The 71,577-nt window shown below is 31.5% G+C and overlaps 8 protein-coding genes across 17 annotated transcripts in view; 4 read left to right on the top strand and 4 right to left on the bottom strand.

Annotated features, from left to right (window-relative positions):
* LOC108477915 (protein NRT1/ PTR FAMILY 4.5-like) overlaps positions 1-1,745 on the top strand; it is a 10,123-nt gene extending 8,378 nt beyond the window's left edge. The window contains exons 3-5 of the mRNA XM_053021368.1: positions 1-244; positions 353-477; positions 579-1,745. The exon at positions 1-244 is cut by the window's left edge and continues 202 nt beyond it. Of these exons, the coding sequence (XP_052877328.1) occupies positions 1-244; positions 353-477; positions 579-1,650 (1,441 nt within the window). The 3' untranslated portion in view covers positions 1,651-1,745. The remainder of the gene's footprint in view (positions 245-352; positions 478-578) is intronic.
* The window catches only part of LOC108479827 (transcription factor PIF3-like), a 5,923-nt gene extending 398 nt beyond the window's left edge, over positions 1-5,525 (bottom strand). Inside the window, exons 1-11 of one of the 5 annotated variants that reach the window (XM_053021954.1) lie at positions 5,217-5,519; positions 3,923-5,069; positions 3,726-3,830; positions 3,566-3,631; positions 3,306-3,371; positions 2,678-3,193; positions 2,106-2,227; positions 1,861-2,020; positions 1,439-1,639; positions 675-1,103; positions 1-262 (exon numbers count right to left, since the gene is read on the bottom strand). The exon at positions 1-262 is cut by the window's left edge and continues 398 nt beyond it. In XM_053021954.1, coding sequence (XP_052877914.1) covers positions 2,014-2,020; positions 2,106-2,227; positions 2,678-3,193; positions 3,306-3,371; positions 3,566-3,631; positions 3,726-3,830; positions 3,923-5,069; positions 5,217-5,308 — 2,121 coding nt within the window. In that variant the 5' untranslated portion in view covers positions 5,309-5,519 and the 3' untranslated portion in view covers positions 1-262; positions 675-1,103; positions 1,439-1,639; positions 1,861-2,013. Of the gene's footprint in view, positions 290-528; positions 1,640-1,860; positions 2,021-2,105; positions 2,574-2,677; positions 3,194-3,305; positions 3,372-3,565; positions 3,632-3,725; positions 3,831-3,922; positions 5,070-5,216 lie in introns of those variants that run through there. The other 4 variants (XM_053021956.1, XM_053021955.1, XM_017782638.2 and 1 more) reach the window with 4 other exon arrangements.
* Positions 5,526-14,862: 9,337 nt separating this feature from the next.
* Positions 14,863-19,158, top strand: LOC108479955 (probable L-cysteine desulfhydrase, chloroplastic). 5 transcript variants are annotated; one of them, XR_008274640.1, is made up of 4 exons: positions 14,925-16,536; positions 16,626-16,763; positions 17,945-17,997; positions 18,904-19,158. XR_008274640.1 is itself a non-coding variant. In XM_017782830.2 (2 exons), the coding sequence occupies exon 1, from the start codon at positions 15,138-15,140 to the stop codon at positions 16,533-16,535; it is 1,398 nt and encodes a 465-aa protein (XP_017638319.1). In that variant the 5' UTR covers positions 14,863-15,137; the 3' UTR covers position 16,536; positions 18,904-19,158. The 5 variants fall into 5 exon arrangements, 1 of the variants encoding a protein (XP_017638319.1); XR_001870532.2 differs by lacking the exon at positions 16,626-16,763 and having other exon boundaries at positions 17,930-17,997; XR_008274641.1 differs by lacking the exon at positions 17,945-17,997.
* Positions 19,159-21,023: 1,865 nt separating this feature from the next.
* On the top strand, positions 21,024-25,151 carry LOC108479164 (uncharacterized). Its single transcript, XM_017781597.2, has 5 exons — positions 21,024-21,173; positions 21,385-21,438; positions 21,849-22,198; positions 22,332-24,328; positions 24,751-25,151. Exons 3-4 carry the CDS (start codon positions 21,852-21,854, stop codon positions 24,313-24,315), a joined length of 2,331 nt encoding a protein of 776 aa, XP_017637086.1. The 5' UTR covers positions 21,024-21,173; positions 21,385-21,438; positions 21,849-21,851; the 3' UTR covers positions 24,316-24,328; positions 24,751-25,151.
* A 131-nt stretch (positions 25,152-25,282) lies between these two features.
* On the bottom strand, positions 25,283-29,111 carry LOC108479163 (pentatricopeptide repeat-containing protein At1g63330-like). The gene is made up of 2 exons (XM_017781596.2): positions 26,277-29,111; positions 25,283-25,899 (listed from the first exon to the last, which is right to left on the bottom strand). The coding sequence occupies exon 1, from the start codon at positions 28,761-28,763 to the stop codon at positions 26,421-26,423; it is 2,343 nt and encodes a 780-aa protein (XP_017637085.1). The 5' UTR covers positions 28,764-29,111; the 3' UTR covers positions 25,283-25,899; positions 26,277-26,420.
* An 8,011-nt stretch (positions 29,112-37,122) lies between these two features.
* On the bottom strand, positions 37,123-39,368 carry LOC108479162 (uncharacterized). Its single transcript, XM_017781595.2, has 4 exons — positions 38,977-39,368; positions 38,159-38,866; positions 37,981-38,086; positions 37,123-37,896 (listed from the first exon to the last, which is right to left on the bottom strand). Exons 1-4 carry the CDS (start codon positions 39,047-39,049, stop codon positions 37,701-37,703), a joined length of 1,083 nt encoding a protein of 360 aa, XP_017637084.1. The 5' UTR covers positions 39,050-39,368; the 3' UTR covers positions 37,123-37,700.
* Positions 39,369-59,187: 19,819 nt separating this feature from the next.
* LOC108479258 (probable receptor-like protein kinase At5g18500) lies at positions 59,188-62,813 on the top strand. Of its 2 annotated transcripts, XM_053021204.1 has the most exons (9): positions 59,188-59,721; positions 59,860-59,895; positions 59,997-60,693; positions 60,809-60,913; positions 61,031-61,153; positions 61,220-61,390; positions 61,477-61,606; positions 61,873-62,085; positions 62,227-62,813. In XM_053021204.1, the coding sequence occupies exons 3-9, from the start codon at positions 60,026-60,028 to the stop codon at positions 62,347-62,349; spliced, it is 1,533 nt and encodes a 510-aa protein (XP_052877164.1). In that variant the 5' UTR covers positions 59,188-59,721; positions 59,860-59,895; positions 59,997-60,025; the 3' UTR covers positions 62,350-62,813. The 2 variants fall into 2 exon arrangements, with proteins under 2 accessions (XP_052877164.1, XP_017637232.2); XM_017781743.2 differs by lacking the exon at positions 59,860-59,895.
* A 355-nt stretch (positions 62,814-63,168) lies between these two features.
* LOC108479257 (uncharacterized) lies at positions 63,169-67,608 on the bottom strand. The gene is made up of 8 exons (XM_017781742.2): positions 67,265-67,608; positions 66,670-66,893; positions 66,232-66,534; positions 65,522-65,730; positions 65,376-65,424; positions 65,204-65,293; positions 65,036-65,098; positions 63,169-64,863 (listed from the first exon to the last, which is right to left on the bottom strand). The coding sequence occupies exons 2-8, from the start codon at positions 66,835-66,837 to the stop codon at positions 63,529-63,531; spliced, it is 2,217 nt and encodes a 738-aa protein (XP_017637231.1). The 5' UTR covers positions 66,838-66,893; positions 67,265-67,608; the 3' UTR covers positions 63,169-63,528.
* Positions 67,609-71,577: the final 3,969 nt, after the last annotated feature.

Raw genomic sequence — 71,577 nt, 5'->3', positions numbered from 1 at the left:
CCCCAAGGAAGCCAAAGCTCTAGCAAGGTATTTCAACTGGCTATTGCTCAGTACTACACTCGGAGCCTGTGTCGGAGTGACAGGGATCGTGTATCTGACCACTGAAAAGCACAAATGGTATTGGGGTTTCTTCATATCAACTGTGGCTACCTTCATAGGTTTCACTGTTCTTGCACTCGGCAAGCCTTTCTACCGCATACGAGAACCCGAGATGGCCGATAGCCCCATCGTAAGGATAGCTCAGGTTCAGTACTATTTATCCCTGCATTTCATTTCTTAATGGATATATCTACAAATAGAAACAAGGGTGGTGACAAAGGTGATAAACATTTCTTTTGTGTTATGATCATAGGTCATAGTAGTAGCCATAAACAACAGTAAGCTAGCTCTGCCGGATAGTCCAGATGAATTGTATGAGATCAGTAAAACCAAAAATGATTTCAGGGAGGAAATAATATCCCACACCAACCAATTCAGGTAATGCATGCATGAATGTGATGTGATGTGACTGCATGATAGCTAAACATGTTTAAAAAAAAAAATTCGGAAACCAACTGTGATTCATGATTCTTGGTCAGGTTCCTAGATAAAGCTGCAATTGTTCCGAAAGATTCAAAGACAACACCATGGACGGTGTGCACAGTGACTCAAGTTGAAGAAGTTAAGATACTAACCAGGATGTTGCCCATTTTATTCAGTACAGTCATAATGAACACATGTCTGGCGCAGCTGCAGACATTCTCAGTTATGCAAGGTAATTTCATGAATCGCAAGATTGGAAATTTCAACGTTCCTGCTGCTTCGATCCCGATAATCCCACTGGTTTTCATGTCCATTCTGGTCCCCATCTATGAGTTTTTCTTTGTCCCTTTTGCTCGAAAAATCACAAAACATCCATCGGGCATCACGCAACTCCAACGTGTCGGTGTGGGGCTTGTTCTGTCAGCAATTTCAATGGCTATTGCCGGTATTGTTGAGGTTAAAAGAAGGGATCAAGCTCATAGGGACCTAATGAAGCCCATAAGCCTCTTCTGGCTCTCCTTTCAATATGGAATATTTGGAATTGCAGACATGTTCACTCTTGTGGGACTGCTGGAATTTTTCTACAGGGAAGCACCAATAGGCATGAGGTCACTCTCCACATCATTTACGTGGTTAACACTATCTTTTGGCTACTTCTTAAGTACAGTGTTCGTCAATGTCATAAACGCCATCACGAAAAGAACCAGTTCAAGCAAACAAGGTTGGATTCATGGATTAGACTTAAACTCGAGTCACTTAAATCTCTTTTACTGGTTTTTAGCTATCCTTAGCTGCCTAAACTTTTTAAACTATTTGTACTGGGCCTCATGGTACAAATACAAGACAGAAGAACCTGATCATAGTGAACCCAAAGCTATGGATTTGACTACCGAACAGCTTCCCATGGAGGAAGTACCTGATCCTACTGAAGCCAAAGGTGAGGATTTGAGTACCAGAATGCTTGTTGCGGAGGAAGAACCTGAGCATACTGAAGCCAAAGCTAAGGATTCGAGTACCAGACCGCTTCTCGTGGAGGAAGGAAGCACCGTGGATGGAGGAGTAACCGAAGTACATGAAGGTCCCTCTTCTGTTCAAACAGAGGATTCTAAGCAACAACCTACAAGTTGATGAGAGCCATAAACATGCGTGTGTGACAGCAAATAATAATCATTTCATCAATTCAAAAAATCAGTAACCCAGAGCCAGAGGTTGGCCAAAACAAACATTTTGAATACATTCTATTTATGTCTTAGATAGACCGACATTATTTGCTTGGATGATGGACCTTGATAATGAATTTACATATGCAAGCAACGATTTCAAGTCTCGTTGACATACCAAAAACTGAGCATATTCTAACTTGCATTGTGCTGAAATTAGTATTCGGTTGACCATCATCATCACCATAGAGGTCCAATCCTCGCAGAGAAAAAGCTTCAGCCTCCCCATGAAGCAAAATAGATTCAAATCCTCCGCTCAAAAAGCTAACAATTATAACCTACACTTAAATATATATTTGGTGTTTAATACTTTCTTCAAACCACAATTTGATAAAACATGATATAAATCAAAAGTGCTCTCACCTATCAGGTAACTTCTTATCTCCATCAGTTGATCTAAAAGGTACACTACCAGTGATTTCCGAGGCTCGACCATTCTCTTGCACTTCAGCTGGCTGTTGAAAACTTTCATTTGCTGTTCGGTACTAGCATTGCAAAATGAATATCAAATTTGATTAAATTCAGCTAGACCAAAAATATAGCAAAATGTTCAGATGAGTGACAAGTTAATAGAATCCGACACCCTTCTTCTGCCATCCTTATCTGTGAACGTATATATTCCAACTCCTGCATTATAAGAACTAAGAAGCATAGTGCTTCCTCCTTGATGAAAAGATAAAAGATTTCTTTAATCTAACCTAACAAGAAAAATTGGTCAGGTTTACCATGAATTTGTCTACATGGAAATCATTATCACATTGACTAGTCATCAAGGGTATGCTTCTCTACCATGTGAAATAGCTCTCTCTTTTGCCTCAAGACAACCTTCTCCTAGTGGCAACCGAAACCCGCTTGAGTAAATATTAGAACTCTTCTTATCTTTTTCTTTCTAAAGAAAAATATGAATTGAAAAGAAACAAGAAAATTTTCCTAACCTGAGTAGATGTCTGATTCATTGAGCTATTGATGTTAGTATTCTGTGCCACTTGTGAGTTGATATTCTGAATTAGGTCCTTTGAACTAGAAGCTGTAGCTGAATCCATATTGTCCATAGGACCTCCCAGTCCACAGGCACTCAATCCAATGGCTGATTTCATGAGGTGCCCACCAGGAATAGGAAACAAAGGTGCACCTGGCACCGACATTGGAAGTCCTTGACCATGAAGACCATATAGCCGGAGGTTAGCTCCTGGCATCTCATGGAATGCAGTCGAACCTGACAAATGAGGGCCTGGGCCAGAAAAAGGTGCTCCACAGACTGGAGGCACCTGAACCATAGGGCAAGCAGAAGCTACAGTATTCGTTTCAGGAAATGGCATCCCAAAACCCATACCTAGACCCATTCCAAAACCCATGGATGAAAAATACGCCATTTGAGTGGCATGCATGTGTTGCATTCCAGTTGGCAACATCATCGGTGGCACATATAAGCCAGCTCGCATAGACATAATCTGCGAAAGGTTGGTAATTAATAAATTGAACTTATTTGATTACCCTTCAGAGAATCAAAATTGAAATATACACCAAAAAGAGCAGTTAGAAGAAAGATGACAGAGATCTTACCTGCACTTGTAGTTGGAGCGTCTTAAGATATTCAATTGCTTCATCAAGCATTGAAGCTTTGTCCACCTTGTAGTGTCAAAATATAAAATGTCAACAGCTTTAAAATGCAAAAGCTATCAGGACTTTGATGGTCTGTTTTAAACTACTTATAGAATAAGCAAGGATATGCCATGAGCTCATTGATCTACTCCCAGAATCACATCTGTTTCTAAGAAAAATCCCTTGATTTAGTTTAAAAAAAGGTTTACCGTATTACCAACCTTATTGCAGTTAGGTATGAGCTCCTGTAAAGCACGCATCTTCTCATTTATCCTATCCCTTCGCCTCTGTTTGTGTAATTCCATCCAGATCTTACAATCAGAAACAGCCATATGAAAGACAAATATCAAATTATTGAACTAATGAAATGCTCTTCCTCACCCTTTCAGATAAATTATGCACTTCAGCTGCTCCGCTTCTCTTGAACCCCTTACCTCCTCGAGCAGGAACTGCTTTTTTCACACCTACAGATTCTTCTTCAGCATCCTACACATAATTTGGTTAGTTGGTTTCAATGGCAAAGGAAAAATGAGTTAAAAGCACAGCAACACGAAATAAAATTATATCCTAAAACTTACTTCACTAGGACATTCAAACTCCTCATTATCATGGTTTTTTCTCTTCAAATTATTTACTACTGGATCGTCAGAAGCTCTTTCTACATTATTTTCACAGCAAACAGAAGCAGCAAGCACAGACTCTACAGCCTTACCACTCTCTGGCAGGCAATTGGAAGCATTTTCACCAATAACTTGACTAGATATTTTATCACTTTTTGGGACATATTCTTCACAGTTGGCATTATTTGGTTCAGCAGCAACTGGCTCATCTAGAGACTTAGCTTCAGATTGTTTTATATCAGTCTTCATCGGCACTATTGAAGAATGGCAATGTGAAAAGGTTTCCTTCTGTAACTTGATATTTGAATCAATGGCCTTGGAACCAACAGGCCCCCTAGTACTGGCTGCAAACCCTGTTTCCTTACTCTCAATCCTAGCCATAGCACCTATATTCTGAAGACTAGCTTTAACAAGAGCAGCAGGACGTGAAAAATGGGAAAAATTCATCAAGACAGTATTATTACAAGGTGCAACTTTATCTTGTTTCTGCATCTTAACACAACGCAAAGTCTCATCTGACGGTTGAACTCCCATCGTATCTCTGAAAAAGGCATGGCTCGGCTTATTACCAATACTCTCCAAATTTCTTGATCCAAGATACGATGAAGACACTTGACATAGTTGTGGCGACTCACTGGTACCACTTCTCAGCCTAGCTTCGTCATCTGCCGGTTTAGGAACCTTTGCCAACTTTCCTTGTTTGAAATCCGCAGCAGCATTTAGAGAACCAGAAAAGGAATCACTGATGGATTGGCGTCTTTGATTAAATGAAGCTAAGCTACTATCAGTTGGGATGTTATTTGTACAGAGCCCAGATAATCCAGGCAACATATCACAACATTCATTCTCTGAGTACTTTAACCAAGGCACCACATCATCATCATGAGACGGAGCCGACATTGGAACTTCACTCGATACCGCATTCACCACCCCAAACTTTCCCATTTTTGAACTATTTCCTCCATTGCCTATATATTTATCTCCAATCTTAAAACTGTGGGATTGTAAGCTGTTACAAACAGGAACCTTTCTAGCTATACTAGACTGACCTTGCATCGAAATTTGACCATTCTCCCAAACCAGTTCAACAAAATCATCCTCAGGTCTGCATTCGAACAGATAGAGAGCAAAAGGGGATACAATCAATCATACAGCCAAAAAAGAAACAACACATATGATTGAATCCACCATGTAACAAATGAAGTTTATAATGTTTAAATAGATCAAGGAGTTAGAGTAAAACTGAACTTACACAATAGATGGATCAGTTGAACTTGAAGGGTTCTTGTCTTGAGATGAATCGAGCTTCCCCCTAGCCATCCGATATAGCTCGGATAGAGGCATGGTGAAGGGCTGAAAACACCCTTTTTGTTTTTGCTCAGAAATAACCCAAATTCAAGCTGCTAGCCATTGCTACTAGTAACTCACTCTCATCACTGTTTTTAATCAAAAGAAAACATAAATGAATGAAGCCATGAAGGATTCAAGAGGAATTAGGCTTTCCCTTCAAAAAAATATTAAAATAAATTTAAAGTTAAATGATTTTATGACTTTGTAATAGAAGGATATTAGTAATTTTTTAGGTAAATTATTAAAATAGTTATTTTTATTTCTCTCAAATTACATTTTAATTGATTATGTTAGAAATATTATAGTTTAGTCATTGAGTTTTAATTGTCATTAACGGTGGAGCAGTAAGCTGATCTGGCACGTTAAACTATCTTTTCAAATAAAAATTTTAGATTAAATTATATAGTTGGTCCCTATATTTTTTTTTATTTTAAAAAAGAAAGTTAAAAGAATATAAAATAAAAAAATAAAATTACTCAAAATGAAAAAATATAGGGACCAGTTGTTTAATTTAACATAAAATTTTTATTTAAAATGATTATTCAGCTTACTATTTCAGCTTACCGTTATACCGTTAACGATAATTATCGGTTCAGTGACTAAAATATTACAACACATTATCGTAAGTGACTAAATAATAACATTTCAAATATAAATAACTAAAATATAACTTAAAAAAAATAAAAATAACTATTTTAATAATTTACACTAATTTTTTCCTTTTGCACTTTTAAACCATAAATAGATAAAAAGACTGGGGCATTGGGCACAAAATCATGGATTATGATTGAGATAGGGGGCTATTGAAAACGATGTTTACTTGAGAAAAGAAATGTAATTGAAGACAAAATTATCTTCTAAGTTCTCATATTTTTCATAAATTTAGAATTTAGTCATTTAAAAATTTAAATTTAATTTTAACACAACTAATTTTATTTTTAATTCGATGGTGTGATATTTTAAAATAAAAAAATAGTTATGAAACTATTGTAATAAACTTGAATTTAATAGAAAAATTTTAAAGATATTAATAATTGAACTACAATTTTAAATTTAAAAGTAGCACTAAATTCTTTAAAATATAAATAAATTTTAATTTATTTTAACTAATTATATAGATATGCTATATATAAGGATGGTTATCATGTACATCCATGGCGTAGTTTTTTAATTAAAATTACTACCAATATATCAAATAATTACTTATATATAATCAAATTCAAGTGGATTTTAATTTAAATTGTAATTATACAACTGCAAATTTATCTTATTTTATATATCGTAAATCTCTATATCATGTTTGATAATATAAATTGTAACTATACGATTACGTCATTTAAAACTCTAAACAATAAACAAAGTTTAAAATCAAACCATGGTATAAAAATCGACAATACGATTATTAAAAATTAATAAAAATAAATAAATATCTAAGCAATTTTATCTAATTACTCGATATTTCATACTAATTGAATTGGTCTCTCTCTAGCAAGGGTGGAGTTAGAATTTTTTGGGATTGAAATTAAATTGTATAGTTTTACAATAGTAAAAATATAATTTCACCATTTTAATAGTCTGTATTTTTATAAATTTTAAAGGATTAAATCATTTTTTATCATTTTTTGAGAGGTCAAAGTGTAATTTTATCATTACTAATTTAAAATTTTCCATTTTAGAGGGTCGGATCCCTACAAGCCCCCTAGCTCCGCCACTGCTCTTTAGCGTTAAACATATAATCATTGTTATTATCTATTGATCCTTGACAAAACATAAAAAAAAAAATACTATGTAATTTAGTGAGTTATTTAGTAGATCAAAATATATAAGAAATTATCTCTCGTATTTAATCGATTTTAGTATTTTGAAAAATAAACATTTTAAGCAATTTGATTGTAATTTTTATAGTTACCAGCGTAATTACTTCAATTCTCACTATTTCTTAAAAATAGAAAAGTATAATTGAATACTCTAATTACATCCAATTCAGTGATACCTACTCATTAGAATAATTAATCAAATATGTAATTACAAGCAGATATTCCTAAATTTAATTATTACATGACATTTCAAACTTTCTAAATAATATTTAAAATATTAATATTAAATTATACTTTATTTGAGAAATTTATTTTATTGTTTTTAAATAATAAAACAAATTATTTGAATAAATTAAATCCAATATAAAATTTTAAAAAAATATATTTTAGAACTGAGTCACACCACAGAGCCACCAACTGGCTAGCTTTCTTTTTCTCCACACAATTTGCATTAGCTTTTAGAAATAAGTGACGTCACTAAAGATGGTGCTTGATGTGAAAATTTTAATTTTTAAAAAATTAAAATCTTATATTTTAAAAAGTTTAATAATAAATTTGGTCACTAATGTTTGTAAGTTTTATCAAAATGGTATTAATTGTATTTTTGAACCTTTTTGCCACCAACCGTTAAAAAGTTAATTAAGATGATGTGAAATTTCCTACATGAAATATTTTCAATGAGATGTAATTTATTACTTAAATAACTCTATAAGATAATTACATGTGAAAAATAATAAAATAAATAAATAATACATGAAATTAAAAATTTTAAAGGTAATTATCTAAAAATTAACTCAATAGAAAAATCTCTTAGTAAATAAACATATGAAAGATCGAAACCTTTCAATAGAAAAACAGTTTGAAAAAAAATCAAAAGTTGATGGTAAAAAAAACTAAAAAATACAATTAGGGTCATTTTGATAAAACATGAAAATACTAGTGACTAAATTTATCATTAAGCCTTTAAAAAATAAAACCAAACTCTTATATTATATGGATAACCTAATCCAAATTCTAAGTTTGACAAATTTTAACAAAAACATTAATAATTTTAATGATTAGACTAAAATTTTAAATAAAAACTTAATTTTTAATTTTTAAGTAAGTTATTTTTGTAAGCTATTAAAAATATAAATATCATTGTAATAATTAAAGTAACGATATTTTAGATTTGTTATATTCCTTCGTCATTTGGATACATTTTAACAAGACAGAAGGTGTTGATCTGCTTTGATTCCATGTGAGATAATATTTTAGTTGACCATCCGTCTTAATTAGAGGAGCAAAATCTTTTCATTTTCAAGGTTTTTTTGCTAGATAAACAATCCTGATAAGCCCACATAACGAGATGCGCATATGCTTTTAGGTGTAAGCACATTTTCAATGCAACAAGAGGTTTATTTTGACAAAATATTATTAATGGTGTGTAAAAATTGTACACTCATCATGTATCAAATATTATTTTATTTTACCAATAAGTGATTGGATGTAATAGTAAGGCACATCACACTTCCAAGGGAAGGACTTAAGTTCAAACATTGGAGACGACATTATTGAAAATGGCAGTCATGAATCTCGAACATGAACTATAAAATGGACATGAAATATAAAAAAAAAGTTATTATTTTATTTTTTATTAAACAAAATGAGTGACCCATTGATTCACCTTAAGGTCATATCTACACTCAAGCGTAGAAATTAAAGCCTCCTAATGCGTTGACCATCTATTTATACTATATGCATACATAATCTTGTTTTGGATTAAATTATGGGTTAAAATATGATGTTGTCCCTATATATGTATATAGAGTTTGAAATTTAGTCCCTAAAATTTAAAAATCTAAATCCAATCATTATTGTTGTTGATAGTTTTTGTCAAAATTTGTTAACTTATTGTTCTTATTTTTTATCAACCATATTCCATGCTAAACATGGACAATCTTCTGAGATGCTCGTTTTTAGGTGTGAACACATTTTCAATGCAACAAGGGGTCCATTTAAGCATACTAACCTCGTATTAATTTAGCGCAGAACGGGTCTCACAGTGCACGTCCTTTATACTTTGCATGATGACAACTTTTCTTATAACAATTTGTCATATCTCGCTAGTGGATAATAGGATATATTCAATAGATACCCTTTCAACGATAAAGAAGGGATTGACTTTTCAACCCTAAATTTACTTTAAGCAAATCTTTCTCTCTCTCACAGTAGTCTTATATCTTGATCCTTTTTGGCTCTCCGCCTCATTAAGTAAACCGACTTCCACAAAACAATCAATAACTCCTCCTTACTTTCTCATTATTCTCATCATTGTTGTACTTATATGAACAAGACTTTTCTGATAAAATTGTTGTTCGACGTTCGATTATCTCATGACAATAACTCAATCAAATATTTTATATAGTATAGATTTGATTATGTTTTATATATATATATATTTACCTTTTGAAATGTATGTTTGCAAATCAACTTGTTTTTTGTTAATTTAATAAAAAACGACTTTTTTAAAAAAATTATGATGAATTGATTTTTTATCTTAATATTTTTTATAAAATTGGAAAATTTTCATTTTGCACATTTAAAAAAATTATAATGTTTGTTAAATTATAAAAATCAATATTAATATACCAAATAATCATATGTTTTTTTAAAAAGTATATTAAATTATTTGATTGAATTAACAAAAAAGTTGATTCCTAGATCGAAAATAAATATGTTGAAAGGGACAAAATCTACTAATATCGTAAAATACAGGAATCTTTTACAATCTAACCTTTTATTACGTGTTGTTACATTCTCTGGTATCGAATCAAGTTTTAAAAGTTAAAACATAAAATTTATTATTTAATATACTTGCCTCAAATAGGAATGAAACTAAAATTTTTTAAGGAGGCGAAATTAAACTATATATTTTTACAACAATAAAATGTAATTTTATTATTTTAATAGCCTATATTTTTATAATTTGCCACTAGCCTTGGAGTTTTTAATTTTACAAAATTTTATTTTATTTTTATTTTATTTACTAAACATTAATAAAAATAGATGAAGATTTTGTAAATATGATTGTAGAGTTAAAAAATCCAATATAAATTATGATAGATAGAACTAAAATCTAAAATAAAATAAAATAAAATAAAAGGGTAACCCTTTAGTTTATGCAAGTACACTTAACGACACGTAGGAAGGATAAGGACATGACAGGGACAGACTTTTTAATGTTTTGTTTTCATCCAACAACAATGTAATAAAAGAAAAGAAAAAAAATAGAGAGCACGTGCAAGCCATGTGAGACACTACCTTATTTATTTATTTTAATTATAATTAAAAATTAAAAATTTCACCACCAATATATGTTTTTATAATCAACCATTAACCAATATATATATATATATAAGAAAAACTATTTACTAGGCCGGTCGACAGTTATTTAACATAAAATTACTGTTTTAGAATTGAATTAGATTAGTTACATTGAAATGTATTAGTTGACTATCTATTTGGAATAAAGAGTTTGATTGATTGATTTGTGAATTGGTTTGAATTGAAAATTTTTATTTTTAATTTTTATGTTTTTATAATAATTTTTAGTTAAACTAGATAAATTAGTTGGATTGATTGAATCGAAAACTAATTATTTGACCGATTTAATTATAAATTCGATTGGCATAATGACTTATTTAGCCGTGAAGCTTTGAAAAAAAAATCATTTTAGCCCTCATTTTAAATTTTTGCCTTTTTAGTCCTTAAACTTGTGTTTTTGTCAAATCACTTTAAAATTGATGAAAAAGTTGATATTTTTTAACTTTACTAATGCGATATACACGTGAATTGCCAAGTGGGTAACATGTCAGTATTTATTTTTTTTGAAATTTTAAAATTAAAAAATATATATATTACGATCGTAATGCTACATTCCATGATAAGTTTTCATTGTTAGGATCGTCAGCTTTCTAATCCCCTCGAATCTTACATTCTCAAATAGTATTAAGATGTCATATATAGAGTGTAATACGATTACAACTTATTCCTTAGATAATATTAGATTACGAGTGTCTTAAATTTTGAAACAATTTACCTTTTTTATTTTTATTATTTTAATCAATTTAAGTTTTTTTCTCAAATATTCGAGACTAATTAAAAACAAAATTATTATTTTTTAACGGTGAAACAATGGATGTCATGGTTATAATTATAATTATTGTTAGTGAGGCAATAAGGAGGAGGACATGGTGAAGCCAGAAAATTTTTTTAGGGGAGGCCGGATGAAATTTTAATTTTTTATAGTTTATATTTTTATAATTTGTAAAGAATTAAATTGGATTTTTATAATTTTAGGGTGGGGCCAAAGTACAATTTTACCTTTATTAATTTAAAATTTTTAAAAAATTTCAAGGGCCTAAAATAAAATTTTTCATTTTAGGGGGGGCCGGGGACGGGGCCCATGCCAGGCCCCCCTGGCTACGCCCTTGGAGGAGGACAATGATGAAATCAAAGTGGATAATAGAGATTGGTTCACCTGTAGAGGTCAAGAGTTAGAACAATGATAAAAGGACAGGCTGATTGAAAAGATAAGTGCTCGAAGTATCTTTAGGGTGCTATGCTCATAATTTTTTGGGTATTCATAGGAGAGGTCATTTTATCCACTGATATGATATGACTAGATAAGCATCTAATCTCATTAAATGTGCAACGGATAATCATAAATATGTATCACGAGATTCTATTAATATGTGATACTTAAGCCTAAATATACTCCTTATTGTCTTGAAAGTGTATTCACATTAGAATAACATTCACCTTTAAGCTTTGGTGGTAGATCCTGTTCGAAATGGGACGATGGTTGTGCTCAGGGAGTCAATGTGGAGTCAACAATGCCTCTTGTGCTGACACGTGTCTTCTTAGCAGAGGTGTATAACAGAATTATTACATTTCAACATAATATATTTACTTATTAATATATGAAATGTAATAAAAAATAAAAAAATACAATAATTTATCATAATTTTATGAAAAATGATATTAAAAATATTAAAGAAAATAAGCTTGTTAAAAAAAAGTTGTATAACAATAACAATTTAATAAAATATCTTTAAATTATCTTACATTCCAGTCAAATGAACTAAACAATAACATACCGCTTCTAACATTATTACGGAGTGTAAAATCAAATAACCTTCAAGGGGTGTTTGGTTCACCGAATATTCCGAAATAATATTCCAGTGTTTGGTTTGTCAATGTTCCGGCCATCATATAATCTCACGTTACGAAATAGTACCAAAATGCCGAAATATAGGTGTAATCTCGTTACGACATGAGATTAAATCCCATTTCTTAGGTTATCTTAAGTTATATGCATAATCTTAAATTTGGACCAATATACTTTTTTTTTAATCAATTTAGACTTTTTTAAATAAAAATTTCAACTAATTAAAACAAACAATATTTTATTAACAATGAACCAATAGATGTAATACATTACGATTATAATTATTATACTTTATTTAATATTTTTATTAATATGTTAATTATGGTTATTAATATAATTATACTCGGTGTTAATAAAATGTAAAAATTGTAATAATTTATCGTAAATTTATAAATATTTAGACTAAAAAATATTAAAGAATGTAAACTTGTTAAAAAAATTCTATAGCAAGGATAATTGAGTAAAATGTGTTTCAAGGCAACCTTCTATTTTGTTAACAAAACACATGAATCTTACATTGAGATAATCTTATATTCCACTATAATCTTATATTTAGGTAATCTTATTATAAAATATAATCTTATGTTTCAAGAGCCAAATGCACTTTTGGGGTTTGTTTGGACAGCACTGAGTAATTGAATGATAGTGTAATTACTAAAGTAGTAATTACACTTTCTTGTAACTCCATAGACGTGATTGACTCACAATGTGTAATTACATCATAATTTCTGTATAATGTTTGGTAGTACAAATTGTAATTATATAGTAACCTAACTTATATTTTAAAAATATTAATTACTATAAAATTATTAGTAAGATAAAAATAATTTCTAAGCAAGTAACAAAAACTAAAATCAAATAATAATATGTATTATGTTAGTTAAAAAGTAATTGATAATCTGATTACTAATAATAATAATGAAAAAAAAACATTATATGTAATATTGTCTAATTGTTCTAGTGTATATTTGTTAAGCTAGTCCTCTTTAATATTTAATATATGCTCACTATCATCGTTTGTTGGTTCTTGACCGAATTCACCATCATCTAAATTTGAATCTATATCATTGAAATGATCAAGATATCGTTCTTCCACGTACTCTTCGAAGTATGAATTATCTGAATCCACCTATGATTATAGTCATGAAATATGAAACATGCAAGTACGATCTAACATTTTTTTTATGCTATATTAAAGTGATATTTTTAATATGATTTTTTAAAACAACATATGTCTTCTCAACCACGTTTCAAAGTATTAAATGTCTCAAATTAAAAAGTTCACAAGTTGTATATGATGCTTGTGTCCGGCACCATTCTCTCAAATGATATCATATCCCATGATATGGTGCAAGAAAATCTTTTGTATTTGCACAATTAACATCAATCTTATAATATTTGAGTTCACAGTTCAAATAATTTATCCATTTTATAATAAATAAATTAAGTCAAAATAATATAAAATTTAAAATATATATAAGCTTTAAAAAACAAGGTTTTATAAATTGTGTAATAATATAATATTATAAAAAAACTATAACTCTTTTTAATGAATAAATATATTATTTTATAATGTATAACATGAACACATAAATAAGTTATGTGCATACTTCTTGCTATAATTTTTTTATATAAATATATTATAACACTTTTATAACATGTAAATTATTGTTTATAATGAACTTTTTGATTATAACTTTAATTTTCTTTTAAAAAATTAAATAATATTTTATAACATTATAAAATACACAAATTGTTTATATAATATAAATTTTAGGATTTATAAAATACTAAATATTTTGTTATAATCATCCAAAACATTGAGACAGGTTCATGCTTATAGCATAATTGGATTTGAGTATAATTATCTACATAATTAGTCTAATTCCCATGTTCTCTTAAGAATTGAAAATATAATTAGATGCTTCAATCATACTAAATTTAGTAAGACCTATAAAGTATAATAATTACTCAAATAATTACAAATAAATACACCTAAATTTTAATTTTTAAAAGTTACCTTAATAAATAAAACTCAAATATAAACACATAAAATCTAATTATAATCTGATTTGGTAAGTGAATCGAAATGATGATAAATTATTTTATGGACCTTCTCATTACATTTATGGTCCCTTTCCAATTATTAAATGATATAATAATTTTTTATCCCAAAACTCAAACCTAGAATTCAAAATCCTAAACTTCAAACCTTAAACCTTTAACCTCAAACTTTAACTTGAACTCAAACTCAAAATCTTAAACCCTAATATGAACTCGAAACTTTGAACCCTGCACATCGAACACCAATCTCAAATGTCGAAATTGAATCATGAACTTCAAATCTTGAACTTTGAACGGATTTGGAATTCAAAGTTTGAGATCAAGATTTAAAATTTAGAATTTGAATTTAAGGTTTCGAGTTTAGAATAAAAAATAGTAAAATTATGTACTAATAACATAAAAAATTACTAAAATATAATTATATAATTAAAAATCAACCATGACATCTAAACATTACTTTAAAGAATAAAACCGAATTTAAACACATAAAATCCAATAATAATCTCAGTGGGTGAGTGAATCGAAATGACTGATTCAATTTTTGTTGCTCAATCATTATTGAATAACAGAATAAAACTGAGTGGTGGACTGCTACTAGTAAAAAGCTTTTTATTCTTTTTTGGTTTTGAGGTGAAAAATTCAAAACACATGTCTTTTAATAACTCTTTCACTCGCTTGTCATCTGAAAGTTGAAACTTTGTCCTACTCGTTTCTTCCTCGACCCTTTCCCATGGCTTCTTCTCTCCATAGTAATCATACCCAAATCTGCCCCAATCCTACCGCCTTGAACGGTGGTTCCGCCTCCGACGGTAAGTCCCAGATTTCCAAGAAACCCAGATTGTATGCTGACCCTCCGCCGTTGTTCACTCCCTCTGATATCATCTCCGAATTTTCCCACCATGACCCCGCCGTCGCTCGTATTAACAACGGCAGCTTCGGGTGTTGCCCTTCTTTAGTTCTCTCGGCTCAGAACCAGCTACAGCTCCAGTGGCTCCGACAGCCGGACAATTTCTACTTCAACCAGCTCCAGCCTAAGATCATCCAGTCCAGAACTATAATTAAGGACATCATCAACGCCGACCACGTCGACGAGGTCTCTATCGTCGACAACGCCACAACCGCCGCCGCCATTGTACTGCAGCAAATCGCTTGGGGATTCGCGGAGGGGAAGTTCTGCCGTGGGGATGCTGCCGTCATGCTTCACTACGCTTACGGTGCCGTCAAGAAGTCCGTCGAAGCTTACGTCACGCGCGTCGGCGGGTATGTTATCGAGGTCCCTTTGCCTTTTCCTGTTAGCTCCGTCGACGAGATCGTGAAAGAGTTCAGGCAAGCTTTACGGAGAGGGAAAGAAAACGGGAGGAAAGTAAGATTGGCTGTCATCGACCACGTCACTTCCATGCCTACCGTGGTCATCCCCGTTAAAGAATTAGTCACCATTTGTAGGGAAGAAGGCGTTGACCAAGTGTTTGTTGATGCAGCTCATGGTATTGGGTGCGTTGACGTTGATATGAAGCAAATAGGAGCTGACTTTTACGCTAGCAACTTGCACAAGTGGTTCTTTTGCCCACCATCTGTTGCCTTTTTGTACTGTAAAAAGTCCACAAACAACTCCGATTTGCACCATCCGGTCGTTTCCCATGAATATGGCAATGGTTTAGCCATAGAAAGTTCTTGGATAGGGACCAGGGATTACAGTTCTTACTTAGTGGTTCCAAAGGTTTTGGAATTCATCAATAGGTTTGAAGGTGGGATTGAAGGGATCAAGAAGAGGAACCATGAATATGTTGTTGAGATGGGACAGATGTTGGTCAAAGCATGGGGAACTCATCTTGGTTGTCCTCCAGAGATGTGTTCAAGCATGGTCATGGTTGGTTTACCTGCTTGTTTGGGGATTTCGAGTGATCATGATGCTCTGGAATTGAGGTCTTTTTTAAGGGACAAGTTTGGTGTTGAGGTTCCAATATATTATAGACCACCCAAGGATGGGGAGGAAGGTGGGGTAGTAACAGGGTATGCGAGGATTTCTTATCAAGTTTATAACAAGGTTGAGGATTATTACAAGTTTAGGGATGCAATCAATCAACTCGTTGACAGTGCATTCACTTGTGCTTCTCTTCCCATTTCATAAGGTTTGTGCTGCTTCCCTCATCCAAATATTAAATTTAATTGCTTGTTGGAAATTTATATGAAGTTCTGATTAGCTCGGGTGTGAGTGTAGGATACGGGTATGATTAGTCTTTTTCAAGTTTTTTCATGCATTTGGAGAGTAATTGAAGGTCATATCTTGTATTTGTGTGTCCAACACGAGTGTTAGACACCTATACTTCAACAAAAATGAAGAGCACGAGCAACATAGGTGATTACTATGCCCCTTCCCTCCCTCCTTTTTTTTTGGCTGTGTTTCTTAAGCACTGACAGCTCAGGTGTGAGTGTCGGGTATGTGTACAATATAGGTATGATTAGTCTTTTTTTAGTTTTTTCATGCATCTGGAGAATCATTGGAGGTCATATCTAGTATCCGTGTGTCTCATATGAGTGTCTGGACACATATGGTTCAACAAAAATGAAGAGCCCCAGCAACATAGGTGATTTCTATCCCCTTCCCCTTCCCCTTCCTCTCCCCCTCCTTTTTCTTTTGGCTGTGTTTCTCAAGCACTCGGCCCCTCCCTATATTACCTACTAGACTATGAAGAACCCCAAGAGTTTCCTCCTTGGACATTGAAACAATTCATTTCAACACTATATATGATCTTGTTTACAGTTTCGTATAATTTTTAGAAGATAAGCTGTTGGTCATTTATTCTATTTGGTCACCATTCAATAATGGACTTAACTTAGATCACAGTTTATGATTTCTTTTTGAAATTATATATTTCACTATAACCATATATTTTTATTTATTTAAGTCGATAAATACATTATTCAGCAACTGTGAAAGATCGTCTGTAATTTCTTTTACGAATCACAGATTGTCACTAAATGGTTATCCTTCATGAATTGACTACTTTATTGTTCCCCGTGCATTTTTCTCATGTTACCTCTGCTTTGATCATATTAGACTTTTTCCTTGCTGAACTTGGTTGCTAATAGATATAAAAGTAAATTGTACCTCTGCTTATACTGTACTTATTTAGCAAAGTCAGAGATATCAACTTGAGATTGCATTTTTCTTTCTTTTGTTTCCCATTTCTTTTTGTTTTGATAGCATATTGTTGGGAGAGAAAAGGAAATGGATAAATGTTAAGGCAGTTAAATCGACAAACATAGCTGTGAGCAGAGCATTGAAGCCAAACCATCAGATGACTTGTTCACAGTAACATGACTACACTAGCATGATCCTTTAGTTGAAAGTTGAAATATAAATTTTTTTGTTAAGTGGTGTTATCCCACATATCAGGTTTTGTGGTCTTAATATTAAAGTTACTTCTTCACCTATTACCAATTGTTTTAGTTTGGATGCTTAACCTGGTATTAGAGCTCGAAATTTTGTTATGTTGTTCTTCCCACCTAATCCCATATAAGGTTGCCCATGTGTAGGTCCTGTAGCTACAGGCGTGGGGAGTGTTAAGTGGTGTCATCTCACATATCAGGTTTTGTGATCTTATATTAATGTTGCCCTTCCACCATCATTCCTTTTTATTTGCATGGTTAATATGGTATTAAAGCTCAAGTTTTGTTATATTGTTCTACCTACTTAACCCCATATGAGGTTGATGACTCCTAGTGAGGTTGTCCACGTGTAGGTGGGTGCATCCATTCTTATATTGAAATGCACCTCTTAATCTTTTACCGGTTGGTTTTAGGTTGGGCGCTTAACAGTTTTCAAATGTTGATTAAAATCAGTTGTGTAGCCGCTGCATTCATTATTTTGTGAAATGGTGGTGTTTTGCCGGATATGGCATGTTAAGCGTCAAAACTGAAAACCAATTGGTAGTAAGTATAGGGGCAACTTGAATATAGTACCGAGTGAAATAAATTGCAAAATGATAGCACATTAAGCATATAACTCAAGCAGCCTTCACAATTGCCCCTCTATTCTATTAACAATTCAGTGGAAGGTTGTTCGGTACTAGTTTTGAGACCTGACATAACCTTATTTTATGTTTCATCATTATCATTTTTATTACATAGGACATGCACATCCTTGTCATTTAGGGGCTAAGGATGATGAATGGATTAGGATAACAGGGAGACTACTAGCTAGCCAGTTTCCTAAAGCAGGGCTGTATGTTGTATTCCTATTCCCACATGCTTCTACATTTTTACAGGACAAATGGTGAAAAACATTAATTAAACTTGTAATAAGATTCTAATAAGAGTGTATGCATGTTTTTATCTGTGCTTATCTGTTTGACTGGTTCATGAATGGAACAAGGAAACACTTATCATTATATCCAACAAATCAATACTAACAATGCTATAATTAAAGTTCACAGATAAAATTACTTGTTAGTTGTTTTTACGGACTACTGCTTTTTTGCTCTACCTGTGTGCAGCTGAAATAGTGGTCTTTCCTCTTTCGTCAGAATAAGAGCCGGCCAACCAGCTAGCCAGCCATGGACATGGGCATGGTTTAGGTACCATGCAAAATGCATGAATGTTATTTCCTTAATTTAGCATAAGTAAACGCCTTGCTTGCTTTGTAGCTCTCTTATCTAATTCCAACTTGCTTAACTTTTTGTCTAATGTTGGTTTTGGTTGGAGAGCATGGTTATCATGTACATGTATTGTTCAATGTCTAATCTTACAAAGGGACTTTGTTGATTAAAAAAAAACCCTTATCGTTTATATGATATAAATAGTTTATTATATGGCAAATTATACCCAATGTCATTAAATTATTATTAAGTTCACGTTTTAGCTATTCAATTTCAAAAAATTACAAAATGGTTATAAAACTATTTGATAGTTTTTATTTAAGTCACTAGGCTTTTAAAATCATTGTTGTGGTCTTTTTTATTCATACCGTCTGCACCAATTGAAAGTTTTCATTTCCCCACTTTTCTATAAATTTTTTTGTCATGAAACAATTTTGAACATCACGATTTTACAAATTAAAATCAAAACAACCTCCTTCGATTTTTGATCAACTTAGATCTAAATAATATTTTTTTACTCGTCGATGGGTATGAATCCTCATTTAAAGCTTGCTAGTTAGACTTTTTTTTAAAAGAAAATTCTTGACAATCTAGTGACTTAAAATATTTCAATGACTAAAACTAAATTTACTAATAATTTAGTGATCTTAAATGTAATTTATTTTTATTATATCATATTCATGTTAGGTTGGGTTATTACTTTAAAAATTGAAATGGAGGTTTAAATATTGTATTTTGGGTTTAACTTTCAAATATTAGATATGGTTTTAGAGTTGAACAAGTAACCCAACTTTACTTCTACATAATTAAAATTTGCAACTAAACAATTTTTTAATTAGAATTTTACACTTTGAGACAAATTTAACCCCAAAGGAAACTTTCAAATATGTAATTTTAATAATAAATCAGTTTTTAATCTTTTATTCATTAATTTATCATTTAAATTATTATAATAAATTTTGAAAAATATTTTAGATAAATTATATTAGTAATTACTAAATTATATTTTTTCTTCGTTTTTGTCATCCATTTATCTTAGATTATTAGGTGTCTTTATTTTTACGTCAACCAGTTGATGACCAGAAAACATAAAATTGAATAGTTAGATAATTATTTTGTAATTTTTCATAAATAGGTGACTTTTATCGTGGTTTACCCAATTTTTTTATTAAATTTGTTTGAATGTGAAGATTTAAAGTTGATTAGCAAAATTCAATATTAAGACAAAAGAATTAGTGAAAAATACCACATATTAATCAATGATAAATTTCATTTCTCAACTAAAAAATTAGCCAATTAACCCTAAAGATATACACTTTTTAAAAAGAAACCCTTTAAAAATATGATTCTTATCTCTGTCATCGTCTCTAACATTATGAAGTATAAAATCTTGACAACCACGTCAACACAAGTTGTCTTGTTCACAGCTGACGTGGCACGTATTTTGGGCAATCAAATTTTAAAAATTTAAAAATATTAAAAGTGATGATATTTTTATTTTTACAATTTAAATAATATCTTTAAATGAAAAATTGACTTATAATTTTTTTATATTACTTAAAACTAAGTAAGGAATTATATATATATTTTTATTTTACATCTTTATCCTTATTTTTAAAAACATTTTATATTATTTTAAGTAAAATCAAAATTTAAACCTATTAAAAATTAAAAAATTAAAAAATTATTAGATAAAATTTGCTTATATTTTCATATTTTATTATAGATTATCAAATATATTTAAAATAAAATTTTAATTAATTAATTAATTTTAATTAATTATTAAATAAAGTTGTAATTTGTATTTACCCAACTCTGATGATGGATAAAGATTCAATCGATAATTAAATTCGAGATTTAATATAATTTTATTGGATTGAATGCTGAGTATATTATTTGATTTGATTTTATATAAATTTTCTCACTCGCATAACAAAATAATTTTATAAATGCACCTTTTAGAATTAAATGAAATAAATGTGTACCAAAATGGAAGGGGTGTGAAATTACATATATACCCTTTCCCCCTCTTTGTTTGACTCTGATTTGTCGTCGATAGGGAGAGATGGTAGAGAAATAGAGTCCCAAATTTTACAACATCAACCAAAAACAAAAAAGGGAAAATTTTTATTTTGAGAATCTAATCCTCAGAAACTCACAATTTCAAGGTAAGGTCCTTTCTTTCCTAATTTTCTCTAATAATTTTTGCATATCTTTCCTTCTTCTTTCTCATCTTTCCTCTTCTTTCCCTCTTTTTTCCCTAATTTTTTTAGGGTTTCTTCGTTCCTATACACGTATAACGGAGCCCTAAAACAAAATTGAAAAGATTTTTGGCCTCCAATGTTTCTCAAATTCCTTACCCTTCTTTGATCTTTGCAGTATCGACGTTCTGATTGGTTGATTTTCAATTCAGAAAACTCCGCCTCCGGTCAGGTGGGATTTCGTTTTTTGATCTAAATTGGGATTATTGTTTAATGTCTCTTGGTCTAATTATAAATTTGTTATTTTCATTGTTTTTCTCTGTTCCTCACTTACCCTTTTCAGATTTAGATATGTACATACACATACACACACTCATAATACTGAATACTCAATGTGGTCGGACTAGGCTAGGGCACAAATCAATAAGTAAGCCACATGAACTAGATTCACTCAAATTTTTTTATTATAATATAAATTCATCTTTATTTTCTATGTTTTCCACATTACCTAAAATCTATCCTTAATTTGTCTTTGCTTTAATCTGCATGTCATCACTGAACTCAGAATTCTTGTTATGCTTTACTTGTTTGGTTTCTATGGGTGTTATTCTGAAGTGTTTTTTGATTCTCAATGATTGGCAGGTCATGGCTACCAAAAGGGTGATAGCGGTTTGTCAGTCTGGTGGTGAGTTTGAGATTGATAAGAATGGGGTGATGTTGTATAAAGGCGGAGATGCTCATGCGATAGACCTTGATGATCAAACGAAGTTCGACGACTTCAAGAAGGAACTAGCAGAAATGTTTAATTTTAACATGAGTACTATGTCTGTTAAATACTTCCTCCCTGGTAATAAAAAGACTCTCATCAGTATCTCCAATGACAAGGATTTAAAGCGGTTAATAAAATTTCATGGGAATTCCACCACTGTCGATGTGTTTATCCTAATGGAGGAAAATGTTCCTCATGATGTTTCCAACATGCCAGCCAGTAGGTAGTTCTCTTTATTTGTATGCTCAAGCTTAGTTGTAATTCTTTGGTTTATTAACTAAGGCTCTGCTTGGGGTTGAAAAAAAAAATATGTCTGAAGCAAAGCCTTAATGCTGATGAGAGTTTCCTTTATACAGGTCTAGCAGGACAACTTTGTCTGAAGCAGTGGCTCCAGCTCCGGATCCGGCTCCGGCTCCGGCTCCAGCTCCGGCTCTGGTTTCGCTTGATCCACCTCTAGATGTTATGGATGATACCACTCGACCGAATATTCCTCTTGCGGCCTCTCTTGATATTGTTGATGCTACCAATCATATTGATCCACACATTGATCTAGCACCTGAGTTTTCATCTATTCTTCCTCTTGCTAAAACCACTCAGCAGTGGCAGAATACAATTACAGGGGTGGGGCAACGATTCACTGGTGTTCAGGAATTTCGCGAGACATTACGTAAATATGCCATTGCACATCAGTTCGCATTCAGGTATAAAAAGAACGATAGTCACCGTGTGACTGTTAAGTGCAGAGCAGAAGGCTGCCCTTGGAGAATCCATGCATCAAGGTTGTCAACCACTCAGCTGATATGTATCAAGAAGATGAATCCAACACATACTTGTGAAGGGGCTGCTTTGACCACCGGGCATCAAGCAACGAGGAGTTGGGTAGCTAGTATAATCAAGGAGAGGTTAAAAGTTTTCCCAACTTACAAACCCAAGGATATTGTACAAGACATTAAACAGGAGTTTGGCATACAACTGAACTACTTTCAGGCTTGGCGTGGGAAAGAAATTGCTAGAGAGCAGCTTCAGGGTTCATACAAGGATGCATATAGTCAGTTACCACTTTTCTGCGAGAGGATAATGGAGACCAATCCAGGCAGTTGTGCTACATTCTCCACTAAGGAAGACTCTAGTTTTCATCGCCTCTTTATCGCATTCCATGCTTCTCTGTCCGGCTTTCTACAAGGTTGCAGACCTCTCCTTTTTCTTGATAGCATACCCTTGAATTCCAAATATCAAGGTACCTTGTTGGCAGCAACCGCTGCGGATGGGAATGATGATGTATTTCCTGTTGCCTTTTCTGTCGTTGATGCTGAAACTGATGAGAACTGGTATTGGTTTTTGTTAGAACTGAAAGCTGCCCTGTCAACATCTTGTCCTATAACATTTGTTGCAGACATACAGAAGGGTTTACGGGAGTCGATCTCTGAAATTTTCAAGGGATCATTTCATGGTTATTGTCTCCGATACTTAACTGAACAGCTCATTAGAGACTTGAAAGGGCAGTTTTCCCATGAGATGAAACGGCTCATGATTGACGACCTTTATAATGCAGCTTTGGCACCTAAACCTGAAGCCTTCCATTCGTATATCAACAGCATCAAAAAAATTTCACTGGAAGCTTACAATTGGATCATTCAGAGTGAGCCCCAATACTGGGCAAATTCATATTTCCAGGGTGCTAGATATAACCATATGGCATCAAACTTTGGGGAACTCTTTTATAGTTGGGTGTCAGATGCACACGAATTACCTATAACTCAGATGGTTGATGTCATACGGCAAAGGGTTATGGAGTTAATTTATTCCCGCAGGGCTGAGTCTGATCATTGGGTAAGTAGGCTTACTCCATGCATGGAGGAAAAATTGGAAAAGGAGAGCTTGAAAGTGCGTACGCTTCAAGTGCGTACGCTTCAAGTGCTTCCGACTTCTGGTTGCGAATTTGAGGTCCATGGTGATTCCACCACTGAAATGGTTGACATGGATCGATGGGATTGCAGTTGTAAAGGTTGGCAACTTACAGCTTTACCATGTTCTCATGCTATTGCCGTTATCAGTTGCATTGGACGAAGCCCGTATGACTTTTGCTCCAGATACTTTACAACCGAGAGCTACAGGTTAACCTATGCAGAGTCTATACAACCTATTCCAGATGTGGAGAGACCTCTGCAGAAGGATACTTCATCAGCTCTAGTGACTGTAACTCCTCCTCCAACACGCCGTCCACCGGGTAGGCCCACCACAAAAAAAGTTGGAACACCAGAGGTAATGAAGCGTCAACTACAGTGCAGTAGATGCAAGGGTTTAGGGCACAACAAGTCCACTTGCAAAGAGCTCTTGTAGAGTGTTGGCCACTGTAAGTATTAACTTTCTGAAAGCTAGCACCACATATCCCTTGAACACATCAAAACTTAGTGGCATTACATTATTCAATTGCATATTTCATGCAGAGAGCATATTCTTTTTTCCTAGCTTGTACAACTTATTATGAGCATTTGTACATGCAGCTTCCACGGAGTTATCTTACTGTTTTTATGACACATGCTCATAGCAATGCTGAATTTGGGGCATATAAGTTTTTTGTCAGGTCATCTGCAGTTGTCATTTATATGTATCTGCAAGGATTCATTTTCCTCGTAACGCTGTCTATTGCCTGATATGAATATCATTGATGAGTTAACTGAATTCTGTGAATGCTGTTATCCTTTGTAACTAAAAGTTTAGCTCTGTTGCTGTTGCCATTGGACTAACCTGTCGTCCTACTTTTGTGTTTGATAGGGATCGAGTTAAGGATGACACAGTTTGGCTGATGGATCTAATGGTACTTCTTCAATGTCAAATAGTTTTATTAGGTGTAATGCTAGTTCTACTTGGTCTCTAGTTAAAAACTTTATGATTAATGAACATGGCAGTGACTCGTAGGGAAGGATTGGTTATTTAAAGTAGCTATTTGTATCCATGTTGATGGAAAGCTAAATGTTACCATCGACTCGGATCAAATTTTGTTACTGTATTATCAGAAAGAGATTGGTTAGGTTTTCTACCTCAGTTTTTAACTTTTTTAATTTGTGAATGAACGTGTTCCTTTTCCATTTGGCCTTGCTGAGTATGGTGTAACTTAGATTCGGATATCGCTATTTGAATGCTTTGAGGGAAGATTGTTAAATCCATTTTATGAAGCTGCAACTATACATTCCAAGGAATTCCACTTTTACAGGTAAATATTCAATACCGTAAGTATAGGCATGCATAGTTGATCGTGATTCGTGATCAAGTGCTTTTTAGGTCGTCTTAGGCCTTGCCGAGATCATTTATTTAAATACAACATTCAACATTCATTTACATACAACATTTTTTTTGTCTTTCCACTTATGATTCATTCGAAGGATTGGATAATAGTATACAACCACCACTGGAAGATTATGACTCTCATTATGACCAAGAGTAATCGGATTTGTAATACGAGTATGAACCTCCCTACCATCATCAACCTCAACAATCAAACCCTAGACAATCCATTTCCATCCCCAAAGAATATGCCAACTGTGCTTGCCTAAGCAATCGTTACATATACAAGAATATGCCAACTGTGTATATGCAGCAGCATTGATGGTTTCCGTACTGAACCTAACATCTGAAAGGGTATCGACTATAGGCCAGTACCCAACAAAAAAGGGTTTATTCAGCACATACAGAGAGCAGTCCCAGCCTTGCACTCAGCTTTGTTTGCAGCCTTCTACCACCGGTCCATAGCGTAATCCACCTAACTTTGGGGAAGAAAGAGGAGCTTTGAATTGACACTTATTCACCAGAGATCACACCAGATTACCAGTTGAGCAGTTGCAATTGGACAAGTGTCTCTTCCCACTACTTGACATAACAGTTAATATCAAATTGGGATACCATGTCGGAATAGAAATCAGTCACCTGAAAACAAGAACGGGACAAGTTTAAATTTCCAGCTGTTGGACAAGTGAAGGCTTGTGTTTCTTCAACGGTTTGTCTACGATCCTACAAAATCCTGGGTTACATTTTTCACGAATACATCCATGCCCCGATGTGAATCAAATAAATTATTTCTTGTAGAACATGGATTTTAAGTACCTAGATTCCCCCTTGCCCATAAGCAATATCTAAAGGAAACATTAAAAGTATCCTTTCCATGTAAAAACATGATTGAATATAGTTACCACTTACCAGTACCCTCCCCCAACCATGCAAGAACAAAGTACTAGTTCTGAAGATTTTGAAACATTTAAGTTACTATTACATGCACAAAGGCATTCAAGTGTCTTAATACTAACCTGCCATTACCATAATTAGAATGCCATTGAAGAAAGATCTATGTCATGACTTTTTATCCTCTAGAGGGTGAGAAATGAAGGCATAACCACCAAGGAATGGGCGCATGGTCAAATAAAAAACCATACGGAGTATCAAGCTTTTTATCACTTCCCCAATGCCTCAACAAGGATGTTGCTAACATTATCTTCATCCATCGGATTTTCATATGTTGGTCTTCCCCTACTTGTTACCCCTTCAACATCGGATCCAACGAACAACGAATGAGTTGTAGCATCCGGGACAAAACCCCTTTCCAACATCACATCTAATAAATTCCGAGCCTCACTCCGGCAACCTTCTTTCCATAGGCCATTAATCAGCAGATTAAACATAGTTGAATCCAAGTTATCCATTCTAGAAATAATTTTATCGATATCTTTTGACACCAAATGTAACTGAGAATGGTTAGTTAAACAAGAGAGAAGGTCATGTATTGTCCCCGAATCAGGCATGAGGTCCTCATTAATCATTAGCTTGCAAAATAAAGCACAATCCTTAAATCTATTCAGTGCACACATACTTCGTATTAGAATACAGTATACTTCTGCATGAACTTTACAACCCCTGATCACCATTTGGGAAAACATTACCAAGACGTCTTTAGCCCTTTCGGATTTAAGCAAGGCAAGCATTATGATGATGTAAGTCGCACTAGAGCAGGAAGTACCAGAATAATAAGCCAATGACCTCAGCTTGACTGCTTCATCCACCTTTCCGGCATCACATGTGGCCTCAATCATCAGGTTGAATGTGGAGACTTCAAGGGGACATTGACTTTTAGACATGTAATAATATACCAAGACAGCCTCTTCAATCCTGTTTAGCCTGCAAAGACCTTCAACTAGCCTAGAATAACATTTAGAGTCCAAAACCCAGAATTTGGACCGAATATAATGAAATAGCTCCAAAGCATCCTCGTAGTTGTTCAGATTACAATTACCTACAACAAGAGCTGCGTACGTGCCACAATCAGGAACTACGGACCGTACAATCATTCTTCCAAGAAGCTCATAAGCTTTCTTGATGCTCGCATTCTCACAAATCCAATTGAGTAAAATGTTCCAACAATCACAATCAGCTATACCTCTCTCAGACATCTTCTCAAGAAGACTTATTCCTAGAAAAAAATTACCAGCCTTACAACAACCTTCAAGCAATGCTTTATGTGGAGAAACTAAGTTACCACAGTTATTCTCCAAGAAACACATTGCTTCATTGTATCTTTTGGCTTCACAAAAACCATTCATTACATCCACAAATGAATCAAGGGGAGGAATCTCACTGATTTCTATCATCTCTTCAAGAATGTTAATAGCTTCATCTAGATGAAGGTTCATACATAAACAATGAACCAATTCCCTGCAAATGACTGAATTCGGCACCAAATTAGCCGCTCTCATCTGCTGAAACAGCTGCGTTCCTTGTTCTAATCTGTTCTCTTGACAAAACAAAGGGATAATACAGGTATAAAAACACACATCAGGCTGATACTTTAGCTCCAACATTTCATGCAAAATGAGCACTGCATCATCAACTCTATTATTCAAAACAAGACCTTTAATAACAATCTCGAAGGTCCTAACATTAGGACTACAACCTTTCTTGTTCATCCTCCTAAACTGATTCAAACCCGATTCGACCCTATTAGTCTCAAACAATATCTCCAACAAAGAGTTCAAAGTACCAACTGTGGGCACAATTCCCCCTTTCACCATCTCCTTGTAAACAAACAAGACATTTTGAAAATCTGTTTTCTTAACAAGAGCACACAATAAATCATTAAAAACATCAACAGAGGGATTTAACCCACATAATGTCATGTTCCCAAGAATCCGAATTGCCTCATTGAGCCTAGAATGCCTAACGAATGAATGAACCAATGAAGCAAGAGCCTCCCTCGAACCTACACATTTGTCTCTCGCCAAATTTAGACAAAAATTGTCCATTTCTTTAACATTTCCAGCCAAACCCAATTTTAAACTGATGTGGTAATACGTATCAGGGGTGTGGTTAAAGCTTTTCTGCAAAGCAGCCCATTTGAATATCTTGAGAGCTGAATTCGAATCTTGGGTTTTATCCAGAACGCGGATTAAGTTATCCGGGTGTAGATTATTCTTTAAAAACCCTATCTTTTCTTCATAATTGTCAAGCGATTGAGGGTCAGTGTCGGTTTCTGGCTTCGGCCGGAGAGTTGCGGCGTACGAAAGGGAGAAATAGCGGCCAGGGAAGTTGAGCCATGGCGGGATTTTGTTGGGAAATTTTAGTTTAAGGGTCGAAAGCTTTAACACCATTGGGTTTGGAGGTATATTACAACATATAAACAGACTGGGAAAGAGAGAAAGAGGGGACGAGACGACTGACCTGAGAATCAATGAACCAAGGTCCAAGCTAGTGCCGGTCGACGGCCAGTGAGTTTGCCTTACGTTAATACATGATTCTTGCTTCATTTCTCGAAATACATGTGCATATATTGGGTTCTAGTGATTTACCTGCTATCGATCACTTCTCCATTGATAATGAAAAATGCTTAATTAATTGCCATGGGTTCGCTAGTTAGAGCCCAGCAAAGAAGCTAAAAGTTGATTCCAACCTTTTTATTGAAATAGCTTTTGTGTTTTTTGGGGTCTTATTCGTATTTATCCCAATTTTTTTAGCCACCTAGAAACAACCGACGAGCAATTGAAGATGGCCCAAAATAGGCCCGATGAGTAGTCTCAGGCTGACGCTACAATGTTTGAAACGGCAAAGTAGAGACGACGTCACGATGTGGGAATGTATTCCCACAAATATCGGATTTATATTCAAGTTTTAGGTTTTGCTCTTTTACTTCTTTATCTTTCCTATTTCGTTGTTTTTACGGTTTGATCTCCACCAATTTTCAAATAGAATCAAATCAAATTATATTTTTTATTTAATTTGTAATTAATTATAATTTCTTATAATATACAAATAAAATAGCGAAAATAACTTAAAATATTATATAAAATTTATCCTTTTAAAATTTAAAAATTATTGGTTATTTTATTTATTTAAAAATTTTAAAATATTTATGAAAAGACTTCAAAATTTTCTTAATAATTTTAAAAATTGCAATTTAATATGAAATAACTAAATCTTGAATCAAATTATCATGGATGATTTTTAAAAAATAACAACGGTAGAATCGAACCAAATTCAACCCTATTTTGTATCATTTAGTTAATACATTTGATCTTTTGTGCTATTTGACACATTATATTGTCAATCGAACCTATTGCTAATCATGTGTTACATTAGTGTTTTAGACATAAGTTAATATTGTCTTTTTTGAGTACCCATCAATCCTTTAAGATTTTGTCATTCAAAAATATACTTTTTTAGGCTCGAACCTAGGATCACCTCCAATATGAGAATTCACTTCGCAACTTGGTATGACACGGTGAAAGAGTTGAGTAAACGACCAATTGATGGGGTCATGATATGCATAGTTGTAAATATTGAATTTGATTAATTGATTCAATTAATTGAACTAAAAATCAGTTCATCTAGTTGGATCAAATAAATTGAATAAAAAAGTCTCTTTTTTTTTTCAAAACCGACTCAATTAAATTAATTATTTTAAAAAATACTCAGGTGTAAAATCTCATACGAAAGTGACATGTTTTCTACAATTTATGTTGGTGCCGATGGTGAGATTGACAACACTACTAGAGGTGAGCAAAATTCGATTCGAATCGAAAAATCGAAAAAATCAAATTTTGAGTTATTTGAATTATTCGAGTCAACTCGAATAAGAAATTTCGGATTTCGAGTTCAAATTGAGTTGAATTTTTTCCAATTTGGATGACTCGAATAATTCGAAAAACATATTAGTCTAAATACCATTTTGGTCCCTATCAATTTTAAAAATGAGCAAATTGGTCTCTCTTAACAAAAATTACAAAAAAAAATCAAAGTAATTTTTAAAATTTGAAAATAATTTTAAAATTCAAAATATTTATAAAATTCTAAAATTTATATTTTAAAAAATTCTAAAAACAATATATAAAAATTTATAAAATTTATAAAATAATAATTTTGGAATCTAAATAAGTGATTAATGATTCAAGTTTATCATACTAACATGGAAATAGTTATATTGTACAAGATTTTAATTTAACATTATTAATTTTTCTAACTTAACTCAAATGGTTTTACTCGATTCGATCAAACGCTCACCTCTAATTCGAGTTATTCAAAAATCAAAACAAAAAAAAGGCAAAACTACGTCTTTTTCATAAATGTTTACATTTTCTAAAATTAAAAGTCACTCTTACTTTCCTTCCTGAATCACTCCACTCTCTTTTTTTTTCCTTTACTCAAAATTAATATAAAAGCTTGTACTTTGTCTACTAGTAAAACAGCTGGTCTATGTAAACGGAACATTAAGTATAAATAATAAGATTTGTTAATTTGATTCGACTCAACTTGAAATTTTTTGACTCAATTCGACTTGACTCGACTCGATCGAATACTCTGTAACTCCCCTAACTCCTCCTGACTCAATTGGACTTGACTCGATCGAATACTTTGTAACACCCCTAACTCCTCCCAGTCACTCGACTCGATCGAATACTTTGTAACACCCCTAACTCCTCCCAGTCGTCGGATTAAGGTCGCGTACATTACTAACAAATCAAAACAAATAATCAATCATAATTAATATGTAAGTTAACCATTAACATCATATTATACAGGGGCAGGTCATGACAATCTAATACATTCATACTAGAGTCTTATACAATGGAATAACGAACAATGCTATGCAATGCTAAACTCGATCTTCCACTGTCTTCACTCTTATCAATACTTATTCCCTTTTGAAAGCTAGGAATTTGATACATAACAAGACAATTCCAATTTTTAGCATCAAAGTATTGAACCATACTTCGACTACTACTACTTCGACTACTACTACTTCTACTTTCGATAATGTTAGTAGAATGACCTACTTCACCTAATTTAGGTTTGCTAATTCACTCCAAATTAGAGTATAAATACTCTTACAAACCTTAATTCGAGTCTATATATCCCTAAAAATAACCTATGAACAAACAGGGACTAATTTGGAACAATTCTAAAAGTTTTAGGGCAATTTCAAAAATACCTAGAAATAGGGGACACATGGCCGTGACCCAGTCCGTATCCTTGCCCGTGTAACTCACTGACTTGAGACACACGACCGTGTCCCAGCCTGTGTCTCAGCCCGTATAACTCACTGACTTGGGTCATACAACTGTGTCACAAGCCATATGTCAACCCCTGTGGACTTTACACCTATATTATTTTTCAACACGTTCAAGACACATGCCCGTGTGTGTTGTCCGTGTGTGACATACAACCATGTGACATACAGCCATGTGACAGACCATGTCTCAGGTCGTGTACACTAAAAAGTACCTTAAAACACAAGTTTACCACTTCCTATTTGCTTGAGCACTAAGTAACTCAATTACTAATCATTTAACCTATCCAAAACACAATTAAACATACTCAAAATATGCCCAAACAATCTATTATACCTAACAATGTACCCTCATTGATACCGCATTTTATAACATCAAACATACTAGTAAGGCATCAACCATTCAAAGCTTTCATCCATACTAATCTTACCAAGATTGAACTAACACTTAGATACTTAAGCTATCAAGCTTTAAGTCAATAGCACATAACAAAACATTAAGCTAATCTATCATACCAACATTGCCTCAACTAGAACCACATATATATACAACTATCTATCATTTCACTGAGAAACCAAAATATCATCACATCATAAACATATCAATAAATGACCCCTTAGGTACATGCCATTACAAAATATAACATCATCACACTTGATTCCGAGATTCGTTGTTAGATACTGAATCTAAGACAAACGGAAAAGTACTTAACCGTATATTCTAAACTACTCAATGTTAATCTTGTCTTTCCCCTTCTCACTCAAGGATTCCAAAACGATATTTGTAATTTTGGTTTTGAACTCCAAACCCCCTAGATGCCGTTGGTGTTCTTCTTGCTATCACTTTCTTCCCCTATTCGGTTGCATGAAGAACCTCCCCACTAACCATCTTTATTATATTATTATTACTTTTATATTATATTTATTAATTATAACTTACAACATTTAAGTTAACATAATATATATTTGGTATAAATGTTCCATTATGACCGTCTATTAAAAGGAAATATTCGTATTTATTTATTTAGTCCCTTTAATTAATTTCAGTCTATACTTCAACTTGTAAGTTTAACGCGATTTAGTCCTTATACTTAAACAACTCCTAATTTCACGAAAATCACTTAACTAAAATCTAATTCACTACTAAACTAACCTTGTAAATATTTAATAAAAATATTTACGGATCCGTTTCACGAAAACGAGGTCCCGATACCTCAATTTTTAAAATCACTGACTTTAGATCCAATACACTCGTATCTTATCTAACTTTTCACATGACCAAAATTATTAGACCAAACCTCAATATAATATTGTAATACCCTTGTAAATATTAATAAATAATATTCACAATTTCTATCATTGGAAAACAACATTTCGAAACCATCATTTTGACTCCACTTACTTTTGGGTCGTTACATACTCATCCCTAGACACCACCCTTCGTCATCCCATAATGATTCCCTAGCCTATAAATTTTTTTTGTTTCGGCACTATATTCATCGATATCGGTATATATATTTTTTTCAACTATAATTTTAAAATATGGATATTTCGCGATTATAAAAATAATAATATTTTAATAGGTGCAGACGTTCACATTGTCGGCACTGTTTCAAATTTTTAAAAAACTTTGTCAGTGCTTTTTTGGTGCTGGCATTCTCTTTGCTAGCACCGATATCAAGGAAACAAATTTTTTTGGGTGTCGACGTTCTCATTGGTAGCACCGATGTGGTTTCTGAATTTTTTTTGTGTCGGCGCTCTCTTTGTCGACACCTGTTAAAATATTATTTTTTTCTTTTTACAATTACGAAATACCCGTATTTAAAAAAAAATAGATACCAGTGATGACAAACACAATGCCAACAAAAAAAATTCATTTTTTATAAGTCGAACAATCATTATGAGATGGTGGAAGGTGATGTCAGTGGTGAAATTGCTCACACCAATATAAACAATAAAAAACAAATCATTCTTATACAGAATTTTGCATCCAATCATTTTTGTAAATAATCAATCTATTTGAATTAATTTAAAAAAAAAACCCAAAAATCAAACAACCTGTAAAATTGAAAATCAATAAACGATTAAATTGGAATTTTCTTTTGAATCGATTTACAAGAAAAGAAAAGAAAAGAAAAGGGCTTTTCCATTTATTTATATTCATTTAATAACTGGGTTTTCATGAACATAATTTTCTTATTTTTTAGAAAATCTTAATTATTATTTTTATATATTTAAACGATTAAACCAATTAAATTAAGAATCAAAAGTTGAACTAATTTCATCTCAGATTCAAAATTTTCAACTATAATGACATTCCAACCATATGGTTGATAATTCTACTTTTTATTTATTTATTTTTGGTTCCCTATCCTATTGTGTTGGTTTTGAAGATAGTAGAGTATCATGACGAGGACAAAATTAAAAGTATTTTAAAGGACTCAAAATCGAGTTATCTATTTTATGATAGTTAAAATGCGATATAACACTATATTACCATAAATCTTTATTAAAATTTTATCATTTTAGGGTTAAATTATAATTTTATCATTTATTAACTCGAAATTTTATAAATTTTTCTGAGCTAAAAGCATAATTTTTATTTATTTAGTTTATAAATAATTTTAAATTTTATCTAAAACTAATTTTCAAAGAAAAAATCGAATAAAAGTTTTTTTAATTTGAAATTTTTCTGAAATATTTAAGAAAAATAGTTTAAAATTTTACCAAATAATTCTTTTGCCAAATGCCAAATAATGTTGAAAAGCAGTAAAGTAGAGCTAAATTTATAAAAAAAAGTCTAAAAAGCCAAATATAAAATTAATATGAATAAATGAAAATAATATTCACAATTGAATTATTATGAATAATTTTAAAATTATAAAAAAAATCTGACTCAATTCATCCCTACTGAAAACTAGAAATGCGATTAGTCTTGGTACTTAAAAGTTTAAATTAAGTCCTATTTTATTTAGTCCAATCATTAAAATCGTAAATATTTTCTGTTAAAATTTGTTAACTTGAAATTTTAATTAGATTGTACTCATATAATATGGTATGTGATTGACAAAAAATAAACATGTTAAATTGACAAATTTTGATAGAAACTGCCAATAAAATTAATGATTGAACTGAGATTTTTAAATCGAAAAAATAGGAGGATTGAATTTTTAACTTTTAAAGTATATGGGCTAGATCTTAAATTTTTATACGAATACAAGTACTAACAACACATGTTAACCCATTAAAATATCTTGGCATATATATACTTAGGTGAATATACCTAAAAGGTCCGTCCATTATAAGCACTTGAGCAAATTAGTCCCTCTACTATTAGATGAATCAATTTAGTCATTATACTATTAAAAAGAATTAAATAAGGCCAAACTAAAATGGAATTAACATTTTTTTAATAAATTTAATATTTTTAAAGTTGGTATGATTTTGTAAATGAAATATTTTGTTTGATATTAAAGCTGCAGTTGAAAAAATAATCTTTCATGATTTTTTTATATATTAAATGTTAAATCTATTACAATTTGGACTTATTTAATTCTTTTTAATAATAGAAGGAGTCAATTAATCCATTTAATAATAAAGGGACTAATTTGATTAATCCATATAATTCATGGATCTCCAAGGTAATTTAACCTATATACTTTCGTTGGTGAAAAGTTAAAACAACGGTAACTTTCAGAAAAACGGTAACATGTGCTACTGTTACTGTTATGAACGTGATGTGGATTACTTCACTCGAGTATGGAAACAAGGGCTTGTTTGTCTTTTTCTTTGCATTCCTTTGTTCGAGAAATTCGACTGAATTGGAATCCAATGCCCATTGTCTCATCAACGAAATTGGAAAAAAAAATTGTGAGGTCGGAATTAATTTTGTTGAGTATTTATTTTGTTGTTTTCCGGAATGGTTGATTCTTATATGTATATAAAGTACCGTGTGTTGATGTGATGTGGTAGAGTAATTAAGTGTAACGCATGCGTGGTGATGTGTTATTTTTTTTATGAGTAACATGTATTTTAGATACTCTCCAAAGGATTATGGGTGAGTAATAACGGTGTTCAATCGATTAATTAACCTGAATCGTTATTAATCGAATTAATCGACTTTTTTAAACCTTTAATCGTTAGTCGAATCGAATTTTTTCTGTTAATTCGGTCGGTTAACCAAAATTTATATATATTTTTTTAATTTTTGGTTAAAACAAATATAAAACATATAAAAAATTAATCGAATTAACCGGATAATTAATTTATGCTTTCAAAAAATTAACCGAACCAATCGACCCCCGACCGAATAGTTATATATTATAATATATTTATTAAGTTCGGTTAACCGACCGATTTCGAATCGAATTAACTGTTAACTGAACTTCTAAAAAATTATTAATTGACCTCGACCTAATTAATTCGATTAACCAACCGATTAACTAAATTCAGTCGATTAACCAAATTAATTTGGTTTTACTTGAAATTTGTACACCCCTAGTGAGTAGGTGATATCATGTAAGTGGCCGAAACTCATAATAGGGGAACACCTGGGGAGATCGCTAGGTTAATAGTGGATAAACCTAAGTGATAGGCGTTTTATATTACTTATATAATAAAATTGTATAATTTTTACTCGTAAAAATATAATTTTATTATTTTAATAATCTATATTTCTATAATTTTTAGAGGATTAAATTAAATTTTTATTATTTTTAAGGACCAAAATATAATTTTATCATCACTAATTTAAAATTTTATAAACTATAAAGAAAAATAAATAATAATTTTTCAATTTTTCCTTGAATTCGCTGCCTTCCATTATTATGTCTCTGATTTTCATTACAAAACAACAATAGAGTTGTAGTTGTCGTGTGTTATAATTTGCTTTTTGAACTTTATGCAGACCTTTTGCTTTCTAGGCATGTGTCTTTCCCGAGACATAACAAAATTTGCTACCATGTTTTGCTGATGCTGACTTGAATGTAAAATTCAATGCGGTTGAATCAGATCGATTAGATTAGAAATTGATGAATATATTAATATAGATAAAAATATTAAAATAGATTTTGAGTGAATTATTCAAAACTGTCAATGAATTAAGAATAAGAACATGTTGAACCAATAAAAATTGATTTTTGTTATTTATTCTTTGGTATAATTTATTAGTCCTAACCTAAACTAATGCTGACTTAAATGTAAAATTCAATGTATGCGGTTAGAATCAGATCGATTAGATTAGAAATTGATGGATATATTGATCTAGACAAAAGTATTGAAATAGGTTTTGAGTGAATTATTCAAAATTATTATTGAATCAAAAATAAAAACTTGAAACCAATCAAAAAATTGATTTTTTTTTCTATGGTACAATTTATTAACCCAAGTTCATAAAATTCAATATAAAATAAAAATGTGAATATATATATATTAAAATTGTTATTTGAAAAATTTTTAAACGGTCCAACCGACAGTCCAACATTATTAGTTTGACCATAAAATCAATAATTCGACTTGAAAATTACTTCACTTCAAAATAATCCAAATTCAGAATGACCCAAAATTAAATGTTAAATATAAAATGATTTGATGCAAAAAAATAATTGACAAACCCAACCGTCCAAACCGAAACAATATGAACACAAATTAACTCGAATTTGAAATGACAAAAAAAATTAATTCAAATTAATCCTATCCAAATCTACTTAAGCCAAAACTAATCTGAGCCACGTAATTGAGATATTGACTGTCATAGTTTAAATTGCACTCAATAATCAATATGGGTTATGCAGCAAATTTGCAGGTACCACCATTTTTTTTCTTATTTGCCCATTTCAACAATAGTACCTTGCAAATATGTCCCATTTAGCATTACAGCTTTTCTCTGTTTATGCACAAAATCATCAAAAGGGTCCTTTTCAAACCTATAAACTCCACTACCTGATAGAAAACACATATACAAGATCATCTCTGTGCCTATTCTAATGTAGCCCTAAATAGCACCTAACATTAAACATCTTGTATATTTCATGTGAGTGTCACTACTTTTTTCTTTTGGTTTGCAGCTTATCCAGGCAATGAACATCTTCAACAAGCCTTGGCTGCTATGACTAAGTCATTTCGGAACTCTAAGATCATCGTTTCTTCCCCGGAAAGAGTTAAAACGGCTCAAACCATGAGCTCAATTTTTAAAGATGAATCCAGCAACAAAAGATGTCATTGTCAGTAGAATGATGCAAGTAAAAGGAGGTTGCAAACTGACTGATACGGACATCGATGTGCTGACAGTAGGAGGGATATCGGAACCGAAAACACTGGTGGTAGTCGAGCCTGAGCCAGGGGTGCTTGAGTTCAAAACCGAAGGTGGGACGACCGAGCTGCAAAATAGCATTCAACCTCAACTCCAGTTCAAGCATAAATAATACAATAGCAAAAGTAAAACATAAATGAACTCTTTGTACCCTGGTACACCTGCCCCTGTTGATGTTGATGACGGTGTCATCGGTGTTGCTGTCGGAGTCGATTGCGATGCTGAGGCCGAGGATGGGTAAATGCAGGATCCACTGCCTGTTAATTGTAAGATCATTAGATATGCAAAAGGTAAACATAATTCATTCACTCAATAAATAAGGTCATTACTTGGATTAGTGTTCACAATGGCTGCCGTGCCACCAAAGTCACAACTAGTTGGCAACGGATTCTTCTGATAATAGCTATTGAAAGCATACGATGCATGGTTCTGCAATGTGTTTGGATTATAACAGTTAGCGCCTTGTTGGATCTGCGAGCAATCGGCGATGCCGCAAGCGTAATCCAAAGCCGTTTGAAGTGAAGTCTCCGAAGCACCGGTCTTAGCTACACACCAACTCTGCCCTGGAACTGCAGGGGCATTTGTACTAACAGGTGGTGGGAGTGGATTTGTTGTCACCGGTGTGCTCGCCGGGACACCACCCGTCGGGGCCGGATAAGTCGTTACCGGATTCGTCACCGGCTGCTGTGCCCCTGCACCCGGCACCGTGATAGGCGCAGGCGTCGTGACTGGATTCGTGACCGGTACAGTTGTCGGGTTGTTAGGATTCGTAGAGGGCACCGTGACCGGCGTCGTAGCCGGGATCGCCGCCGGTGTTTCAACAGGATTCGTAGCAGGCACGGTGATGATATTCGGTGTCGGAAAGGTCGCCGGTGGAGGGATGATAAGATCATGCTGAGCTGTTTTTTTAACACCAATAAGCTCCCTACGAGAATAAACAAAGCCCTTCTTTTCTTCCCCAATAAGCCGTTTTCCCACAAAATCCACCATTGTTGATACCTCAACATAAAATGCAGCTACCCTAGTTGAAATCTCAACTATCCAAAAAAAGAAAAGAAAAACCCAACAAAGAATCAGTTAATCAATGTAAGCATAAGAACATAGATATGATTATGGGACATGGATTCCCTTATAGTGATTCACTTACCAGAAGAGCAGATAAGAAGAAGAAGAAACAAAGGGGATAAAAAGAGGCAATTAGAAGCCCCTTGAGCCATCATATAGATTGAAGAAAGGTTTAATATTTCTCGGTTTTAGCAAAGAGAGACCCAAATGTGTGTTTTACAGTGATTCAAGTAAATAATGGTGGTGTTGAAGAGACAATGTGCACAAATATATTAGGAATATTATATATATAGAAGCATTAGCCAGTTGGATAGATGAAAAAGAGTGAGATAAAGGTGAGGAGAGAAAAGGAATATAAAGCAAAAGAAGGATGATGACTATGATCCATGTTATGAGAAAAAGAGAAAATATTACTTTGTGATGAAGAATGGGGGGCTTCCATTGTAGGATTGGAACCATCAACCATCTTTTTGTGCTTCTTTATTTTTTGGGTTAAATTTTTGTTTTAATCCTCCTATTATGCTTAAATTTTTGTAATGAATTTTTACATTTTAATTTGATATAATTTAATACCCTACTTTTATAATTTATTAATTAATTAATTCAAATGATTAGCATTGTTAACCGTTATTTTTATAGTAATTTTTATGATTTTGTATCAATTTTTTTTATTTAGTCACTATTAAATTGACACTGACTAACAATTAACTGTTTAATTGGTTTGACCACTGACTTGATTCTTATAACACTATCTTAACTACTTCAGTTAACTCCTACATGATGAAAAAAGTAAAAGATCTTGAGAAGAAAGTGATTCTATTTGACCAATGTGTATTGCTAGCATTACGAAATAAAATAATCCCAAATCTTGAGTAACCGACCAAGTCGCTAAAATCGCTAAAGCGATAATAAATCCTATCAGTAAAATGAGCCCTATAAAAAGTCCATCTATTCCTAATCTCCAATAAAAATAAAAAAATTTATCAATTAATAAAGCCGCTAGCTGGGCTAATGGATCATTCATTCCAACACGAAAAAAAAATTGTCGCATGATAAGTTAAAATAAATAATATATATTTTTAAAAATCACATTAAGATTTTAATTGAAATAGTTAGACTACCAAATAATATTATAAAGATAAAATGACCAAATTATGTAAAAAATTAAATTCAAAATTTAAGAATAATAAAAGGAGCAAAACTGCAATTTTACCACCTTTTTACAAAGCCGGTTAGTCTCGGAATATATGTATATAAAAATAAAAGCAGTCTGAATCTGGCGATAGGGTAATGACATATGCACATGCTTTTGCAAAACTGCTCCTTCTTCTATTATCATAAAAGCCCCTCTCTCTGCAAAGTAGCACTGCCCATTATCCTTTGACGAAATTAAAGGTGATTTAAAGCTTACAATATCTATATCTAATAGTTGATACATTCTCTTTTGTGTACGCATATCTATACCTATTTCAAAGTTCGAACAATATAGAAAAGATGGTGGTTGGCCAGAAAAAAGATGGCCATTGCTGTAACTAATGCTGCTTATATGAGTATTACTTCTTGGTTGGTTCTGAATCGGATCAATTTGGGTTTTGTCAAATCGCCTTTTAGAATTTTTCAGGTCATTTCGAGTTTAGCTTGTTTCATTCAAGTCATTTTGAGTTCGGACTATTTTTAAGTTTTAAGTTTTTTTTTTTATACAAGAAGGATAAAAAATCATAACTAGAGGAGGCGAGGCTAAGCTATTCTATAACAATCATCATGTAGTAGGTGAAGAACTTCATCCGACAATTGCATGTTGATATACCTACCTAGAGGCCTTGAGGATGCCATTGATGCCAAAACATTGACAACCCAGTAACTCTCTCTAAATATATGTGTAACCCGAACTATCCAAAATAGTTGGAATATATCTTTAATAGCTCGTAGCACAGCCGAGTAATGTTGTTCTATTGAAGTTTAAGAATTGAGTTATAAAAGTATAAAAAAAATTTTAAAAATGCATTTATAAAAGATAAGTTTTTTTAGCTGATTAAGTCTTAACTCAATTGGCATCGATATTGTTACCAATGCAGGAAGACGTAGATTCGAGTGCGTTAAAGCGCATTATACTCCTATTTAAGAGTTGGGAGGAGTTAATAGGTAATAAAAATATAGACTAACCTTTTTTTTATTTTCCTTTTTCCTGAAAAGAAATTAGAATTATCCAACTTTTTTATTGACAAATGAAATGAGGGCTAAGTATTAGATTTTGATAAGCATGCAAAGCAAACAACAAAAAGACAAATGCAGTAATTAATGTATATGAATTAATTTTCAAGCTTATATTATTATCATTAGCTGTGTGCCACCAATTAGTGATATTAAGTTGGTAAAAATTTCTCTTACGTCCCTCATAATTTCGCTATTAAATAAATTGGTCCCTTTCAAAAAGTTAATCCTGTCAATTTTGAAAGTGAATAAGTAAGAATAACTAATCACGACGTTAATGGTTCCAGTCAATTGTACATAATTTCGACCGGTATAATAACAAACTTAGTCGAATATGTAAGTATTAACCACAATTTGTTAAACCAATACCAAACTAATAGAATGGATAAATTTTTATAGCTAAATTTGTTACTATATCGATAGAAAATGTGCATAATTAACGAAAAAATTTTAGTATTGCAATTAACTGTCCTTAATTGTTTACTATTTAAATTAATAGACTTTTCCAAAGGGATTAAATTGTTTAACATCGAAATTGAGAGAGGTGTTTTTACCTATTAAGTAATGTTAATGTGATTTGCTTTAGTGCTACAAATGGATGTGAAGTGGTATCATCTCATTTCTAAGATATAAAACTGAATGAGTGGGAATAGCAGACAAGGCATGTGGAATAATCCATTCTTATGTATAAAAGCACTTTATCTGACTCAGAAAATTATAAACAAATTAGGTTGGTAGATATTTATATTTATTTAATTTATAGTATAAAATCTTTTAGAAAAAGTAAGTAGAATGGTTCTTCAATTCTGGATTGTGATAAGAATAAAATAGAAAAAGAGTTTATTTATGGCCACACATAATTAATATTATATAAATATCTATAGCTTAGTTAATTTGTTGCTGATTTCATTTTTTTTAATATATAATTATGATGATGGTAAAATAGAAATATTTCATTGCACCACTATATTTGCATGGTCACAATCTAGCATTTAGCATCAATAATGTTATAAAAGAATTCAGGATACAGTGAATGATTTACAATTAAGGGGAAGCTCTTTATTTATAGTTGAGCTTCTCAATAATTGACGGTATAGATCGAATTACATCGACGAACGAGATGAAGCCTATTACTGCAATTAAAGGATTTACAATATTTACATAATCAAATTAAATCTAATCTTATCAAACATGATACCCCTCAATCTTCCGAGATTAGTTTTCCTATTTACCAATGTAGCCTAACTTTCCATATCTGTTTCATTGGGCCACCCAAGTTTCAAATGAACAGACTTCTCCATCAGTTTTTTGAATCGGGCCAATTCTCGTGGGTCAAATTATCCATATCTAATTGATAGATTTTCATGGGATACATTTTTGTGTGATGGTCACGGGCTTTGCACCTTGACCAGTGACAATTGTCATTAGATAATCATCTAACTTATTACTTCCTTCTTTATTACATCACCTTCTTTATGAACTTAAAGATTAAACAATGTCCCAAGATATAAGCTCTAATACCCTATTAAGTAACGTTCATATTGCAAAAGCTTGTACTTTCAAAGTATGTCATCTTTCTCAAAAGGCACATTTAAACCTAATCCATTGTTAGGAAAAATCAACAATATGTGTTAGTGAAATAATAATTAGTATGCTAGGAGTAATCAACATTGTTGCTTAGGAGGATTTGGGTTTGAACACGTTAAAGTGCATTTATCCTCCTATTTAACGGTTAGAAAGTGTTACGGGTAGGCATTGTATCAAAAACAAGAAGGAAAACTAAAGGACCAATGAAATTGATTTGTGAAAAAAAAAAGTACCTTTTCGAATTGAGAATTGGATAAATATCAAATTTCTATATGAACTTAGGTCTAATGTCTAATTTTGTATATAAATTTTATATATAAACTTTGATTTGATACAATAATACACGTTCAACATTGATTGTACTTAATAAATATACACAACTTTAATTTTGATTTAATTGTACACGTTTAAAGAAACTAGTAATTTACCAAATCACTTGCGTTGCAATTAATTAATTTTTTAATTAATGAAATATTTTTATTTTATATAATAACTTTAAGTTATTATTCAAAACAACAACAATAATAATAATATAATAATAGTAGAAGAATTAATTTCGTAATTAATGTAATGATAATAATATTAAAATTTATATTTGTACAAAGTTTAAAAGATGAAAATGAACTTTCTACTATTTATTAATAAAATAACACACCTTCTAAATTATTTAGCGAAATAGGATAATTTAAGTGACGAGGCATGTTGTGTAAGGTAAAAGCGCACCTAGTTATTTATGCTTTTTGATTTGGTGCCCATGATGAGGTGCATTTTTGCTATGTTCTAACTTATAATTTTATAAAATTTATAGGTGAAATATCTATTTTTTTTATTTTAAGGGGCAGGGCATTGGCTCTAAAAATGCATCTTATCAAATGTGCATTCCAAATACCTAGAATACACGTATGATGAAGTGTGCTTTTGCCTTATGTGACCTCTGATACTTCGCTAAATAATTTAGAAAATGTGTTATTGACTAATTTTATTTTAAAGTGTGATACTTGATTAAAAATCTAACTAAATTAATTATAATTTATTATTTAATAAAACATTTTTAATTCACATAATCAACTTTAATCAAGGTTAAAGATAATTAAAATATATAAAATATCTTAATAATAAAAGAATTCATATAATAATTAAAGTAATTACACAATATTAAAAGTTATATTTGTAATGACGGTTGGTCACACAGAAAGTTTCAAGAGAAGTCAATGTTACATCTCATACCCTCACCAGTGTAATACAAAATCTCTCGTATGGTACTAAAATGTTCAAGTAGGTTCTGACAGAAATCATTGAATAACTTTGGATAGATAAATAGCTTATTTATCTTGAATCTAGTTTATCTTTGTAATTGATATTTATATTTCCTATCCAAAAAAAAAGTTATATTTATACAATGCTTAAAATATAAATATGATACAAATCGATATTTTCTAGTATTTAATCTTATGCTTTTTATCTATATAAAATCGACATAAATTTAGTTATATTTTTATATTTAATAAAATATTTGTATTTAATTAATGTAAGTAATCATTATTAAATACAATTAAAATATATAAAATATTCAAATAATAATAAAAGCATTCTTATGTAATTAAAGTAATTATATAATATTAAAATTTGTATTTATACAATATTTAAAAATCAACATCAATCTTCATTTATTTTGGTGATGTAAATAAATAAATTATATTATGATATGTATTTCTTTGTATGTTAAAATAGACATGATATGTCGATTAAATCTTAGTTCGATTGGTGTTGATATTGTTGTCAAAGTAGGAGGACGTGAGTTTGAGTATGCTGAAGCGCATTATCCTTCTATTTAAGAGTTGAGAAGGGCTTATAGATAGTTTTAGGCATTATATATAAAAAAAAAACAAAATCTATCGAATAATAATAAAATTGATTTTTTGTGTGATGGAAACAAAATCTAGAAGATAGTACTCGAAGAAAATTTTTGATAATTCTTCAGATGTTACTTTTAAAAATTTATGGTGTTAAATTTTGATTTTTTTAATTTGGGCATAATGATTTATTTGACTCTCTCGACTTTAAAAAAAATTCATTTTAGCTTTCCATTTAATTTTTTCGTTTCTTTCAACCCTTAAACTTATGCTATTTGTCAAATCATTTCAAAATAGATAAAAAAAATTAATATTTGTTAACTTTATGGTTTGAGAAAATTGCTTAGAGAGTGCTTGCCTTGGGTTTGAAGTCTTAAGGGAGGTTGGGCCTTGGTCCAATTACCCTCTTTCTTGGACTGATGTTTAATAAAATGCCCTAAACCCTTAAGTGAAACCAAAACCAAAACAAGGATCAAGGCTCATCCCTTAACCCATCTAATAAGTATTAGGTAAACTATATTTAAAGCCAATAAATTATTATATATTTGCATTTTGGTCATTTAATTTCAAAATGTTACAAAATAGTTGTTGAATTGTTCAAAAGTTTTTATTTAAGTCATTGGACTATTAAAATCGTTGTTGTATAGCCTTCTCTATTTACACCGCTTACAACAGTCGAGCTCTCATTTCCCTTATCTTTTGCATTTCAGTTTTTTTTTCAGGAAATAACTTTGAACATCACGAATCTACAAACCAAAATCTGAACGACTTTCTTCTCCAATCTCTGACACTGGCTATTAGATAAACTTGGATCTAAGGTATGTTACTCTACTAGTCAATAGATTTTGATTGACTATACCGATCATTGAATTGTCACTAAAAACTCGCTAGCCAAACTTAAAAAAAAAAAAACTTAATAACTCAATAATTTAAATAAAAACTTCTAAATAGTTCAGTGACTTAAATGGAAACCTTCGAATAGTTTAATGACTATTTTGTAACTTTTTAAAGTTGAATGATCAAAACATAAATTTACTAGTAGTTTAGTGACATTAGACGTAGTTTACCCTAATTAGTTATACATGAACTTCATTAGATTAATCGTTAAATTAATTAATGGATTAATATACCCTTTGGTACCTAAGTCTAGCTACAATATTCAATTTGATATTTGATTAAATAACATCATGTGGCCCAATGAATATTTGACATTCGTGCTTTAGTAAAAAAAATATAAATACCTAATTGGGTAAAAAAAAACTTAGGTACCAAACCAAACAAGGAAACCAAACCCAGGTACCAAATGGGGATACAGAAAAAAACCTTAAATACCAAATTGAATATTGAAATCAAACTTAGATACCAAATAGTATATTACAAATAAAATTTTGACAATGTTGGTAAATGCTTGAGATGTTGAGCATCCAAGTCCGAGCCTCATTACATGCAAATGTCATCGGTGAGTTTTCCTCTAGATTATTCCGAGTATAAATCCAATAACATATGGGCTATGTTCAAATTTATTAGGCTTAGATCCGAACATATTATAATTTCCAATCGATTAAAATTTATATTAAACTGTTTCTAATTCTAATTAATCAGACATGTATCGTTTATAACGCGCATCTTAAAAATTCTTTAAAAAATAATAAATTAATTTCAATAATTTGTCAATTTTATGGAAAATAATATGTCAATTCATACATAAATAGAATTAGGCTACAATCATGTCAATGTTACTATTTTTTAAATATGTTATTATTATTATTATTCAAATCTAAAATTTTTTAAGATATCCTTTTCAAGGATCACAAATTTTCTGGTTCTGATCTGATGTGAAATTGCGTAGATCCGATCTCATAGACCACTTTGTACCACCATGGGGAAATCCCACCATTTTAGGATGCCAATGAAGTGAGGCAAACTGATTTTATTTTTATTTCAAATCTAGATATTTATGTCTCCTCATCTGATTACGTCTAAAATCTAATTTTATTAAACTTTTAGCACTCGAAATCTGATTTCGAAAAACAATATTACATAATTTTTGAATCTTAAGTCGTAGTCTATTAATCGGGTTTTCAACTTCTTTACAAATAAATCGGGTTCAATTCACAATTGTAAAAAAAAATATTTATAATTTTATATTACTTCCATTTTTAAATAATTAAATAAAAAACTTATGAAAATTAAACATCTAATTAAAATATATAAAAATAGTTAAAATATTATAAAAGCATATAAAATTTAATATACATAATAATAGTTATAAAATTTAAAAAATATATTTTTGATAAAATATTCTAAATAATATAGTGAAATTTTACTTTAAACATATTTTCAGTGGACTTCGTTACCAAATTAAATCGAGTCAAAACTTATTCAATCCAAATTATTTTACTCTCTCTAACCTCTTTTTTCTTTTGAGCCTTAGGCCTTCAACCTCACATCCACTATTCATAATAGTCCCTAGCCAGTACCTACCAACTTTTTTTTTTTGGTAAAGTACATGTCAAATTTTAATTATATGACTATGTTATCGTACTAAGTACTAATCGATTTATAAAGATTGAATTATTCATCAAAATTGAAAGTTTATTTTTAAGAATTTGAATAAAAATAATAATTATTTTTAAAATTTGGAGGAAAGTATTAAGCACGTTTAAAATATAAGTTAATATTAGATTCTAATAATTAAAGTTCGAGTTCAACTTAATTTATATTTTTAATTTAATAATATATTTTTATTTCCAAACTATGTAATTTACATCATAAAAATAAAAATATAATTTTATAATGTAAATATAAAAAGTGAGCTACATATTTTAATGTGTAAAAGTTTAATAAAATAAAAATTATAATTTACTAAATCTTGGAAAGTAACATTTATAAGAAAAAGTAATATAGGTGGATCTAAATAATTTATGTTAGTACCATCTATAAATAGGTAAAAGTACTATGAAGATCTTTATATTAAGAGTCAGATTGCATTTTGTTTTCTTTACTCAAAAATAGGTAAATTAATCCCAGCAAATAGGTCATTTTCGTTAAATTTTTTATCCATTTTTACTGTTAAAAATTGGTGTAGCTAATGGAATAATAAGACAACTGCATGTGACACACCACATGTATAGTGTACCTCATGTTGACATACAATAACAATTTTTTAATAGTATAAATGGATGAAATTTTTAGGAGGAGGATCAATTTACTCTTTAGTCTAATGTACATAGATTAATTTATTCAATTTTAAGTAAAATAGAGTAAAATGCAGTTTGACTCAAGGTACAAGAGCCGCTATGGTACTTTTACCGCTTAAGCTTGATCCGACTCAAACTTAGTCTACAAACGCCTCGACACCATATATAATCTATGTGTATCACTTTATTTTAATTTTTCATTGCTTCTACATAAACTTGTTCAGTAGTCGAGTTATTCATCCAAATCCAAAATTTTATCTAATATTTAAGAGGGTTTGTACAAAAATATTAAGTTTGGAAATTGAGTTTAAGTAAAAAAAAAAATTAAACCATATTTTAAAATATGGATTAACCTTGAGCTCCAATATTTAAGGTTCAATCCTATCTCAAACAGCTTTTTAGCTTATGTAATATATTGTTTTATATTATTTATATATTTATTGTAATTTATCTCATATAAAATTAAATTTATAATAATATGTAATATTAAAAAGTAAATAGTAAAAATACATTAAATATTATGTTTAAAATTTTAATAAAATACAAACATATTAAAAATTAGCATAATTTTGTATAAAAATAAAAATAATATAGATAAATTTAAAACGAGCTTAAGTTAACCTTTCACAAATATGATCAAACTAGAGAAAATTAAAAATTCATATTACAGATAAAATCAAATATGAAAAATGTAAAATATGTTACAAAATAAACTCAAACTAAACCTGACTCAATCCTAAAGGCCTTTACTTTTACACTGCTTTATGTATTTTTTCATGCCACTAAATCTTATGCACTAGTAGGTGTCACTACAATGCAATAAATTTTATTTCTCCAAACAAAAATGAATCCTCAAATTGCAAAAAGAACGTGTTCAATCAATTTTAGAAATGATATTGTTAAAGTATTGCATGACTACATATACATGAACTATATTTGATCCTCACATGATATTATGTGCCTGGTACTTATTTTACGGGATTTGAAGGCTATATAAGTCACCCCAAATGACTCAAATAAGGGGACTCTCTCATTTGGAGAAAGGGAGAGCTCCTCTTACTCTTCTTATTTGGGCCTAGTTTAGAAATGTTTCTCAAAAATGCTTTTGGAAAAAAAAATACTTTTAGGAAGCTAAAATTTTAAGCTTCTAAACAAGTGCTTTTGGGTCAATTTTTTGTTTGGAAGAAACATTTTTTCTTTTAAAAAGTAGCTTGTTTAGTACTATTTTTATTCCAAAAGTACTTTTTAGAAGTAATACTAAATACACACTACATATATATGAACTATATGCGATCCATAATATTATGTGCCCTACACTTGATTTATAGGATTTGAAGGTTATATAAGTCACTCTGAATGACCCAAATAAGAGGACTCTCTCATTTGGATAAAAGGGAGAGTTTCTCTTCCCTTTCTTTTAGAAGACCGCATGTGACTCTTGATTTCTAAGCGAATTGTCATTAACCGCTAAACCCATACTTGTTTATAAACTCTATTAGACAAAAAACTAGTATGGCTATAGGTAAAGAGATGCGAAACTCGATATCCCTTAAGTAAGTTCTTGGATTTGAATTTTGTGAAAGATGAAGGGTTCACAAGCAAAGCATGAATATAATTTATGAATTATAGGGTGTGGAGGGAGGGGGTCCAAAAAGCAGGTCTGCCCTATAAGAATAAGGCATGGGATCCCTTTGTACACAGAAATACAAGGGGAAGGCAGACATAATAGGAATCCCACACCTATTTTAATATCTTCTGCTGTTTATATTATTGCATTATTGTGATTAACTAAACCCTAAAATTTGCTTCTAATACAAGCCACTTGATTTTTATTTATTTTATACATATATTATCTATTATTATGGATAATGGGTTTGTTAAGACTTTGTTTGTTTGTCTAATAACATAATTAGGTAAGCAGACAAGCCAACCAGTTGAAAGCAGTTTGCCAGATATGTGTTCTTCATTTGCCTTTGTAGCCCCCCTCTCAAGAACTACTGCTCCTTACCACATTAAATACTATTTCAAGTGCACCTAGCAATAAATATTAAAATTTTAAATTTTTATTTTTAGGAAGGTAAAAATAAGTAAAATCTAAATTATTGATTTTAAAAATATTTAGGAAATGTGTTATTTTTTTCGATATTTTGGGAAGTTACTAATTAAAAGATTAAAAAATTTAATGTAATGTATTTATTAATTAAAAATAAAAATTCAAACATCGTGAAAAAAATTGTAAAAGTTCTTAGAAAATGAATCAAATTTGAGATTCAAGAATAAAGTTACTATTATTTAATCATCACAAGAGGAGCTAATATATTAAAAATAGTAATTAAAATAAAAACAAAGCTTAAAACAACCTAAAATAAAAATATAAATGTGAGTAGGAAAGAAATTGAACCCAAGACTTAAGGATAAAACTACTAATATTTAACTATCTTATAAAAAAAATAACATGTTAAAAAAGTCAGAAAAAACGCACTATAGGATGAGCTTTCAACTGAGATGACTGAAAGCGTGCCTTGTAGCTCACATTTTCGTCTTCTCTTTCCATTCCTTAAATATCATAGAAATTGACTCATTTCCCTAATTTTTCTCTAAATTTGGCCTTTTCATCAAATTTGGCCGGGTAAAAAATGTTAACCTTTTTTAATTAATAGTTAAAAAATAGGAGTTAAAAGCCGATTGAATCTTAGCTCGATTGGCATCGGTATTGTTGTCAATATAGGAGAACGTGCGTTCAGGTGTGCTGAAGCACATTATCCTCCTATTAATATGGGTACTTCTAAGTATTATACTAATTAAAAAAACAAATATGATAACAACATCTATTAAAATTAATATTAAAAAAATAGTTAGAAAAAAAAGGTTTTGTTTAACCGAGGGTGCAAGGCAATGGTCCCGTATGGCTTTTTTAGTTGCTATTAGCGTGTATTGCGTTTACATGAAAGTTCAAATTGATATGAGGTTTGACCCATGAATAATATGTGCTTCGAAAAGCCTTAAAGACATTGAAATGGAAGTGAACTGCTTTTGGTGCATACCTACGTTCTTTTTCCTTCTCAGAGGTTCTCTAATATTTCCTTCTCAAATTCGTAGTTAAATCGAGTTGGACTTTTAAATGGAGAGAAAATTTTTATCAACTTTCTTTTTAATCCATAAAATTTAAATGTTGAAAAATTTAGATATCACATATATAATAATGATAATTACATTTTATTATTTACTATCATGATAGGTTAGCCCAAATAAAAGTGATTTAATTTGGTTAAAATTTTATTGAGCTTTTAATTATTAAATAAAGTATGGGTCAAATATGTGTAGATACTCTTCTAATCAAATTCTAATTAATGATAGGCTAATTAGAATTTGATTAGAACTAATATGCTAATGTTATAAATATTAGGGTTATGGTCCCCAAATTATACACAAGATATCTTTTCTTATATCCATCATTACGAAAGAGAGAGCAGATAATCTCTGAATTTGTTGTGTGCTAATTTGGAAGATCAAATCCCTAAGTTCCAGAAAGTTTCAAGGAATCCATGGATTCAGATACGCTTCTGCATCTAGTTTTGTTCTTGATTTATTCTTAATGATTTGACATGACAGATCCTAGTTTATTAAGTTATATTGTAGATTTATTTTATAAATTCTAACAAGTGGCATCCGAGTCTCGTCATATCGAATCATTGGGAATTGATTCAGGTTCTTCGTTTGAATAATTGATTCATGAAATTTCATGGGTTTTATATTTCGGATATATATGTTGTTTTTTGAAGATTTATATTAAAGTTTTTATTATCTTGAATTCATATATATAAAAAAATGGTGAAATTAAGTTTTGATGGATATCATTGAAGTTAAATTTTTTTTGTTATGGTTATATATTCAATTTTATGGGTGCTTTGGTGCAAATTCTTGTCAACTATATACATATTTAAATATTTTGGTTTTAAATTTGGTTATATAATCTTAGGTTTTGGCATCTTATGATTCTAAATATTTGGTTAAATTATGATGATATGGTTTATTGTATGAATTGTGGGATATGCCAACTATTATGATTTTGTTTTTGAGATTTATTGGCTTGAAAATATTTTTCAAATATTTATGTGAATATCTGTTTAATCATAAATACAAATTTGGTTTTACATGATAAATTCAGGATAAATTTTTCTATTTGATTATGAATACATGTATATGCATGAATTGCTTTGGTGTCTTTATCCATGCCAAAATTATGAATACATGTCCTTGTTAATTATTTGGCTTTGAACCACTACATTATTTCTATTTGGTTTTGATATATATGATTTTGGAACCAAAAAAAAATTAGTCAAAAAAATTAAGGTTTTCGGTTTTTATTGCATTATTAAGACAACCTTATTTTGGATTATTTCAGAGTCTATAAAGTAATAAAAATAGTTTTGACATTTGACTATTGGGGAAGTTTAAATTTGAATATTGCTATGTTTATATATATTTTAAAATAACTTAATTGAAGCAAAAAGTCACTAAAGTGATGATTTTTTGTATAAATTATTTTATTTTAAAATATAAAAGTTTGTGTGCATGTAACTTAAGTTATGTTAATATTGATTGGCCCAAGTGAAGGTTAATAATATTATATGTGCAACTATGGTGATAAACATGTGACGGTTTAAATTATTATTTTAAATTATTTTGGTTTAAATTTGAAGTCTTATGTTAAGTTGTTTATGGTTTATGATTTATTCAACTATTATTATATTTGCCAACATCATTGTGTGTTGTTTTGGGATTACTATATATATTATTATTATTATTATTATCTTTTAATTTGATTGAAAGATGAAATTAAGGTAAATATTTTGAAACAAATAAATTCAGATTTTGGCTTTTAATTAAGGATGTCTAATATTTTAAATAAATTAGTTGAAACAAAATGCCGCCAAAGTGACATTTTTTGTGTAGATTAGTTTATTTGAAATATTAAGATGATTATATGTTTTTGTGATTCATGCGTTTATTAATTTACCCAAAGGCAAGTTAATATTTGACAGAATTACAACGACATCTGTCGTGATAAATGTGTGGCAATTATAAGGTATTTTATGTGAGCAATAAGTTAGTCCAAAGATTAATTCATTATTTGACATAGTTTATTGTCAATGTTTGATTGCTACAACAAGAATACCGCTTACTGTTAATATTATTGCCCAAAGACTTGATATTAATGTTGTGTTTGGTAATCTTGAGATGGGATTAGCCATTATCCTGAATTTATTGTTTACTATGAATGTTGATGTGAGCTTATTTTTATTTATTTTTTGTTCTATATTCAGCTAATTCATATTCTACTGCCACAATATCTGCTAATATAAATTCTATACCCATACTTAATAGGGCTAATTTCAATGAATGGAAAAGGCACTTACTTATAGTGCTTGGCTATATGAACACAGACCTTACACTAAAGGAAGAACTACTCGCACCTCTCATTGCGGAAAACACCCCCTATGTTAAAAGGGATTTTGAGAGGTGGAATCGTTCAAATTGCATTAGTCTAAAGATCATGAAGCACAACATTTTAGAAGCCTTTAAGGGCATAGAATCTGAAAAGATTACTCAGGCCAAGGTTTCCTTGATGAAATTGAGAAACGTTTTGCTAAAAAACGATAAGGTTGAAATGACATCATTATGACTTCTTTGATGTCTGTAAAGTTAAGGATTAAGGAAATTCTGAGCAATCTAAGGGCTATGAATTTTATGATCCCACAATTAGGAATATTTTTGAGACGAGAATTGCAACATTCTTTTAGGACGTTGAGTTTGGAGGGAGAAATAAAGTTAGAGACATTGTTTTTAAGGAGGAATTGAATTTTAACTCAGTTCCTACTATCACTTTTGATGATGTTTAGGTTCTCATACCTATCATTGATTAAGAAGTGAATCTAGAACCTCAACAAGACAATGTTAAACAACTTCCTATTCAAGATGAGATAATTGTTCCAGAAGAACAAACTCAACAACCTCAAGAATGTTATTAAAAATGTCCACTAGAGAAAGGGTCATAATGGCTTTAGTGGAATATTTTGACTTTAAGTTACATCAGATGAATATTAAGTTAATGGTTTCTCAATGGTAACATTGATTATACATTTATATGGTGCAATTAGAAAACTTTGTATCTGATGATGCAAAGGTAATGATTTGAATATTAAAGAAATTCATCTATGGGCTTAAGTAGACTTCTCATCAATAATATTGCAAAATTTACCAAATGATTATCTCATTCGATTTAGAGATGAATTTTGTTGATAATCATATATACCATAAGTTTAGTAGGAGTAAGGTTCTATATTTGGTTTTATATGTTAATGACATACTGCTTGTCTATAATAAGTATAGCCTCAATTAATGCCCTAAGAATGATTTTGAGATTATAAAAATGCATAAGATTTTTTACATTTTAGCAGTGGAAAATCTAATGTACATTCAAGTTTGTATACATTGGAATATTGTGTATATTATTAGGATGTTAGGCAGATATTTTAAGCAACTCTGGTTTAGACCATTGGACAGCATCCAAAAGGGTTATAAGGTATTTTTAGAGAACAAAAGATTACAAGCTCACATATCAGAGATCTAATTAGTTAGAGATCATCAGGTATATAAACTCCGATTTTGACGGAATATGGAAACAAGATTTTGTCACTAAGGTGCAAATTGTGAAAACAAATTGTAGTCTTTTATTCCAATAGCAACAGTAGCATATTAAAGTCAAAACACATAGACTTTAAGTTCCTGGTTGTTAAAGTAAAAGTTCAGAGTGGTTAAGTGCTTATAAAACATATTAGGACAAACTCTATAATTGCGGATCCGCTTACTAAGCTACACCTAAGGTTTTATAAGAGCACATTGCTCATATGGGTGTAATGTCATTTAAAGAATATTTGGTTTTAGTGGGAGTTTGTATTTTTAAATGCTTTTATGTTATAGACACATTTTCAGTTATTTCAGTTTAAAGATAATAAGTTTATTTTCTGCAGAAATAAAGTTTATTTGGTTTATTCACACTCTAATTTTGATAAGGTTTGATCTCACTAAAGAGGACCAGCTGGAAATAGACATGTTTAGATCATATTGCATATAATTTCCATGCTACACATCCATACTTGATCTATGTCATTTGGTTGTGTTAATATATGTGATCATGGATGGATTTAGTTACGATATTTGTAACGAAAGTCGCCTTGGTTCTATGTTAACATAATTAATGGACGAGATTGTACGAAATGCCTTTTGGATTTGAGAGTAGAATTTTGAGCTCATAAGGTTATATAATGACATGTAATTATAAAGTAATTAGTATATATATGTGGTCCAAATTAATTAATGATGGGCTAATTAGAATTTGATTAGAACTAATATGCTAAGGTTATAAATATTAGGGTTATGGTCCCCAAATTATACACAAGATATCTTTTCTAATATCCCATCATTAGGAAAGAGAGAGCAGATATTCTCTGAATTTGTTGTGTGCTAATTTGGAAGATCAAATCCCCAAGTTCCAGAAAATTTCAAGGAATCCATGAATTCAGGTACGCTTCCGCGTCTAGTTTTGTTCGTAATTTATTCTTAATGATTTAACATGACAGATCCTGGTTTATTAAGTTATATTGTAGATTTATTTTATAAATTCTAACATGATACACCAAGTAAGCGCGACTACCATAAGCTTTCAGTCTTTAATCCACTAGGAATCCAATAAGAAATGAAGAGCTAACTTAATCGCCATAATTTCAGTGAAATTAGAATCTGGGACACTTAAGGGACCTGAAACATAGCAATGACATGATCCTTCGAATTTCTAAGAACATGTCCACATCCTGTTGGACCAAGTTTACCTAATGCCAAAGCATCATCGTTAAACTTTAACCAACCTCCATTTGAAGGTTCCTAACGCGCCACACTCTTGGTATGATGGCTACGAATACTCCTTTCACAATCTCACAGACACTCCCACCACATTGACTCGACAAAATTCACACCTTCCAGCAAGACTTTTATCTAATGCAAAGATCTGAATTTAACTAGAAAAAAAGAATCGCCACTAAATTAAAATCTTTTCATCTAAACATAGAATCGTTTCATGCACTCCAGAGGGTCTACAAGGCAGCCATAATAGACATCAACCACGAATTAAACAAAGGTTTAAACAACAACTTATCAAAGCATAACGAAAGAAAGGAAAAAAGACCTCTAGAAAGCACCCAACAACGTTCCACCATCCAGCAAATTCATATCAGAATTTGTTAACTCCAGTACATTTCAGCAAAATGTGACCAACATCCTTAGATTCCACTTTGCACCAACGGTAGGAGTCCTTTCCAAAATCACCAACCATACAAAACATTGTCGCTTTGGTAGAATGTTCAAGGGGCTGGTTTACTTTTAAGCATGTTTGGTTTGCCATGCTTTTTTTTTTAAAGACATTTGTCATGGTACTAGAACTCTGTTCAGAGATGTTTTTGCCGGTATTGATCCAAATTTGGATGCTCAAGTGGAATTTGGAGCATTCCAAAAACTTGGAGATCCAACTTCAAGAAGATAAGTAGTTGGATACAAGATTGCTTTGTTATTTTTTGTTTCTATTCGTGATTTGCCACATGCTGTTAGAAAAATATTAATTTAAATAGCTGACTTTTCTTTAATTATTATTCTTTTTTTATTTTATTCGAGAGATTATTCTAAATAAACAGGTACGGAAGTTATAATTGTAAACGAGGATCAAATTTATGGAAGCATTGATTTGTACATTCCACTTAATATCTACTTTAGGGATGCCTAAAAATCCAACTAAAAAAATAAATGATTTTTCATTATTTAGGTATTGATATATTTGTATTTATTTGTGTAGGATAGTTTCTAGTGGAGGGAATGGAAGATGTGCAGATAAATAGACTAATTTCATGTACATATAATAGCTAGCAATTAAAAACAAAAAACTATGTCAACTGTTTCTGAAATTGTCAACCATTTTAAATTTGGTAAATTGAGACCACTTGAGAATTTTAAAATATTATATAAAGTTTAAAAATATAAAATATATATTAAAAAAATAATTTTTTTAAGTGATGACTTGATATTATTTTAGAGTACCACGTTACCACATTTTAAAATAATCAAAGTTTAACAACTAAATTGAAAAAGAGTTTCCAAGTTACATGATTGATGTGGACCAAAAAAGTTCAAGGACTAAAATAAAATATATCAAATTTAAAGATTAAATATTAAATTATGCAATTATATCATAAGCATCGATTTCATAGTAACAATCGTGGAAGCAGAGGTGGATCTAAGGGAGACTAGCAATGGTCTCGACCCCTTAAAATGAATTTTTTTCATCTAAGTCCTTTATAATTTATAAAATTTTAAATTAGTAATGGCAAAATTGCACTTTGGGCCCTCAAAATGATAAAAATTGATTTAATCCTCAAAATTATAAAGATCTAGGCGATTAAAATGATGAAATTGTATTTTTACTATCATAAAAATATATAATTTAATTTCGGGCCTCCCAAAAAAAATTCTGATTTCACCCTTACCCCCAAGTCGTATTTCTAGATCTGCCACTGTGTGGAAGTATTGTTGTATATAAGACAGAGGCACTGACAGTACTAGTGCTTGATATGGAATAGTAAATAAGTTAACTACGGGATATGGTGTGAGGTCGAGGGGGGTCGATCTCTGCTCATTAAAATGGAACACATTTCATAGTCAACCTTTTATTTCTTTAAAAAATACTTACGATGAAAGAATTAGTCACTATTAACGATAAGTATTCTAATTCTAATTTTTTATGCTTGCAAATTGAGCATTCATTAAATATGTATGTGTATATTTGGCTAAATTGAGCATTCATTAAATATATATATATGTGTATATTTGGCTGACGGGCTAAATGAGAGAAGGTGGCACCACATGCCGTGCATTTCGGGCATCATGGCGTGTGGACCTTCCTTCACCTTCCTATCTTCTATACTATACAACACTGTGTTTTGGCTTTTGGCATTATCGCCCCTAAATTTTGAGTTTTGGGGTTAGGATTTCATCTTTCAAATTTTTTTTTAAAGTTACAATCGTCCGAATAAAATTAATTATTATAAGTTAAGTAAATATACATGAATTTCCCCTTAAAGTTTAATTTAGTATCTAAATTTTATTGAGGCTAATTTGATACTCGAACTTGGTTTTATAATTTAAATTGATTTAAATAAGTAATTTATCGTAAGTATTAAGTTGGATAAAAAATCAAATTCAAATACTAATTTGAATCAATAAACTAAGTTTAGGTACCTAATTGAATTAAAATAAATTTTAGATACTAAATTGAAATTTAAAGCCAAGTTCAAGTACCAAAATGTATATTTTAATAATATTATTATAAGTTCTGATTATATTTATTTTTATACAATGTTTAGAATTAAACTACCCATAACCTCTCCTCAATTCATAATAAAAAATAATGCGCTTCAGCGTATTCGAATCCACGTTCTCTTTAATTGATAATAATAATATTCATACTAATCGAGTTAAGACTCAATTGATTTAATGTAATTAACCTTGCACTCTCCCATAATCTCCTTCATTTGCTTGTTTTATCCTGTACTTGATATCAACATAATTGGCTTTGCTTATCATCATGTTTTTTTTTTCTACAGTTCTAACAAAATTCCAAACAGAAACAAGACATTATGAAAGACAATGTTAAAGTCAAATAATTATTACATTCAATGATAATAGACCTTACACACCATACACATATATATATATACATGTATATATATATATATTATTACCCACACCATATGTGGATAAGAGATGGTACTATAATTTTTTCCATAATGTAATCATTTATGATTTTATCTATTCATAAGTGAACGATGAACCTGTTTCATGTGCTGGTTACCATAAACCCCAAGTACAGTAAACTTAAATATTCTGAATTTTTATTTAATTACAGGTTTTTTCTTTAAATTTTTATATGGGTAAATTATATTCAATTTCAAAAATTATATTATGACTGAATTTAAGTTATTGGATTGTAGAAAATCGTTGTTACATAGTATTCTTTGTTCGTATCATTTATATTAATCGATTTTTTTCTTATTTTAATTTATTTTTAAATTCTTTTTATAAAATAATTTTGAATTTCATGAATTTATAAATCAAAATTGTGTAACTTTCTTTTTCATATTTGACATTAACTGTTATATCAAATTAGATCAAATGTATATCATTTTATTTGTTAATGTGTATTACTTATTAAATCATCACTCAAAATTTACTAATTAAACTTTAAAAAAAATCAATTTAACAGTTCAAAATAGTTTGGGTGAATGAAAGGAAAATTTTTAAATAATTTATTAGTGACTGTGGGTGGAATTTAGCCTTAAAGTCAAGACTTTTTTTTTGCAAAATGCAAGCTTGAAGTTGAATGCTTGTGTTTTACAGTGGTGTTTTTTTTATATAAAAAACTCATCACCAACCACTGATAATTCAATCCTTCTTCGCTTAATTTATTTTTACTCTTAATTTTATCAAACCCCACACCATTCATTTTCACCTTCACAGCCTTTCTCTCAAAAAACCCACTTCCATGTCCAATATCCCCTTCATTCAGTTTCAAGCCTTTCATTATCAATTCTGCCTTTTGCCTTTACAAGGACCTTCATTTCTGGTGCAAGATAGCTCCATTCCAGCTTAGATTCATATCCACATTTCCCCATAAAACCAATTATCTTCTTTTACTTATTTAAGCTCCTTTTTTTTTCTTCTTCTTTTTGTGTTTATTGGACAAGTGGGTGCATTTGAGGGTTTCTTCAATTAGTTCACCTGCTATTGTTTCTGGGAAATGGCCACATTGGGGGCTTCCTTTTCTGAGATCTGAGATTATCTTTTCAAAGATCTGATCTTTACCGTTGGAAGGTGAAGTTGCCACATTTGTTTAATTCTTAATGTTCTATTTATGTATCAAAATTTTTGCTTTTTTAGCTTACTGTACATAAATTTTTTTCCTTGTATCTGAATCTTAATTGACTGATCTGTTTATTTACTAAAATTAAGGGTCTCTTTTACATAGCTTGAAGCTTTTGCCCCATGGTTAGTTTTCTGCAAATGCTGTATAACAAGTGAAATATGAGATTTGGAATGTAATTTTGAATACTAAGCCTTATTTTTATTGAATTTCGTAAATTTTGTAGGTGTTGAATATCTGAAACTAGGGGGGAAAATGGCAAATGATCTCAATGCTGAAATGTCCAAGAAGACAGCCATTTTTGGACTTGAAGTGTGGGAAGTTATTGGGATTGTTGTTGCTTTATTTATCATAATCATCCTTTCTTTGATGTCATTTTGTTTAACTTCAAGGAAGAAGAAATCAAGAGCTAGAAATAAGCTCCCCCTTACTCAAATCCCATCTATATCTAAAGAAATCAAGGAAGTTCGAGTCGAACAAGTATCAGCCAACGATTTCGTTCCTCGGGACGGTATTCTTCTCACCATTCATGATAAATCCAGTGACAAAGATTCAGATAGGGTTATGGTTCATCTTGGTATTGGGAAATCAAGGAATGGAGATAATAGTAGTCAGTCAGGTTCATTTCACCATTTAGAAAAAGATGGTGCAGGATCTCAATCAGGAGAAGAAGGGAGTTCCGGTACCATGACTGTCTATAGACCATCTTCTTTGTATCCCGTCACTGCTCCATCTCCTTTAGTTGGCTTGCCTGAATTCTCTCATTTGGGTTGGGGTCACTGGTTTACATTGAGGGATCTTGAACTTGCTACGAACCGGTTTTCAAAGGAAAATGTTCTTGGAGAGGGTGGATATGGCGTTGTTTATCGGGGTCATTTGATCAATGGAACACCAGTGGCTGTTAAGAAAATACTCAACAACTTGTGAGTATATATATATATATATATATATATATATGTCTATGCAGACTTTAAACATGGTGTTATTTCCTTGTCCCAAAGACTTGCTTAGCTAAACTGCCTATCATCTTCTTTGTAGGGGCCAAGCAGAGAAAGAATTTCGAGTCGAAGTGGAAGCCATTGGGCATGTTCGTCACAAGAATTTGGTCCGCCTTTTAGGTTACTGTATTGAAGGAACACACAGGTATAGTCTTCTTTTACTATGTTTTTGCATGGTTAAATATTTTTGAATAGTTGACTATAAATTGGATCATCATTAGCAGTTATTGCCGTTAACGAAGGACATTGTTTAAAAATACAGGATGTTGGTTTACGAGTATGTCAACAATGGAAACTTAGAACAATGGCTTCATGGAGCTATGCGTCAACATGGATATCTTACCTGGGAAGCTCGCATAAAGATTCTCCTTGGAACAGCTAAGGCGTAAGTCACTATATCTTCATACATTTTCAGGTCCGGTTCTCTTTTGACACATGTTTTCTCATGCAGTCTTGCCTACTTGCATGAGGCCATTGAACCAAAGGTTGTGCACCGAGACATAAAGTCCAGCAATATTCTGATTGATGATGAGTTTAATGCCAAGGTTTCCGATTTTGGTCTGGCGAAGTTGCTAGGTGCTGGGAAAAGTCATGTTACAACCCGAGTTATGGGAACATTTGGGTATTTTATCTCTCTAGTGCATCTTCATGTTTATATATTTAGGACCTTTAGTCATCTCTTGACAACTTTTTCCTTAAATCACGCAGATACGTGGCGCCTGAATATGCAAATACTGGCCTTTTGAACGAAAAGAGTGATGTCTATAGCTTTGGGGTTGTACTATTGGAAGCCATAACTGGTAGAGATCCCGTGGATTATGGTCGTCCTGCCCATGAGGTACACGAATATGTATTTCTGCAATTGAATCTTCACCCCTTGTGGTTTTGGATGTATTTCTACCTTCCCGAGTTTTAATTGTTGTTCTAAAGCATCCCTATAACACGAATATGTAAAAGTTAACAGCATTCTACACCTATACTATCATAAGACCTTGATGTTTCGTCTTGATAATCATTGTATATCACTGATGGATTTCTTATTTTGTATTCTTTTTTTAAAGAGGTTTTTAAATTTTATTAAATATAGAATCTTAATGTTTACAGGTTAATCTGGTAGATTGGCTGAAAATGATGGTTGGAAGCAGGAGATCAGAGGAAGTGGTAGATCCAAATATCGAGGTTAGACCGTCGACACGAGCTCTAAAACGTGCCCTTCTAACTGCTTTGAGATGTGTTGATCCGGATTCTGAAAAAAGACCCAAGATGGGTCAAGTTGCACGAATGCTCGAGTCTGAGGAGTATCCTATACCAAGAGAGGTTAGTGTTGCATTCATTACTTAGCATGATCAATATGCATACATACATACATACATACATACATATATATATATATAGCTCTGACATTCATGAAGTGCATGGTGGTTTTTTTTATCTGCTGTTCTGTTTCGATGAAATCAGGACCGAAGGCACCGTCGGCCTCATGAAAACAGCTCTGAAATAGACTCACAAAAGGATAATTCCGATACAGATAAGAGCGATTATCCAGCTTCAAGGTCAGAGAGTAAGCGGACACAATCTTGAAACTCGAGCGCAAAGAGGGTGGCAATGAAAGGTGGGATCCTTAAAAGCTTGTTTTGTGTTGAAAAAGTCATCGGGTTTGTCTCGGTATTAGCAGTTGTTGATAAGTAGGGAATTGTGGTAAAGAGTGGGAAAAGGGGGAAGGACTATTGCTTTTATCAAATATTATTATTATCATAATTTGTTTTGTAATTGAATAGTATTAATTTGTAGATGGTAGGGATGATTTGTTGTGTATGAAATTGGTGTTTTGTGAGACTTTTGAAGTGAGACCAAATATAAGGTTTAGTGATGGGGGTGGTGGGGATTTGTTTCATTGTTTTAGGTGTACGGACTAGGATTAGCTCTTTTTGAGATTTGTTTTGCTTTAACCTCAACTGAAATGTTCTTATTTTTCATTGGTTGGAGTTGCTTTGCTTGTATATTAATTTGCTTATTATGAAGAGTATCAAATATGCATACACCAATACTTTGTTATTGCCTTTGCCATTTTTCTTTTGTTCAATAAGCTTCATTGTCCAAGAACAACAAAGAACATGGACAAGAGCATCGAGACAACGAAAGGAAGCAATGGGAACCCCCCGAGTTCGATTGCAGACCCCCAAGGTCAGCCAGAACCGATACCAGGTATTCATGTGAATAAGGACCAGGCCGATGACGATGGTTTGAATCCTAATGTTGCAAGGAGACATGTAATATCAGTTCATTACAGCAACAAAACAGCCTAAGAACTAGACAACAAAACGGCAACTTAATCAGACAGCAACAAATTAACGCGGTCTTAGCCAAACACCATCAAAGGAGGCTCGGGTCTGGTGCTGGTTATGTTCTAGAATCATTTTCAGTGATTCTGTAGTAGAACCCAAATAGGTCCATTCAATTTCAATACAAATAATAAAAAAGCAATAACAATCGGTCAATCACCCTCTATTTTCCAATTATAATAATGTCATTCACCTTTGTTCAAACAACCGTAAATCTAATATAGTAAGGGACCCATACCATACCATGACAGTACCATAGGCACAAAATGACAAAAAGTGGTGTAGCACAAGCAACATCTCCAACAAAAGTGTCTGATTCATTTTGTACCATTACCAACATCCATCTTCAACAAAAGCTCCTGGGAAAGCAATCAGCGCTCAGTCATTTCTATAAGAACTATAATATATATAATAAATATCAGTTGCTTGCTACTCTTTGGGTCTTTGCCATGAGTCTCTGCCCACCACCATCTCGCCATACACTGCGAACTGGCAATCTTTCCGGTGGTTCCTTATTTTCGTCTGTTTTTTCTTGAATCTCACACTTTCCACCTTCAAGTTGTGCAGCCAAAGCGTCGCCAAGGCGATTTCTAAGGAACTTGGAGACTTTTTTCCGTTGCTTATTTCCCCCTCCTTGAGATGCCAAAATTTTCTTCGAGCCACCAACATCTGGCTCGACCTGAGACTGAGGTGGGACATGTGAGTTAGCGTCTTCATCACCCAAAACCTTTGATTTGCCTTTGGAAGTGTGACTGTGATGCCCATCCTCCAATAATACTTCCACCCCACTATGGATTTCACCTGCAAAAGTATGTTTTGAATCAGTACTGCCATAGTCTTCACACTTCTCCTTTCCTTTCTTTGACCTTTTATCGTTTTTCCATTGACCAGCATCATCATTGCGAGAATAGCTGTTACTTATGTTAAAATTGTATATCTCCACAAGTTCTCTTTGTTTCTCAACGTTGGGGCATAACCTAGCTAGCTCAAGAACAAGATGTGATAAACCAAACTGGTGCACATAGGCAAGATACTCCTCGGTGCTAATAAAACCCTGCCGATATTCACCGGTTATTCCTTTGAATGCAGAAAACTTGTCCTGATCAAATTCCAAAGAAACACGGATCTTTTCCACTAGAGCTTTGTTAGCAGATTGAAAATCTTCCACCTTGGGTAAAGATTCCTTAATCCTAGTAGGCTTACTTTTGGAAGAGCCAGATGAGTTATTAGTAGTTGATAGATGCGAAAATTTTGTCACAGTTCTGGACTGGTGCGTACCAGCAGCGGACATGTTAGGTTGAAAGCTCACTGCAGGCCAACCCTGAGCAGTATTAGAAACAACATTTGAAGTTCCATTGTGTCGGTGACGTGAGGGAGCAGCCATGCTCCTTCTAGCTGGTCCCTGTAAACTGTTTCTAACTTTTTGTTGACTGCTATTTGATGCTGCTGGAAGGGGAGGGAATGACGAGTCTTCAAGAGGTCCACCCCTAGAGTTTCCTAGTGCTCGGCAATTTCTTGAAGATGGCACGGAATCCATTGTAGCTAATGCCTCGAAAGGGCCAACGATAGAAGCTACTTCACTATTTAGAACCGTTTGGTCACTTGTTGAAGTAGAATGAAAACTTCCAGCAGTCACGAAACTAGCTTGCATAGCCAACGAAAGTTGACTATCAGATGAATCAGGATGAGAGACATGTCCTCTTACTGGATGGTCCTGCCCACAACTCCGCCGGTACCGGAAACTTATCGGTATCTGGATATAATGAAAATAAAAATTACTAGCAATCTACATCTCCTTATAATATACAGTGGAAGATTACAAGTGACCAAGCAATGAATTGTCTAAAACAAGCATACCAAAATAAATATGTAATAAAATAAGGGACATTGAAGAAACATGATTGTTTTCAATGATCCGAACAAACCTGCAATGCAGCATGACGCTTGGAACGAGACATGCGCCCACCGTGTTCGAGAGTATTGTGCCTCTACAGAATTTTGTTTTTCTTAAAAAAAAAGGAAAAAAGAAAAAAAAAAGATTGTACTTAAAATAAGAGGAAAATGTACATAAATATAACAACTATGCCACAGACCTTCAATTCAGATTGAGTCGCAAAAACAACAAACTTTTTGGCACGACAGGTCTCGTCCTCGCATAAATGATGCTCCCGACTAAAATGGATCTGCGACAAAATTTCTGATTCTATGGAGAATCAAAATGGAACAATTACAAGAAGAACGGGAAAACACGAAATGGATACTGACCTCCATGTCATCATAATTTCTATAGTATTCATATTGTCCGGGATGCCGCCTGCATTGAGCCATGTCAGTTGAATGCATGAGAGAACTAGCAATACCTAACATATGCAATCTCTGAACTATAATTATATCACAATAATAAGGCTTACCTTTGGCATATGTGGCAAGTGAAATGTTCAGTAGACATATGCAAGTAGAGCTCATTCTCGCCATAGAATGGATTTTGACAGAACTCACACATAGGATGTCCTGTAAAACCTCCCCTTTCACTTTCAGTGCCATCAACCACAGAATCACCTGTCTTTATATGCTTATCCAGTTGTTCTCTAGTATATAACTTTTGCTCACACATAAAGACCTGACTCGGATATTAAAGATAATATCAAATACATCATTGTGCAGCCAGCGGTTCTTGCCTCACAGTCTTAGTTAAAACAGGGTGTATATCTAATGAAAATTCCAACTGGGTAAAACGAAGCAGCAAAAGAAAAGATCAACAATCACATAAATGGAAGTACTTTAGAGATCAAACTAGATCACTGTCTCCTACTTTGCTCCGACTCTTCATTTTTTGTCTTGGGAATACGTGTCCAACACATATTTGGACATAAGTAAGAGGATATGACCTTCCAAAAATCCTCCAAATGCATGGAAAACTTTGTAAAAATTGAACAAATAATGTCTCATACCAGTGTCCGAGCAACATAGGTATTCTCTCATTCGCAGAATGTATCTAGGAGGGTTATCAATAAGAATGCAAGACGTATTGTTGAATTAGAACGCCACTTGATAACATTTTTCTAGCATAGTTTATAATTTTTAGGGCATTCATAACATAATATAACCAATTGTATCTCACCTTCCTACCTTCAAGACACAGACTGCAGTTAAGCAGTCTATGCCGGTTAAACAAGTGACTCTTAAGCTGCTCAATGTTCTTAAACTCTGCTCTCTTCTTTGATCCACCATTTCGCTGTTCATCCTTTTTATCGCAAACAGTACAAGATAGCCTGCACATCGCTTTTATCATCTTGTAGTGATCCAGATCATCGAAATATGCTTGTGTCCCTTCATGGTACCAGTAAGAACTAACTTGACCCTCAATCGGATCAACTGGAAAAGCCGAGAAATCATTTATCACCTTCGTATAATCTCCCAAAGCCTGAAAAACTCATTAGATGTAAACTTAACTAGATATTGTTTCCATTATTCAGCATAGACATGGTTCAATATTATCAGATGTCAATCTCGAGAACATAAAAAGAATGACCTCGAGAACATAAAAAGAATGACTAACTTTGGTAATAAAGATAGTTTTCAGTTCGGACTTGCAAAGGCAACAACGGTAGTCATCGCAGATGAATCGGAGACGAACGATGCAAGTTGAACATACTTCTCGATGGCCACACGGCCCATATGCAACCCACTCAAGTGTGTCAGCACATACAGCACAACTATCATCCATTTTTTTTTTATTTTTGGCCTCCTCTGAATCTGACCCAACAAAGGAAATACGAAATCCTGCAAACAGAACAAATTTGTGCTAAAGGGGGAACCCATTTCTAATTCATCACCATACACAGATCAATTCCTCAAATCTATTTGGCTTTGTAATTTAGTTTGGAATTTCAAATTAATTTACTGCTCTGCACTGCGTTTTAAGTATTAGAACAGAAAACAAAGCTGAAACTCGAAACTTGCATGAAACAGCATTCACAATTCACAAACCCTAAAAGTATCAGATCATTTTGGTTGACACTTCGAACAACAAGTATATACATGTATAGGCGAAGTTATACTTATATTCATTGAAGTAAGTACATAAAGCGGGACAATGCAAGTTAATTACAAGGAACTTTAAGGGGGGAAAAAGTCAAAAGGGAAGTACATACCTGCTTTCTTGAATCTGGATCCTTTGTTTTTGAGTTTATAGCACAAAATAAAAAGTACAAAAGTGACAGAAAACACTAAACCGTTATTTATATGCACTAATCAAACTCAAAAAGACAAAAGGGAGTCAAAGTAATCAGATTTTTGCTATTTAGTCGCTGGGTGAAAAAAAGAACCCCCAACAGTTATTTCAACTGATTGAATAAAAAATAATTAGCTGGACAGTTTAATCTCAAAAGTTAGATAGGAAAATAAGAGAATCCATTAATGTTTACGGGTGGGATTATTCATCCAAATTTGAAGGTTGTACAGAATTTAAAAAGGTTTAGATGAAAATATCAAATATTAGGTCAAAAAATAGATTTGGATAAAAAATCAATTTATTTAAAATATGAGTTGAGTCTGAGCTTGAGTAATGAATGTTTAATCTCATCAGTTTAATCTCATGAATTATTTCAACTGGTTGAATAGAAAATAATTAATTTGAGAGTTTAATCTCATAAGTTAATAGAAAAATAAGAGAATCCATTATGTTTATAAGTTGGGTTATTCATCTAAATTCGAAGGTTTGTACAAAATTTAATAAGGTTTCGATGAAAATATTAGGACAAAAAGTAGGTTTGGGTAAAAAAAAAAGGTCTGTTTAAAATATGGATTGAGTTCGAACTTGAATAATGAATATCGTATTATGTTAATTTTATATATGATGTAATTTATAACACTTAAAAATTAAACCTATAATAGTTTATGATATTGCTATAATAAGCGTTAAAAAAATGTTATGAATACTTATAAATGTTTAATTAAAAATAATATAATATATTTTTATTTAAAAATAATAATACGAGCGAGCTTAAAATGAGCTTAGATTTAGCTATTTCTAAATATGGACAATCTTGAGCAAAATTTTAAGCTCGTATTTTGAATCGGATCAAGCTTGAACAAGCATAAATTGTATTAATATCATGTTTAGACCAGATCCAATTCATGAACACCTCTAATCTATTGGAACTAATTAAAATTTGGGAATTATAAACAATGTAAATCGATTAAAAATAAATTTCTTTTAATATAAAGTAGTAATTTTATTAAAACTCGAAATGCTAACACAACTTACAAGTTAATGGATAACTTACTATAATCACAACACTACCCATTAAAGCAACGGAAGTTAATTACATCTTCTATATAAATGACAACAACCGCTATACTGGTAGTGCTAGAACTACTAGAAATGCATCACATTAATCAATCAATTATAATTGCATCTTACCCTAACCTTGTCACTATCAAACTATGCCGATGATAAACCATTTATAACTCATTCTAATCTTACCATTGTTGAAATGTGCCAACAATAAATCTTGGTCAACCATGATAACATGCATCCTAACCTTATCACTACCAAACTACGACGACAATAAACTCCGATCAACCATGATGACAATGTTAGAAGTCCTTGATGCCTTGCGAAGCCATTGACCATGATGACAATGCTAGAAGTCCCCTAAGACTCTTCCACACTGATTATGTAAAAAAAAAAACAGTCCCCAAGTGACTTATATATCATTTCGTTTAAATGGCAATTAATATTATTATGATACTTTTATCTTTTTCATATTTTTATGTAATATTTAAATAAAATAATTAAGAATCATATATTCAATTATCGAATACATATTTAATAATATATATATTATCACTCTACTTATAATAATTATGTAACCTAATCTAATAGTTAATAGTACTATCACACCCCAAGATGGAGCATGACACAACAATATTGTCTTAGTACAATACTCAATAATTTAAGTATTATCTTAAGATGATATAAAGCCTTCTATAAAAAAAATAAGTTCCCTCTAATAAGTAAGGTCTCAAACCACGTAAATTTTTGTAATAAGTAAAAACATCACATCCACATTTCTCATAAAGAAATAAAAACATTATTATAAAAGCACAATAATCTCAAAATTAATTGGACAGTTTTATCATTTTTAAGGGTCAAGCATAATTTTATCATTATTAATTTAAAATTTTATAAACCATAAAAGGGTATAAAATTTCATTTTAGCGCAGGTCAGGTCCTGTCAATACCAACCTTTGAATTCAACACTGAATAAGAGTCCTATTATTAAAAAAAAAGTGTAATTAAAACGTTAAATTAAGCTTCCATGATAATCTTCCCCACTACATATCTAAAAAGTGAAAGAGAATAAAAGAATGAGTGACAAACGCTCAATAAGTATAACCATAACTTGTTAAAAGCATTGTTCTACTATTAACCTATGAAAATGAGGATAGTTGGGAAAGAAAACAAAATAAAACAATAAACCCCAGTTAAGTTACTAATATGTTTGGTTACAATTTCTCTTGAGTGTCACTATGGTTTCACTTAAATTAGAAATAATTTGTCAGTTAAACTTTGTTTATTTGTTTCAATTAAATTCTAATTAGTCTAGATTATTTTATTATTATTTGATCTATGGATTTAGCCTATAAATAGGCTCTTTTACAACCCATAAGATGTTTTTAGGTTTCTTTGTTTTGGTGTATTCGAGGTTTAGTTTTTATCTTCATCTTTTGTACTCTTTGTTCTTTCGTCATTATAGTAAAATTATCTTTGTCAATTGTTTTTTATCCTCTTTGAAGGGGTTTTTCCATGTTAAATTTGTATGTTTAATTTATCAATTTCTTCTGCTATTTTTATTTGTTCGTTGCTTAATCAGGTCGATCCCCAACAATTTCGAATTCGTTATTATATGTTTATTCTAGTTTTTGTTGTTTTGGATGTTGAAACGATTTTTCTTTATCCATGGCAATGAGTTTCGAGGTATTGGGGGTACCCATATTCATGGAATCTTTCATTTTTGTGCTCATCCTAATTGTTGGTTCAGTTTATATATGGCGAAAAACAGCATTGGAATGGTCTTAGTTCTTGAATATTCAAATAATAAAAAGAAAGGAAAAAAAAGTAAAAATAATAATAACATTGAGTATGAACTCCATCGAATTTTCCTTACTTGATGGTGTCAGTTGTTGTTTTATTAAATTTGTTTTGGAGATAACCCAATATTACCAATATATTTTTACTAAGAAAATAAATAAAATTCCAACCAAATAATGAAAATTTGAGCTAACTACTATAACCCGTTAACAGTAATCTTTTAACTAAGTCTAAACAAATTATTATAACCCGTTAATAGAGCCGATGTGAATCAAATATAAGCAGGGGCGAAGCCAGAACAATTTTTAAGGGGGTCAAATGAAATTTTAATTTTTTATAGTCTATATCTTTACAATTTTTAAAGGATTAAATTGAATTTTTATAATTTTAGGGGAAGCCAAAGTACAATTTTACCTTTACTGATTTAAAATTTTAAAAAAAAATTAGAGGGCCTAAATGAAAAATTTTCATTTTAAGAGTGGCCGTTCTTTTTTGGTTTTGGTTCTATGTTGGCAGAATATTTTGGTTTAATAACTAATAAGTCCTTCCCCTCTAGAAGTTTTTATATTTTAAGCCCATGATTAAACATTCATTACAAATAAAGCCCAGCCATAATACAATATATAAATTATTGGTTACAAATATCTTTTAACTTAATTGGTTAAGTTTACAATTGAATCAAAATGGAGTGGAGGGCCGGGTTTGATGCTTTTCAAGAACAATGTTTCCTAATTTCTCACTTTTCAATTGCATTAAATATTATATTAGTCAAATAGAAAATAATTAGTATCTATTTGCATTAAAAATAATTTTGTGCTGAATTAACTAGTAATAAAATCAATATTCAACATTCCTTTAAAAATATCAAACATAAATTAATGTGTACATATAATTAATAATTATAACATGCTTTAGCGTATTTGAACTTACATTTTCTTGTATTGACAACAATATTCATACTAATCAAATTAAGACTCAAACCACCACTCAAAATTTTTAACTGTTAAACAAATTATTAAAATTAATAGGCATACAATAACAAAAAATCATTTTATATATATATATATATATATATATATATATATATTTCCAGCTCCTAATGTATAATTGTCACTTAAAATTTTCACATCTTAAATAAACCATTGAAATTAATAAGCATAGAGTAACCTAATATCATTTGTTTTTCTCAAAATTAAAAAAAAGGCTTAATTTTTAAAAATTTTAAATGTTAGAAGACTATGGAACCTACTGAAATTGTATGAAGCACTACTCCTATAAGACAAGTGTTGTTTCCAAAGGCATGCTTGAACTGCTCTCAACCATTCTTTGTGGGTTAGCGCTGAGAGAAGTGAAATGTTTTGAATTAAT

The sequence above is a fragment of the Gossypium arboreum genome, chromosome 11 (genome assembly GCF_025698485.1).
Source record: "Gossypium arboreum isolate Shixiya-1 chromosome 11, ASM2569848v2, whole genome shotgun sequence".
Classification (NCBI taxonomy): domain Eukaryota; kingdom Viridiplantae; phylum Streptophyta; class Magnoliopsida; order Malvales; family Malvaceae; genus Gossypium; species Gossypium arboreum.
This window is presented reverse-complemented; position numbering and strand designations above follow the sequence as displayed.

Excerpts from the sequence above, each read along its gene's own strand:
- LOC108479955 (XM_017782830.2), top strand. The coding sequence starts at position 15,138 with ATGGCTTCTTCTCTCCATAGTAATCATACCCAAATCTGCCCCAATCCT.
- LOC108479162 (XM_017781595.2), bottom strand. The coding sequence starts at position 39,049 with ATGATGGCTCAAGGGGCTTCTAATTGCCTCTTTTTATCCCCTTTGTTT. Across the intron at positions 38,087-38,158 it reads CATTGTGAACACTAATCCAA|GCAGTGGATCCTGCATTTAC; the intron begins GTAATGACCTTA and ends TACAATTAACAG. Across the intron at positions 37,897-37,980 it reads ACAGGGGCAGGTGTACCAGG|CTCGGTCGTCCCACCTTCGG; the intron begins GTACAAAGAGTT and ends GCTATTTTGCAG.
- LOC108479258 (XM_017781743.2), top strand. The coding sequence starts at position 60,026 with ATGGCAAATGATCTCAATGCTGAAATGTCCAAGAAGACAGCCATTTTT. Across the intron at positions 61,154-61,219 it reads CTCCTTGGAACAGCTAAGGC|TCTTGCCTACTTGCATGAGG; the intron begins GTAAGTCACTAT and ends TTTCTCATGCAG. Across the intron at positions 61,607-61,872 it reads ATGGTCGTCCTGCCCATGAG|GTTAATCTGGTAGATTGGCT; the intron begins GTACACGAATAT and ends TAATGTTTACAG.
- LOC108479257 (XM_017781742.2), bottom strand. The coding sequence starts at position 66,837 with ATGGATGATAGTTGTGCTGTATGTGCTGACACACTTGAGTGGGTTGCA. Across the intron at positions 65,425-65,521 it reads ACTTGCCACATATGCCAAAG|GCGGCATCCCGGACAATATG; the intron begins GTAAGCCTTATT and ends GGCTCAATGCAG. Across the intron at positions 65,099-65,203 it reads CGACTCAATCTGAATTGAAG|AGGCACAATACTCTCGAACA; the intron begins GTCTGTGGCATA and ends AAAATTCTGTAG.
- LOC108479163 (XM_017781596.2), bottom strand. The coding sequence starts at position 28,763 with ATGAAGCAAGAATCATGTATTAACGTAAGGCAAACTCACTGGCCGTCG.
- LOC108479164 (XM_017781597.2), top strand. The coding sequence starts at position 21,852 with ATGGCTACCAAAAGGGTGATAGCGGTTTGTCAGTCTGGTGGTGAGTTT. Across the intron at positions 22,199-22,331 it reads TCCAACATGCCAGCCAGTAG|GTCTAGCAGGACAACTTTGT; the intron begins GTAGTTCTCTTT and ends TCCTTTATACAG.